Source organism: Eurosta solidaginis, chromosome X (assembly GCF_040869045.1).
Source record: "Eurosta solidaginis isolate ZX-2024a chromosome X, ASM4086904v1, whole genome shotgun sequence".
Lineage (NCBI taxonomy): Eukaryota > Metazoa > Arthropoda > Insecta > Diptera > Tephritidae > Eurosta > Eurosta solidaginis.
Window position 1 is genome coordinate 102,199,106 of NC_090324.1, and position 72,089 is coordinate 102,271,194.

Genomic DNA, 72,089 nt, shown 5'->3' on the forward strand with positions numbered 1-72,089 from the left:
CTGCTGCTCGCGCCCCACGGCGCCAACAACTCAAACAGCTGCTACCACTCATAACTACAATCTTCGTAGTAGAGTCGGAAGAAATGCTGAGCAACAGCCCCTGCCCCCGTCTTCTCCCCCCCCCCCCCTCTTTTCCGGCAGCAATCGTGCAGGTGAGGGAAACAGACTCTTAGTCCCTACCTCCGTTTGCACCGTTTGCCAGCACCGTTTGGGTGGTGCCACTTCCCTAGATGTTCTGGTCTACGCGACGGCAACCCCCCGACGGGTTTCATCGCGCCATGTTGCCAGGTCGCAAACCCAAATCATCCGGGTACCCCAATGCTTGCCCAAGGACGCCCAGTCCTAGGGCCACTACAGCAATTGCGTCCTGGCCTTCCCCAACCCAGGCGTAGTCACCCGTCACTTACCCCCAGAGTGGCGACGTCTCCCCTTATGCACTTCAGAATTCTGCAGCTAAACTGTAATGGACTAACTGGGAAGATTACGGAGATAGTCGATTTCATGAAGCGGCACAACATCCGCATTGCTGCGATTCAAGAGACTAAACTCACAGCAAGATCTGCATTGCAGACCTGCTCTGGGTACAACGTCCACAGGAAAGACCGCGAGAGCGGAAATGGAGGCGGTCTCGCGTTTATCATACACCACTCTGTGCAATATTGTATATTTGATCCTGGCATCGACCGCAGGGACAATGTCTTAGAACGTCAAGGCCTATCTGTCCGGTCAGGCGATGCAAACCTAGAAATCATCAACATCTACATCCCTCCTGCCACCTGTTGCTCCAGTGAATACCGCCCTAATATCAGGGCCTTACTCACTGGCAACAATCGCATTATCTTAGGCGATTTCAATGCCCATCATGATCTATGGCATTCAAACTTGCGGGCGGACAGTAGGGGTGAGATGTTGGCGGATCAAATAGAAGAAACGACGTTCTGCACAATAAACGGAGATGCCCCCACACGTATGGTAGGAAGCTGTCACAGCTCGCCACATATCTCAATCGTGAGCGCAGAACTCGTAAACGCGTCAACTGGCAGCCGATGGTAACATTGGCATCCGACCACCTGCCCATACTTATTTCGCTTGAGCGCAACGCCGACTTCATCGTCACTGAAAAACGCACTTTCGTAAACTTCAAAAAAGGAAAATGGGAAGAATATAAATCCTTTACAGACAGCCGCCTAGCTGCCCTCCCTATCCCGACTGATGCCCGCCAAGGGGAGCGTGCCTTCCGTAAGGTCATTAAATCCGCCTCGGCACATTTCATTCCCGCCGGCAGAATTCCCGAAATCCGGCCCCACTTCCCGGCGGAGGTCGCAAACTTAGCGAGATAACGTGACCTTATAAGACAGCTTGACCCAGGCGACCCCCAAATAAGGGATATAAACCAACGCATTAGATTGCTTGTAGATGAACACAAGCGGGCGAAATGCGAGGAGCACCTAAGAGGTTGTAACCTCTCTACCGGTGTGGGTAAACTTTGGTCCACCGTAAAGTCCCTATCGAATCCGACTAAGCACAAAGACACAGTTTCCATCGCCTTTGGCGACAAAGTGCTGTCGGACGCGAAAAAATGCGCGAGCGCTTTCTGCCGACAATATATAATGCATCCTACGGTCGACAAAGATAGACGGAGAGCCAATAGACGCGCACATAAACACAAATTCAGCGCGTCACCAATCACCATCACCGCTAAAGAGGATGAGGACGCCATTGGTCGTGCTAAACCATCCAAAGCAGTGGGCCCAGACGGCATAGCCATGCCGATGCTTAAAAACCTAGGGAAAGAGGGGTTCAAATATTTAGCGCATGTCTTCAATCTGTCTCTTTCCACCTTTGTCATACCTGAGAAATGGAAAATGGCCAAGGTGGTCCCGCTACTAAAGCCTGGGAAACCAGCTAACATAGGTGAGTCGTATCGTCCGAAATCTCTCCTATCGCCAGTGGCAAAGACGCTTGAAGCAATTTTGCTCCCTTATTTCCAAGCAAATTTGGAGCTAGCCCCTCATCAGCATGGCTTCAGAAAACTCCATAGCACTACCACCGCGCTAAATGCCATTAGCACCCAGATAAATTGCGGTTTAAATCAATACCCCCACCATAGAACAGTACTCGTAGCGCTAGACCTATCAAAGGCTTTTGATACGGTCAACCATGGCTCGTTACTGCAGGATTTGGAAGGGTCTACCCTTCCCCCATGTCTTAAAAGGTGGACCGCAAATTATCTGGGTGGTCGGCAGGCATTGGTGCAATTTAGAAACGAAACATCAAAACCAAGGAGAATTAAACACGGGGTGCCACAGGGTGGTGTCCTATCCCCACTTTTGTTTAATTTCTATATATCTAAGCTACCTTCACCACCGGAAGGAGTCACAATCGTTTCCTACGCCGATGACTGCACAATAATGGCCACAGGCCCAGGCCCAAAGATCGATGCGCTATGCAATAAAATAAACGGCTACCTCCCTGATCTCTCCAATATTTTTCGCCTCGCGAAACCTGGCATTATCACCGACTAAATCTTCCGCGACCTTATTTACAACATGGACGCCCCAAATGTCGACCATTTTGAACATCCACGTCGATGGCACTACGCTACCGACTGTCCGACACCCCAAAATCTTGGGTGTGACGTTTGATCAGGATCTACATTTTGGTGAGCACGCAGCCGCAATTGTTCCGAGAATTCAGAGCCGTAACAAAATCCTCAAATCCCTCGCTGGCAGTACTTGGGGAAAAGATAAAGAAACGCTCATGACTACATACAAACCAATTAGCCAGCCGATTACGTGCTACGCGTCACCCATATGGTCGCCAAGCCTAAAAATCACCGACTGGAAGAAACTACAGGCCTGCCAAAATACTGCTCTCAGAATCGCCACGGGCTGTCTTCTTATGTCCCCAGAACACCATCTGCATAATGAGGCGAGAATACTCCCCATCAGGGAGAGAAATGAGATGCTGACCAAACAGTTCCTGTTGAATACCCAGAAACCTGGGCATCCCAACAGACATCTGATTGATGAACCACCACCGCCTAGGGGCTTAAGGAGTCATCTCCGTAAGCATTTTGAGGAAATACGGCACCTGAGAACCCAGCCGTATGAAGTGAAAAAACACAAGCAGGTCCTTGGTGAACTCCATAAACAGGCGTCGGACCTTTATGCCGGGAATTGCCCGGTGAATCCAGTACTTAACGAAAATTATCCAAAACTTGCGGAAGAGGAACGCATACTCCCCAGGGAAACGCGTGTCACTCTTGCTCAACTTCGTTCTGTATACTGTAACAGGTTAAACTCTTACCTATCCAGAATCAACCCCGACATACAAAATGTATGCCCCGCTTGCAATGTGTCCCCACATGACACCAACCATCTCTTCAATTGTAATGTGGAACCAACGCCCTAACACCCCTTTCCTTATGGTCCACCCCTGCTGAAACGGCAAGTTTCCTTGGACTCCCGTTAGAGGATATTGATAAAAATTTGTGATCGGTCGCGGCTATTAGGTGGGGCGAGCATTGCTACAACAACAACAACAACAGTAAATTTTGAGATTTCTTGATGAAATTTGGTATATAGGTTCCTGGGCACTCATCTCAGATCGCTATTTAAAATGAACGAAATCGGACTATAACCACGCTCACTTTTTCGATATCGAAATTTTCGAAAAACCCAAAAAGTGCGATAATTCATTACCAAGGACGGATAAAGCGATGAAGCTTGGTAGGTGGGTTGACTTTATGACGCAGAAAAGAATTTTTTTTAAATTTTGGACAATAGGCATGGCACCGCCCACTTTTAAAAGAAGGTAATTTAAAATTTTTGCAAGCTGTAATTTGGCAGCCAAATTACAGCTTACAGCACTATATGTGTGCCAAATAAAACTTAGCAAAATCGGATGTAAACTTTGCAATTTTTCTCTAATAGCAACAACAAAACAATTGAATAAAGCAATATGAGCAAGTCTCGCTAATTAAATACAGATGATAACATTGATATAATAGCTAACAGCGGAAGCACTGCTAATAAAACAAGTAAGGACGGTCTTGTCTTCGGCTGTGTCGAAGACTTCATACCAGGGATGCACCTTAACATTAAGCTAGGATAGGATAGGTTAGGTGGTAGCTGCCCTGATAAGGATAGCTCACTTGGACAACACGAAGGTCCGTTGTGATACCACATACACCAATAATAACGGTGACTTAGATCTAGCTACTTAGAGAATCGTTGGGTAGCAACGATAAAGCTCCGAATGATACCGATCTCAACTTTGGATATATCCTCGGGAGATCCAAGTGAGTCGCGACCGAAGTACTTTCGCCTAGTTCTGGCAAAAGCTGGACAATCAAGCATAAAGTGATTTGGTGATTCCACCTCATCATCCTCCATACAGCTGCAGCAGGATGGAGTTTCCAGTATATTGAGACGTACCGCATGGATACCCATGGGACAGTGCCCCGTCAAAACCCCAATGACCATTGATAGGTGAGCCTTAGTGAACCCTATTATTTCAGCAGACCTCCTGCCATCCACTTTTGGCCAGAAAGATCTTGCTACCCTGCAAGACGTGGTATCCGCCCAACATTTGCTGAGCTGATTCGAGGCCCAGCTATAGAGGAGCAATCCACAGGTGGCCAGCGGGATCCCGAAATCCCTACAGCCATCTTCATCCGGTTCAGTTGTACCGATGCGGGCTAAGAGATCCGCTTGGCAGTTACCCGGGATATCACTATGGCCCGGGACCCAGATAATCTTAATTGTAAAATAATTCGATGCAATCGCAAGCGAGGTCAGGCACTCCCAGACCACCCTCGATCGCACTGTAGTTGAGCTCAAGGCCTTGATAGCCGCTTGGCTATCAGAGTAGATGTTAAATTCCCTAACCGTGGTAGCACTGGATAACATTCCATCCACCGCATCCTTAATCGCAGCAATTTCCGCTTGGAATACACTGCAGTGATCAGCCAACTTAAACTTGCGGCTTAAATTTAGCTCTTGACAAAAGACCCCCCCACCAACCTTTCCATCCAGCTTTGACCCATCCGTGAACAAGTTAACCGGTCCCATGCCCCAGATAATTCCACTTCCCCAACCCTCTCTCTCTGGAATAACTGGGGTGAAGGTTGTATAGGGAGCAGTTATCGGCATACAGTAGTCCGTTCTGTCCGGGATGAAGTCGAAACTGGTAAGAAGGATAGAGTGTCCGCGGTCAGAAAGTCTATATCCCATATCACGAAGCCTGACCAACGACCTTGCCGCAGCCGCCTTTCCCGCAATATCTACTGGGTATATGTTCAGCATGACGTTCACAGCCAAGGTAGGTGTTGTTCTGAGAGCGCAACTGATACCGATCAGCGCCGTCCGTTGCACTGACACTAACATTTTGGACGTGCTCGCCGTGTCCAGTGCTTTCTACCAGACCAGCACCCCATATAGCAGAATCGGTTTGACCACCATCTCATAAAGCCAGTGTACTATTCTTGGCGAGAGTCCCCATCTCTTTCCGATAGCTCCTCTGCAGAAGTATAAGGCAATGGCGGCCTTCCTGGCCCGATCTTCCACATTGGGTCTCCAGGACAGTTTCTTGTCCAAAACAATCTCCAAATATTTAACCCTATCAGAAAGTACCAACGGTACCCCTCCAATCGAGGGCGTTCTGAAATCGGGCATCTTATATCTCCTTGTGAAAAGGACCAATTCCGTTTTTCCCGGGTTGACCGCCAACCCACATGACTCAGCCCACCTAGCCACAGTAACTAGGTAGCCCTGCAGAACATCGCGCAGGGTGCCCAGAAATTTGCCTCTGACTAGGATAGCGAGGTCATCTGCATAGGCAACCACCCGACAACCATTGGCTTCCAGCTCCACAAGAAGCTCGTTGACTACCACAACCCAGAGGAGAGGAGATAGGACACTCCCCTGTGGCGTGCCCCTGCACACCTTCCTCTTAATTATGGCCCCACCCCACTCCGCTGCGACAACTCTGCCGCATAGAAGTTTGCTAATAAATTCAACCAGAGCCGCCTCGACTCCTAAACCCACCAGAGCTCTTTCGATTGCCCCGGTAAGACATTGTTAAAAGCTCCCTCGATGTCTAAAAAGGCACCCAGAGCATACTCTTTGTGTTCTAGGGACCCTTCTATTTGCTTTACAATCGTTAACGTTAAGCTAATCGTTTATCAAAAAATGTCCACTGTTTCCGTTGAAACACTTCGAAATATTATCGATAAAGAAATTATCAAGATAAATTGTATCTCGTTTTTAACCGAAACGAAAAGCTTTCGTTAACGTTAAAAACGTTAACAAAAACGTGATACTTAATGTTTGAATTGTGCTGGCAATGCCATAGCCATGGTGGAACCGTAAGGTGGTAAGAGTGCGCGAGTTAAGTATGTACTTTCGATTTTAAATAAAACAATATACTTTATTTTTAGCTATATGTACTTTAATGAATTCTAAACTGAAGTTCATATGCTTCAGTGTAATAGAAGACTAACTTATTTCTATGCTTAATCGTCTATTTATATGCTCTGGTTTCTTTTGTTTAGTGGCTGCTGATAATGTTCAAAAAAGGATCTTGCTGATAATGTTTAAGTAGAAATCTTATCTATGCTTACAATGGTTGAATAGGAATCTTTTGTTCGCTGATAATATTTTATTTGGTTTTGGTTATGTTTTGTTTATGTTTGTATTTGGTTTATGTTTAAATAGAAATCTTATCTTTGCTTACAATGTTTTGGTTTCTGATAATGGTTAATAGATAGATAGACAATGTTTAAAGAGGACCATACTTTTTATGTAAACTACTGATTCTATATCATACATGGGACGATGTTATCGGTACAGTAGTGTATTTTCTGTTGCTCTAACTCTCCTCCCTCTTAAAATTAAATGTCCTCATTTACAATTTGGACTTTAGTAATTTTTGTTTTCTTTCTTCATGGTCTTTTTGACATTGTATTAGTGCTCTTTCATAAAGTATATTTCTTCTCCTTACTCTAAATTCTAATAATAGTTTGGTTATTGTGATTAATAGGGTTATAATTAATATAGTTATAAATGTAGTCTTGATTGGATTTTGTTCAATTGGTACAAATATGGATAATATTTCGTCTAGATTATTGAACTTGTATTCTGATTGAGATTCTAAGTATTCTAATATATCTAGATTTTCTTTATGCTTTTTATGGAGTATTTTTACCATAGTTTCCCTAATGTTTACATATACTTCGTTATTTAATGTTATATTGGTTTTGAAATAAATTGAAAAATCTCCATCTAAAATCTCGTTGTTTAATATATTCAATCCGCTAATAATAATGTTTCCGTTACCATAATTAATAAAGGGTGGATTCTTTTCTTTTATCATTTTACATTGAGCATTATTTTTCTCTAATATTTGTATTGTACATCCGTCTTTTTATTCTGCTTACATATAGTTTGATCTATAAAATCTTTACATTTATTGATTCTTACGTATTGATTTCCTTTACATAAAGCAATATTTTTATCCATAACTAATTTTCCTTTTTTTGAAGCTAATGAGTGGATGTAGAATTGTTCACATTTTTCTTTGATTTTTGGGTATTTGTAAACTGTTACAAAGTTTTGTTTGAATTTAACAATTTTAATTTCTGCATATTCTAAAATATTTATGGTTAAAACATTTGTTTTTTCTTTCGCAATGATTTCTGTAATTTCTTCTAAGTCCAATGAAGTTGTTATTCTTTGCTAAATTAAATGTAGTTAGGAGAGTATTAATCCATCATCCATCATCCATCTATCATTGTAGACTTCTGTGAGTATTAATTTTTCAGAGAAATCCTTGGGGTTTAATTTGTTTAACATTTTTTCGAAATTACTATTTATTATTTTTTGTTTATTGTGTCCCTCAATTAGTTGATTGATTCTTGTCTGTATCTCTACTTCATCATCGTGGTCTGGTGTGCCTGTTATCCATTTTAATATTGTATTGTATTGTATATTGTATTGTATTTTATTAAACATTTTCCAGATGCATACTTATTAACCTAAGATTACAATATTACATTAAATAATTTCAAATTACTATGCAGGATAGGAAAAGTATATGGCATTTTTTATATTAAAGTTTAACATAGTTCTAAATGCCAGTCCTAGCTTTTGTATATTGTTTTGTGTGGGGTGTACAAAAATAAAAATTTCATAAAGAGTTTAAGTTATACATTAAATTAAATCATCAAAGATATGAAAGAGAATCAATACTAAATATTTGCAGCTTCCTAAGGTATGTACGGTTTATAGGGTCATCCTCAGCATCGTTTCTAATTCAAAGTGATTATAACCAAAAAGATACAGCTTAACTTCTTTTTTAAATAAGTTGACATTTCTTATTACCTGTACAGTGGGAGGAAGGGAGTTGAAAAATTTGCACGACGTGTATGTGTAAAAACTTCTAAAGTGCGACGTCCTAGTATGCGGAATTTGTACCATCGGAAGTAGATTTCTTCGTAAGTTGTAGACTTCCGAAGGAAAGCTTTCCAGGTAGCCACACCGTATAAAGAATGTTTTTAAAACTTTGTAAAGATAGAGATGTCGACACGGAAATATATCTAGTTTCCTAAAATATAGCATAGAGTGAGACCTATAGTTTGCACTACAGATTCGCCTTATAACCCCCTTTTGAATTGTTACCACAGCTGACAGCTTATTAGCCGAAGCGCCGCCCCAGCATGTGATACCATATTGCAGTTTAGATTGAAATATTCCGTAGTAAACTGTTTTTAAAGTGGATATTGGACATAACTTTTTCAGACGATAAAAGTGACGAGTGGTATATAGAAAGTATTTTTTTAGAGCATTAATGTGCTCAGACCAACTCAAGCGGTTGTCTATTATAATTCCTAGGTACTTGAAATTCTCAACAACTTCAACCCTGAAGCAGCTCTCACTACAGTTTCTATTACAATCAAAAGATCTCATCGCGTCACTTTGAGTGCACGCTATATGGTGCATGTTAAAGCGAGAGCACACTGCGGAGTGAAATATGACATCATAACTTGGTTGTTCTTTGAGAACATGACTGAAATACATAAGTCTAGTTTTACTACTTACAATCAGTTTGTGTGAAGCGAACCAGGTTCGTAACAAATGTATATCATGGTTAATGTCACATATTAATTCAAAGTAATTCGGTGTACTGTACGCAATTGCAAGATCGTCTGCAAAGGCAGTGGCCTTGCCTCTCAATGGAAGCTTAAATATTGAATTAATATAGACCAAGAACAATATTGGACCAAGAACTGAGCCTTGGGGAACACCCAGATTAACAAGCTGTAAGCTACTGTAGCTACATTCTACTTTAACTTTTTGTGTTCTGCCCGATATATACGATTTAAGCCACTTATGCATAACACCGCGGAATCCTGCACTATATAGTTTATCCAATAGTACACCCCTATCGACCATATCAAAAGCTTTTGTTATGTCCACAAAGAGACCAGCACAACTTCTTTTTTCATCCAGAGCTTTGTAGACGTTGGTGCAAAAATCTAGCAAAGCGTCTTCTGTTGAAAGGTCAGAACGAAAGCCAAACTGCATGGAGCTAAAAAAGCTCGCTTTATTTAGAAAATTAACAATTCTGGTTTTAACAGCCTTTTCAAAAACTTTAGATATGGCCGAGAGTAGTGAAATAGGTCTGTAATTATTAACATCTTTTTTATCCCCTTTTTTCAAGATCGGAATTACAATCGCACATTTCAAACCATCGGGAAAAATACCCTGAGTAATGCTGGTGTTGAATAAGTATATCAGTATATCAACCACATTAAAATATATCTTTTTTAAAATTAAATTGGAAATACCATCCTCACCGCAACTAGAGTTTTTTAAGGTTTTTATAATGCTTATAATTTCGAAACCTGTGATAGGGTCAAAAAAGAAGCTATTTCGAGCATATTGGCCCGATGGTAAATGGGTCGCAAACCGACAATTGCAGTTAGTTAATACTGTGTTCCCAACCGTTGTAAAGTGCGTGTTAAGTTTATTAGCTACTTCCACAGCATCCGTAATCGACTGACATCCAGCTTGTAATGCTATTCGCTCATTATCTTTTTCACCGTTTCGATTAAGAAGATTATTGACAACTTCCCATTCTTTCCTAATATTACCAAGTGCTGAATTAAACTTGTTTCGAAAGAAGTTTTCCCGCGTCAGTCGTATGGCCTTATTGGTGCTATTACTTATTTTGTTGTATCTAGTGCGGAGCCTTCTATTACTAGGATACTTAGCACATTTTTTTCTTAGTTGGTTTTTGAGCTTTAATTTCTGTAGGAGATCCCGAGTAATCCAAGGCTTAAGTCTCACATTTTTTTTACGATTATTTACAGTATACGAAGAGTTGAGAATGTGCGCGTTTAAGGTATCTAAAAATATGTAAAAAGCTACTGATATGTCATTTTCAGCGAGGACATTCGACCAACTTTCGAAACATAGCTTATGGTTCAGCATAGGGAAATTAACTTTGGTATATGATTTCTGAACGCGATTTGCTTTTGGCTTGTCGAAAACAATTCCAAATATTTGCAAACCCGTCATCGTGTGATCAGTTATTTGCAAGTCAATGTTAAAACTATTACAATATCTATATGGTACGGCATTAAAGCGGCAAAAAATATGATCAATACACGTACCCGAACTTAAGCGCGTCGGCTCATTAATATAGGAAGTATAACCATTTCCAGCCATCAAGGCCAAATAATCGTCAGTTGTATTACAGTGATGCAAAAGGTCTAAATTAAAATCACCCAGTATGAAAAAGTTTGTAGTTTCTTCACACTCACGAAACTGGAGTATTCTTGAATAAATACAGAAATAGGAACAGATTGTAGTCTGTATACCCCTAGGAAAACAAATTGTTCGCCTTTTATATTAAGAGAAAGTTGTAGCATATCAGCACTATAAAGATTTTTACTTACTGAGGTACACTCATAAGTATCGCGCACAAAGGCTCCAACACCTCCCACACTGTATCTATCATTCGCATTGGCATAAAAATTGAAATGAGGTATGCTGTAGTCACTTACTTCATAAGAATATATCCAAATTTCCGTTAAAAATATAATATCTGGTAGGCAACCTAATGCATCGATATGACTTAAAAATAAATCAAAATTCTGCCTAAGGCTACGTATATTCTGATGCACAACTTTTATATCGTTAGAACCTACTGAGGGCGCTTTATGAAAAAAATTTTTGCTAGCGATGATTGGGTTATCATCAATCAGAACGTCAACAAACATCGAAGAAAAATAAATGAAGAAAAAAAGAACAAAGAGTATAGCTACAGAGTAGCTAATCAACAATAAATTTTATGTCTGTCCCTAATGCGTTTAATCCTCTTTTAAATCTATTAACTGGATTAATCTGTTTTATTAATATTTCAATTTTTCGGTGTAATATTTTTACTTCAGGATTTGAATCTAAATTATATTTTGAGTTTAATATATTTTGGTAAGGTGCTAATATTCTAGTTAAATTGGTAATATGATATAAATAATCATAGCTATCAAATATAAAAGCTGGATTCGTTTCTATTAATATATAATATTTTCCTTTCAGGTCTGTAATAATTGTGTCTGAACTAATTCTGTTTATGCACAGCAAGATTATTATTATTGTGAGATTCATTTCTAGTTCGTACGGATGTTATCTTTGTGTATTATTCTTTTATCAGTTGTTGTGACTGTTTTACCGTTATCCTGTTCAATTATTTTTTTCATAAATCTATCGTGTTTTTTATTTCTTCGGCTTCTCTTAACGTAAATAATATCACCTTTCTCGTAAATAATTTGTTTGTTCGGTGCCTTCTGTTGGGTGATATCTCTTTCTTGCTTATAACGAATTCTGTTTCTGATGACTGTATAGTCGTATCCTCCCCTGTTGAAAAAAACGTCCTCGGGTTTATGTCCTGTGACCGAGTGAATGGTTTTATTGTACTGTCGTACTGCTTCGAATATTACCTCTTCGTGTGTACCTTTGGTTTCCTTTACTAGTAAGTTAGTTAGCTCCACTATTGTGCTGTGCGTCCGCTCTACTTGACCGTTCGTTGTCGAATGTTGTGGTGGCACTGCTGTGTGCTGTATATGTAGTCGATCGTATAAGGATTTTGCTACTACATTAACATATGTCGGGTCTTTATCAGTTGTTAGGTTCGTTGCGTATGGGAATATTTGGGATAGTATTTCATTCAAATATATGTATGAGTTTTTCTTATCTGGTATTTTTCTTATATAGCAGAATTTTGAGTATCTATCTACTGTAGTTATATATATTTGGTTGTCCATAAAAAATGTATCCATGTGCAGATGTGTACCTACTTCATTTGGTATTGGTGTTTTTCCGTAAAGTAATTTATTAGGACGTCTGTCGTATTTACATTTTTTACATATCTCACATATTTGTGCTGCCTTCTTTGCCATATCTCGCATGTTAGGCCAGTAATAGCTCTCAGACAGTTCTTTTATATTATTTCTATAATTTCTATGTGCTCTTCTGTGTATTTGTTCAACTATCTCATTCTGTTCATTTTCGTCAGTGATGTCTCTGACTAATGCATTTGTTATTACAAAAGTAGTGGTTGGGAAAGTTTGTACTAGTGTAGTTTTTATTTTGTATAGAATTTCTTCGGTAGTGATTATGGCGTTAATATTGTTTGGGTGTAGTACGCCTTTAATATCACTTATCAATTGTTCTATAATTGTGAAGTATATGGTATGTCAAAATTTTCCGAATATATTTTTACTTTCTATTCTTACTAATCCATTTTTAGTTTGGATAATAATTTGATTATTAAAATGGATTAAGCTAGTGCCTACCCTTCTTATGGTTTCAGTGGGTGAGCTGAGTTGAGAGTGCTGCGATTCTGAGTCGGTTAATTGATTAATTTGTTGCCGACTTAGTGCATCCGCAACGATGTTTTGAGAACCTGGTTTGTATACCATTTTGGCACCGTATTCTTCTATTTGGTTTTTCCACCTTTTTAGTTTATTATTAGGGTTCTTCTCTGAAATAGAGTAGGTTAAGGACTGATGATCCGTATAGATTGTAAGGTCTGATCGTCCATATAAATAGTGTCTGAGTTTTTGTAGTTCCCAAATTATGGCTAATAACTCTTTTTGGTTTGTGCTATATTTTTGTTCCGTCTCGCTTAGTGTTCTGGATATAAAACAAATGGGATTTCTACCTTGGGATAACACAGCTCCTATGGCAAAATTACTTGCGTCCGTGGTTAAATCAAAGGGTTTATTGAAATCGGGTTGAAAGAGTTCGACTTGTGCTTGTAATTCCTTTTTTAATATATTCATCGCTTTTATGGCTTCCTCATCTAATTTTATTTGCATTCTTTCACTTTGCTTTTTCTTTACGATACCGTTTTCTCCTCTTAAAAACAATGTTAGGGTTTTGGTAATCTTGGCGTAGTCTGATGAATTTTCTATAATATCCTGCTAGCCCTAAAAATGATCTTAATTCTTTCAGATTCATAGGCACAGGGTAGTTTTTTATGGTCTCAATTTTTTGTGGGTCTACAGTTATTCTGTTATGTTTAATAATATGTCCTAAATATTCAGTGCTGTCTTTGAAAAAATGAGATTTTTCATATGATATCTTCATATTTGCTTGACGCAGTGCATTTATAACAATTCTTATGTGTTCCATATGTTCATCATGTGAGGATGAATATATTAACACATCGTCTATATATACATGTACGAATTTTCCTATGTAATTTCTTAATATGTCATCTACGCATCTTTGAAATATTGAAGGTGCATTCTTTAGTCCAAACGGCAGCCTTAAGAATTAATATTTTGCTCCGTTTATGCTAAAGGCTGTCTTTTCGGTGTCTGACTCCTTGATTTTTATCTGATGGAAACCTGCTTCCAAATCTAGGGTTGTAAAAACAGTTGCTTTACCTAAATTCTGTATTGTCATGTTGACATCAGGTATGGGATATCTATCGGTAATGGTTTCGCTATTCAATTTCTGGAAGTCTATGACCATTCTTCTCTTAGGGTTTACTAACTCGTCAGTTCCTTTCTTTGGTACAGTCCAAACGGGTGAGTTATAGGGACTCTTACTGGGTTTAATTATATTATTCTCTAGCATTTTATTTATTTCTTTATTTATGAAATTATTGTCTGAAAAGGGGTAAGGGTACTGTTTCGTCCATATTGGCTCTTCAGTTTTAGTGCGAATCGTGGCTTCAATTGTTGTTGTAAATGGTAAAATAGGATTTGTTTCCTCATTAATTCTCATAATTTCTTCAACCTCTTTTTTATATTTGCTCTCATCTATTGTGAAATTTACTTGACTGACATCCATTTCTTTTTTCTTCTGCTCTGTTCTCCTGACATACATCATTTTATATTCGAACAGATCTATCTTAGCCTTCATTTCTCTCAAGGATTGTTCTCCTAATATCATATCAAATTCTTTTAATTCTTCCATTTCAAAAAATATTAATTCTTGTCCTAGCATTCTTATCTTCTTAGCAGAGTTTATTGTGTTTGAACCATTCAGAGTTCTACTAACAAATTGTTTAACTGGAAAGGTCTTTCCATTTGGAATATTTTTCCTAATATAATTTAATGTCGAGCCTGTGTCTATTAAAACTAAAAGTTTTTTATTATCATGTAAAATAATCTGAAGACACGGCAGATTATTTACTCGTCTAAAAAAGTAGCTCTATTTTCAAATTTACTTTCATCTATATTTACCTTTAATGACTGATCACTATTATTATACGTTATTTGATTGATCCTTTGTAGTTTCTGCGGTACTATATTATATCTTGATGACGTTGGTTGGTGGTTTCTTTTAAATGTTTCTCCTCTATTGGGATTAAAAGGTGCATATCCTGCTCTTTATCGTTCATAGTTGTTTCTGAAAGGATTCTGTTGATACGATTGCTGTTGTTGATGCTGATTATTCGTGGATTGCCGGAATCTTCCTATTGATGTATCCACGTCCATTGGTGTCGGGTTTGATCTTCCCATATGGGGAATAGGTTGAACTCCTGGTTGATACCTCCTTTCATTTTGTGGCTGTTTAGGGTAGTTATACGCTTCTCGTCGTATCGGATTATTCTGCCTTTTATAAAGAATCTCCGTGGCAATTGCGTATGCACTTTCTAAATCTCTTGGTTTTGCTGCATATAATGTGTGTTGAGTAAATTCATAATTTATGCCATTGCGGAAGCAATCTATGGCCATTTCTTTTGTGACCTGCTGTAGAGAGTGAGTATTCCCTGGGTAATCAATTTCACATTTAGTCATTGCTAAATTTAAGATTTGACAGATCTTGCTGTGGAATTCGGATAGCGTCTGTTTTCCTTGTATTTGTCTTTTCATTTCCTCTATGAGGGCGTTATAGCTTCTAGTATCGGCGTAGCTGTAATCTAGGCGATTGAGTATTGCTTGTAAGTGGAACACTGTGCCATGATTCTGTAGAAGAGTTGCTGGTTCTCCTTCGATCTTCGTGTGACGTATTATAAATAATGCATCGTAATATGGTTTGGTATTAATAAAGGCTTCTATGGGACTCATTGCTGATATAATGCTTGCCCTCCATGTCCTGTATTTGGATGTGTCTCCGTTGAACACTGGTAGCCGTTCGAATAGTCTCAGATTTATTTCATTTGCATTGTTTATCCTGGGACTTATCGGTTGGAATTCTTCGATATTAGGTACTTGCGCTTGCCGCAGCTGGGCTAATTGTGCTTCTATAGTGGCATGAGCTTGTTCCAAGGTTACTAACCTTGCTTCCATAATGATTCCCTTGCTTTGGTCAAACACTTGTAATCGTTTTTTGCGGAAGAGGTCCAGTTTTATTTTCTGGTTCTCCTTGTCCTCTTTTTCAGGACGTGTGGAATTTGGTTTTTTAGGAGTTCCTTTTATTATTCACTTATTCACTTATTCACTTATTGAGCCCCCAGTTAAGTATGTACTTTCGATTTTAAATAAAACAATATACTTTATTTGTATCTATATGTACTTTAATGAATTCTAAACTGAAGTTCATATGCTTCAGTGTAATAGAAGACTAACTTATTTCTATGCTTAATCATCTATTTATATGCTCTGGTTTCTTTTGTTTAGTGGCTGCTGATAATGTTCAAAAAAGGATCTTGCTGATAATGTTTAAGTAGAAATCTTATCTATGCTTACAATGGTTGAATAGGAATCTTTTGTTCGCTGGTAATATTTTATTTGGTTTTGGTTATGTTTTGTTTATGTTTGTATTTGGTTTATGTTTAAATAGAAATCTTATCTTTGCTTACAATGTTTTGGTTTCTGATAATGGTTAATAGATAGATAGACAATGTTTAAAGAGGACCATACTTTTTATGTAAACTACTGATTCTATATCATACATGGGATGATGTTATCGGTACAGTAGTGTATTTTCTGTTGCACTAACTCGCGGACATACACACACAAACTGCATGTAATTTCTACTTATATTTAAGATTCATGAGCTTAACACCGGCTTATAATAATTGAATTTCAATCATTATGTTTTCTAAGAGAAACTGAAAAGAAAGAAACATTTACTGGCATATTGCGATGGACCCATTTCGAAAACCGCCAACGTAATAATCATGTAATTTGTTTGTGTAATTCGTTGGTGGTAATGTCAAATATACTCTGAGAAATGTTCGTACTGTTAAAATCCATGAGAAAAGTTGAAATCAGCTTGGCTAATGCTTTCACCTTTAATGACTCCGCCATCAATCAGCTTTGCCAGCATAGTTTGAAATTAATAATCAACATAAACGATCTGATTTCGTTTTGATATGGCAGAAAACGAAACAAAATCAGTTCGTTAATTTGACGTCATTTCGTTTCGTTTATTAACGTTAATTATCGTAACGAAATGATATCGGTTCGTTGGTTAAGCATGCCTGCTTCATACCTTTCATGAATGGGGCTGAACAATAATCTTATCCCATTCGTAATATCCAAATAATCGGCTGTATAAGATAAGAAATATATGGTGAACAGATGTACATACCTAAGCGATTTTTAAGATAAATATAAAATAAACAAGTGAGGAAGGCTAAGATGGGGGTAACCGAACAGCTGAGTATGTAATAGCTTAGAGCTTTGGAGATAAAATAATGGGAAATCGCCATGTAGGAAAATGAACCTAGGGTAACCCTGGAATGTGTTTGTATGACATGGGTATCAAACGGAAGGTATTAAAGAGTATTTTAAAAGGGAATGGGCCATAGTTCTATAGGTGGACGCCTTTTCGAGATATCGTCATAAAGGTGGACCAGGGGTGACTCTAGAATGTGTTTGTACGATATGGGTATCAACTGAAAGGTGTTAATGAGTATTTTAAAAGGAGTGGGCCTTATTTCTATAGGTGGGCGCCTTTTCGAGATATCGTCATAAAGGTGGACCAGGGGTGATTCTAGAATGTGTTTGTACGATATGGGTATTAAATGAAAGGTGGTAATGAGTATTTTAAAAACATTTTTTAAAATTGGGCGTGTTCGTCATCCGATTTTGCTAAGTTTTATTTGGCACACATACAGTAATAGGAGTAATGTTCCAGCCAAATTTCATCACGATATCTTCAACGACTGCCAAATTACAGCTTGCAAAACTTTTAAATTACCTTCTTTTAAAAGTGGGCGGTGCCATGCCAATTGTCCAAAATTTTAAAAAGTTTCATCGCTTTGTCCGTCTTTGGTAATGAATTATTGCACTTTTTCGGTTTTTCGAAGTTTTTGATATCGAAAAAGTGAGCGTGGTTATAGTCCGATTTGGTTCATTTTAAACACCGATCTGAGATGAGTGCCCAGGAACCTACATACCAAATTTCATCAAGAAAGCTCAAAATCTACTCAAGTTATCGTGTTCACGGACAGATGGACGGACATGGCTAAATGGATTTCTTTTTTCGCCCAGACCATTTTGATATATAAGTCTATATCTATCTCAATTAGTTTATGCCGTTACGGAGTACCGTTATGCGAACAAAATTAATATACTCTGTGAGCTCTACTCAGCTGAGTATAAAAAAGGCGCACAAAGGAAATTGCCTCTCTTTTGTGTAAGCCAGCATTCAAAGCATGCTTTGTGGAAGTAGCAGCCCAGACTTGGTGGGTTCAATCCCTGCAGCCAAAAGCCAAAGTAGTCAGCAAACATTCTAGTTCATTGACTAGAATTTTGTGGGGTTATTCATACTAGTTAATGTATGAGTAGTTAATTGACTAGAATTTTGTGGCGTTCATCATACTAGTCAGTTTCAGAATGATTTATTGACTATGATTTTGCGGTGTTATTCATTGTAGTTAGTATTTGAGGAAATGCGCGAGTGCTTTTTGTAGCCAATTTGCAATGCATACTTCAGTTGGCAATGCTGGATATCGTTCAAATCAACAGGCACATAAACACAAGCATGACGAGTCGACCTTCACCGTTACCGCAACAGAGGTTAAAGAAGGTATCGAAAAGGCCAAGCGTTCCATATCAATAGTCCCAGACGGAAAACCTTTGCCGATGCCAAAACACCTGGGCCAGGAGGGCATCAGCAGCCTAGCACATTTTTTCTACTTGTCGTTAAAAGCCTTTGCAATTCCAGAATAATGGAGAATGGCAAGGATAAACCACTACAAAAGACCGGAAACCCAGCCAGTACCTACCGATATTATGCCTTTGGTCAGTAACGAAAACGTTTAAAGCCGTTATTATTCCCTCAATTAAATGAAATTCTTCGGTTATCCAGCCATCAGCATGACTTCCGTAAAGTGCATATCACTACCACCGTTCTGAACTCCATAAAAACTCATCATGGGACGCTGCTAATGCAGCTTGGCCTGTTTTGACATAGTCAACCACGACTGGTTCGTCCTTCTCCGTTAGATAGATAGATAATTTATTGAAGATTGCACTGCGACCATTGGTTTATTGTGCCCTGACCTCCTTCACAGCACAACATCCAAGCCGAACTCCTTGATGAACCCTAGAAGTTCTCTTGGCTTGGAGGATGTGAGAATGTTCTTGCCATGGTGAGCCCATAAACTTAGCTCTGCATCTTGAGATTGCGTCACATTCCAGGAAGATATGGTCCGCTGTCTCCGCTGATAGATCACAAAATCGGCATGTGTTATTCCGTAAATTTATAGGTATATTTTTTTTAAATTTATTCCAAAGTATAATGTATTGAAGTGAGAAATTTTAAAGTGATATATGTATATATACATACACTGAGGGAAAAAAAATAGTAAAATCAAATAAAAACGTATATATTTTAATTAAAAACTTCAATGAAAGTGCTGTATAGAGCAAAATATTTAAATCAAGTATGCACATAATTAATATGACATTAAATACGAAAGTATTCGAAGTGAATATACATTTTTGAAGTTCGATTGAATACTTCCACACTCAGTTTTACTACGTAATTCTTGAATGTGATTTGAATACGAAAATATTGGGTTTAATCAGATGATATTCAAATCCTTACCAAATACAAAATATTAAATTTTTCAACTTTCATATTTGATTGTGTTTTGAATATTAAATAACATATTTAAATAAACAAAATACTTACATTTGCTTCTTTAAAATAAAAAACTGCGTTTTTAGGGTTTTTATAGGTTTTTATATTGAAAATAGATATGTATTACTTCAAGATAAGCTTATCGTTTTTATAGATGTTTACATCGAAAATGAATACGTAAATTTTAAAGATAAGTTTAAATGCTATTGTAGCTTATAAAAGTTCTGCCTCCAATTATAGAGTGCAAATGCATTGGACGTGTATTAAAGTCTCTAATGTCTATTCATGTTATTTTATTTAAGGCGGATCCATCTTGGTAAGAGCAATACTGTTCATCAAATTTTTTTATTTGTATAGATTTTGATAAAATGTATATGTTATCATTCCAATGTAATATTAATACAATTTTGAATAACTTAAAATTGTCGTTTGAAATACCTAAATAGATATCCTTTTTATATTTTAAGTTGCCATACAATATATATTCGGACACACATACATTTTCAAAATTTATTTGAGGGTTTTCGGTTATTACATATTTGAAAATATTTTTTTTCTTTTAAATTGTCAATATAAAAATGTTGATCTATACTTAATAAATTTGGCAAACCGACTGAATATTTTTGTAAAATTGAAGTAAATTTATAGCTTGCTTTTAATTGAATTGTTTTGATGCAATTAAGACGAGACGTCACGTTTTGAAAGTAAATTTTACTTTCTTTATGCTTAGCCTCAAATCTCATAGACCAGTTGTATCTTAATGGCCCAAGCATCTTAATCGCTCTTGGATAATGAAGCATAAAATAATGTACAATAAACCGTGTGGTGATTGTTTACTAGTTGCTCTAAACGTTTAACATCATTCTCACCCAATTCTGGCTTGCAAAGTAAATCTAATATACTTACAAGATAAATTAATATTGGCCAATATTTATTGTTTATTGGGTTAAGATCACCTAACATTAAAGGCAGAAAACTAATAAAGCAATACACTTCAGTGGCAGCCATTTTTAAATTGCAGTTAATTAAATGATTTTTTGTAATATTAATGGAAATATTTCCGACTTCAAGCTCTCCATATGGAAAAGGATTTTTCCTGTTATTGATAACGTCAAGAGAAAGTACTTTTTCTTCTATTAAAGAGGACGAAATCTTTGTAACATCATATTTGCAAACTCCTTCTAGCAATTCATGCATTATGTCAAAGCAGGAGTTATCTAAACATGATATTGGTCTAGTCTATTGAAAATACACTCCTCCGAAACACCTGAAATAATTCCCTCAAGCACATCGCTTTTGTAGTTTTCTTCTGTCCTGATATCCCGTTCTATTAATTCATGCTTAGTTTGCACTTTTGATCGTCTGCAGACCCTGCAAAATTTGTTAGCGCTAAATGATTTAGAAAATCCCAATACTCCATTGATAGCAAGATTATCCCCAAGTACTGCTGTCAAAACAAATTTTGCAATTTTGGTATGTATTAAAATACCTTTCTCCAATATAACTAGTTCATTTATCAAGCTATTAAATGATATTTCATTACCTAATTTCTTTACATTTTCCGTAGCTATGAAAGCAGCATGAAATATAAAGTCAAGCTTCGAACTCAAGTATTGAGGCAATGTTGGAAAATTATAATAGCAGCCACAGATGTAAAAATTGTGTGTTCCAAGCGCATTATTTACTTGGAAATCGTTGAAGTATAAATTGTATGGTATTACGATTTCATTTGGAAGAGAAAGTACTACTTCTTTGAAAGCTGTGCCACTTACAACGTTACAAATTTTTTCGTTGTTAATTAATTCTGTGCCATTAGAAACTACAATGTCAAGTAGGCCATCTATTTCAAAAAAAACCTTAAATTGTAATGACAATGGCATAACTTCAATAGTTCGCTTTTTTTCTGATAATTATGGAATACCTTTAACAATTTTTTCCTCTATTGTGTTTTCAATTACAATAGTTTTGGGGCTTTCGTTAATTTTTTTTGTGTCAAATATTTTATCATACGATATTCTGAAGAAATGTCTACAAAAGGATTGCTACAAAAATTTGAAAGAACTTCTAGCTCTGAAAATGAATTCCGGTTTGTAAAACTTTCTCTTTTATACTCTGTGAGCTCTACTCAGCTGAGTATAAAAAAGGCGCACAAAGGAAATAGCCTCTCTTTTGTGTAAGCCAGCATTCAAAGCATGCTTTGTGGAAGTAGCAGCCCAGACTTGGTGGGTACAATCCCTGCAGCCAAAAGCCAAAGTAGTCAGCAAACATTCTGGTTCATTGACTAGAATTTTGTGGGGTTATTCATACTAGTTAATGTATGAGTAGTTAATTGACTAGAATTTTGTGGCGTTCATCATACTAGTCAGTTTCAGAATGATTTATTGACTATGATTTTGCGGTGTTATTCATTGTAGTTAGTATTTGAGGAAATGCGCGAGTGCTTTTTGTAGCCAATTTGCAATGCATACTTCAGTTGGCAATGCTAGATATCGTCCAAATCAACGGGCACATAAACACAAGCATGACGAGTCGACCTTCACCGTTACCGCAACAGAGGTTAAAGAAGGTATCGAAAAGGCCAAGCGTTCCATATCAATAGTCCCAGACGGAAAACCTTTGCCGATGCCAAAACACCTGGGCCAGGAGGGCATCAGCAGCCTAGCACATTTTTTCTACTTGTCGTTAAAAGCCTTTGCAATTCCAGAATAATGGAGAATGGCAAGGATAAACCACTACAAAAGACCGGAAACCCAGCCAGTACCTACCGATATTATGCCTTTGGTCAGTAACGAAAACGTTTAAAGCCGTTATTATTCCCTCAATTAAATGAAATTCTTCGGTTATCCAGCCATCAGCATGACTTCCGTAAAGTGCATATCACTACCACCGTTCTGAACTCCATTAAAACTCATCATGGGACGCTGCTAATGCAGCTTGGCCTGTTTTGACATAGTCAACCACGACTGGTTCGTCCTTCTCCGTTAGATAGATAGATAATTTATTGAAGATTGCACTGCGACCATTGGTTTATTGTGCCCTGACCTCCTTCACAGCACAACATCCAAGCCGAATTCCTTGATGAACCCTAGAAGTTCTCTTGGCTTGGGGGATTTAATGTGAGAATGTTCTGGCCATGGTGAGCCCATAAACTTAGCTCTGCTTCTTGAGATTGCGTCACATTCCAGGAAGATATGGTCCGCTGTCTCCGCTGATAGATCACAAAATCGGCATGTGTTATTCCGTAACTTTATAGGTATATTTTTTTTAAATTTATTCCAAAGCATAATGTATTGAAGTGAGACATTTTAAAGTGATATATGTATATATACATACACTGAGGGAAAAAAATAGTAAAATCAAATAAAAACGTATATATTTTAATTAAAAACGTCAATGAAAGTGCTGTATAGAGCAAAATATTTAAATCAAGTATGCACATAATTAATATGACATTAAATACGAAAGTATTCGAAGTGAATATACATTTTTAAAGTTCGATTGAATACTTCCACACTCAGTTTTACTACATGATTCTTGAATGTGATTTGAATACGAAAATATTGGGTTTAATCAGATGATATTCAAATCCTTACCAAATACAAAATATTAAATTTTTCAACTTTCATATTTGATTGTGTTTTGAATATTAAATAACATATTTAAATAAAAAAAATACTTACATTTGCTCCTTTAAAATAAAAAACTGCGTTTTTAGGGTTTTTATAGGATTTTATATTGAAAATAGATATGTATTACTTCAAGATAAGCTTATGGTTTTTATAGATGTTTACATCGAAAATGAATACGTAAATTTTAAAGATAAGTTTTAATGCTATTGTAGCTTATAAAAGTTCTGCCTCCAATTATAGAGTGCAAATGCATTGGACGTGTATTAAAGTCTCTAATGTCTATTCATGTTATTTTATTTAAGGCGGATCCAACTTCGTAAGAGCAATAGTGTTCATCAAATTTTTTTATTTGTATAGATTTTGATAATATGTATATGTTATCATTCCAATGTAATATTAATACAATTTTGAATAACTTAAAATAGTCGTTTGAAATACCTAAATAGATATCCTTTTTATATTTTAAGTTGCCATACAATATATATTCGGACACACATACACGACTGAATATTTTTGTAAAATGAAGTAAATTTATAGCTTGCTTTTAATTCAATTGTTTTGATACAATTAAGACGAGATGTCACGTTTTGAATGTAAATTTTACTTTCTTTATGCTTAGCTTCAAACCTCATAGACCGGTTGTATCTTAATGGCCCAAGCATCTTAATCACTCTTGGATAATGAAGCATAAAATAATGTACAATAAACCGCGCGGTGATTGTTTACTAGTTGCTCTAAACGTTTAACATCATTCTCACCCAATTCTGGCTTGTAAAGTAAATCTAATATACTTACAAGATAAATTAATATTGACCAATATTTATTGTTTATTGGGTTAAGATCACCTAACATTAAAGGCAGAAAACTAATAAAGCAATACACTTCAGTGGCAGTCATTTTTAAATTGCAGTTAATTAAATGATTTTTTGTAATATTAATGGAAATATTTCCGACTTTTTTCCTGTTATTGATAACGTCAAGAGAAAGTACTTTTTCTTCTATTAAAGAGGACGAAATCTTTGTAACATCATATTTGCAAACACCTTATAGCAACTCATGCATTATGTCAAAGCAGGAGTTATCTAAACATGATATTGGTCTAGTCTATTGAAAATACAATCCTCCGAAACACCTGAAATAATTCCCTCAAGCACATCGCTTTTGTAGTTTTCTTCTGTCCTGATATCCTGTTCTATTAATTCATGCTTAGTTTGCTCTTTTGATCGTCTGCAGACCCTGCAAAATTTGTTAGCGCTAAATGATTTAGAAAATCCCAATACTCCATTGATAGCATGATTATCCCCAAGTACTGCTGTCAAAACAAATTTTGCAATTTTGGTATGTATTAAAATACCTTTCTCCAATATAACTAGTTCATTTATCAAGCTATTAAATGATATTTAATTACCTAATTTCTTTACATTTTCCCTAGCTATGAAAGCAGCATGAAATATAAAGTCAAGCTTCGAACTCAAGTATTGAGGCAATGTTGGAAAATTATAATAGCAGCCACAGATGTAAAAATTGTGTGTTCCAAGCGCATTATTTACTTGCAAATCGTTGAAGTATAAATTGTATGGTATTACGAATTCATTTGGAAGAGAAAGTACTACTTCTTTGAAAGCTGTGCCACTTACAACGTTACAAATTTTTTCGTTGTTAATTAGTTCTGTGCCATTAGAAACTACAATGTCAAGTACGCCATCTAATTCAAAAAAAAAACCTTAAATTGAAATGACAATGGCATAACTTCAATAGTTCGCTTTTTTTCTGATAATTATGGAATACCTTTAAAAATTTTTTCCTCTATTGTGTTTTCAATTACAATAGTTTTGGGGCTTTCGTAAATTTCTTTTATGTCAAATATTTTATCATACGATATTCTGAAGAAATGTCTACAAAAGGATTGCTACAAAAATTTGAAAGAACTTATAGCTCTGAAAATGAATTCCGGTTTGTAAAACTTTCTCTTTTCAAAGATTCGTTTAAGTATTCTGAAACAACTTGAAAGTATTTCGCGCACTCATTTTGTATAAATAGCACATGCTTTCTAGACATTGAACTTTTTGAATATAATTTTACAGTAAATTATTAGATAGCTTTGATAATATTGTATTGTGGTTTTGATCTGAAACTATATTTTGTTCATGACATTTAACGCTAGAATTATCAATGAAACATGGCCCGCTGGCTAATTTTTGCTTTGGCACTTCAAGCGCTGAAGTTTTTGCTATAGTTTTGCAAATATTTGTTTGTTCATTCTTATGATTAAGTAAATGGGTTTTGAAATTACCGAGCGATGAAAAAAGCTGCTTACAGTTACCAAACGTACAAATTTTTGTATAACTTTGTTTAAGGAAGTGATATGATTTTAAATGTGCTATGTAGCAGCTTGTCATTTGGAATGTTTTATTACATAAAAAACATATCATCTTTTAATATTTAAATGTTACTAATTTTTAAGGAAATTTACAAGTGATACCAAAGCAGGAGTTTTAATATCTAAAGTTGTTTCGATTTCAAAAAAATATCTCTGTATAAAAGTCCAAGCGTTTGCAGCAATTGCCGGATACTTAAGATTTAAAACTTGAAATTTTTTAAAAGTACAATTTAGGCACTCAATAAAGGAGTCAAACTTATAAATAATTTTATCAATATAAGCATAATACGATTTAGGTGATAAATATGTTCCCTCAACAATTATAAAAGGTTGTACTGTTAATGAATTCAAATAACATTTGTCAACGTACTTTTGAATTACTTCATGAATATTGCTTAAACCTTCCGCCTTGATAATAAAAAAATTGTGTGGGTCTAATATTGTAGCCTTAGCTCTCAATGCTCCCGAAGTGTTTTTAAATCTTGCTGTTGGAGGTAGTACCGAATGAATTAGAGTTGTTAATATACAATCTTCAGCATCTAAACAAAAAAGAGAAAATATTTTTATAAATTGTAATTTTGCACACATTGCTTTTCGCCAAAAGTCACTTGACTCACCTCTTTGCTTCACACAACTTAAGTCTTGTAAAAGAGATTTGCAGGCGGCATTGGCAATATTCAAATAGTAGTACTCTCGAATTTTCTATTTGAAGTCACTCCATTTGCTTTTAAGTAAATGCTCTTTGTTTGGATACAACCGTTTGAAGTCGGCATTTATCTTTTTTCAAATACAAAAATGTTTATACAAGTTCAAAAAATATCAAAATGAGTGAGGCATAGTCATAGTCGAAATAAAATGTGATTTTAAATTAGTTGAAGAATTTTCGGCAGATAGCACACATCAAATTGTGTCAAAAAGTTTAACTAACTTAAATTTACATTTTATTTCGACTATGACTATCCCCCAGTAGTGTATCTAAACTTATAATTGGGGCTTACCAGTTCGGGACCTCTGGCGTCTCTTTGCTTTGGCCACTCTTTTATGAAATCCAAATTACTGAGACGTGATAAATCCCGTTGGCGAATATTATGAGATCTATCCCACCTGTCCAGAACCATCTGCCAATCAGACGATTCCCTTCGTAGCTCCTCTTTTATTTTAGCCTCAATTGATTCGTTGAATTCAATTAAAAAATCAGTAGTCGATGTATCCAAAATATTGCTCTTTTGTTTAGCAGTGCAGTCTACTTTCCTCTTTTTCGATGTAATATTTGTGTATTTGGAATACAATTTACCTGCAGGTGGTTTTTTCCTTTGCGCGGAATGTAATAATATTCCTAATTTGCAAAAGTCATAAGTAAACATTTCGACGTTATATTGATATTTTTTGATTACCTACCAAGTACGATTTTTCTTCGGGAAACAATAACTGAATGTCGTTTAAAAATTGCTCGAAGATGAGTGGCTTTAATTTTATGTTGTTTTCAATGACGTACTCTACAACAGCATTTATAATCCGATCACGATGCCCATTATTTAAATGCCCGTTGAACTCTTAATGTTCTAAAATGGATCTGCCAGCAGAACAGTCGTTTAGTATCCCTTTCACAGACTAAAAGCAAAAAAAATGTATTTATTAAATATTTCACTATTTACATGCTTTTCGATACCACTCATTTACTTGAATCTGGCTCAAATAAACTTACCCCCTTATTCATAAAAAATATTAAAGGTTTATAAAGAATTTTAAAATGACATGTCCATTCAAATTTCCAATTAAAAGAGCGTAATAAACCTATTTTATTTTTTATGAATAACGGGTAAATATCTAAGTATTTTGTTTTTTTAGTTATGCCAGCAATGAATTAAATGAACGATATGGACATAATTGTAGCCACTAACCACATAATGGGTTACACATTGTTTACCATTGTTCCGTAGCTCATCGGCGGCACATACCTACATGTATACAAAAATGAATAACAAACATTTTGCACTTGATTTTTATGCGTTTTATTACACTAACAATGTACAAAGTTTTCATGAATTGTGCCGACTGCAGCCAAGCAAAAATCTTGCAGCGACGTCAAGCGTATGTGCACACAAATACGTATGTACATACATATTCTTTCTTCTCTATATATTATTTTCGTTAATAAAACACATAAGCACTTTAAACAACAAATCTTTGTATGAAATTTACTATTACTTACGTTTTTCTTTCGCCAGGCAAACAGCTTTTCACGGAATTCAGCTCTTTTGCCAACTTTTTTTACAGCGTCGGCTATATCAGCTTCGTTTAAAAAAGTTAAATGTTGACATTCAATGCCAGCCACTAGAACAAACAATATTGCATGCTTTATAATATATATTTTAGAAGATTTTAATATATTTACCAGTGAGCTCTTCCAGCAATTCATCTAATTGAAAAATACGCAAAATTTCTTTCAATTTGTCACACATTTTTTCTCTTCCTTGAAGCAGCTACAAATGCATACCATTATAAATGAGTTGCCACCTCACTCTTAGCATAGAAAAAAATTAAATATTTTTTACTTGCATATGTGCAATGACAATGTTTCGAGCCAAATGTGTATCACTATTGCGGTATATGTAACAAAACGGCAACACTGCATAGAAAAACCTTAATGTATTTTATGTACATACATATTGCGCTCTTGTCAACTACAAAAAAATCGAATAAACAAGCAGTGCTGCCGCTGAATTCCTTCTACCTCACAGTTGCTTATTCCATTTTTTTCTGGGCACAAGCTACGGATGCATAAAAGAGCATGCACATTATACATACATATGTATTTAAGTAAGCGTGTATGTAACTTCTCTCTTACCCTGCAAAAATCGTTAGACCATGTGGTCCACTGGAGTACTTACCATTCTACTCCACTGTAATGCAGCGATGGCCCAACTCATGTTTCTACACGAACATGTTGTAAGCCGATCATTCCTCGTTTTTAACGATTGTAATCACTACACAATGTTTATTCGACTGTGGGTACTCCATGGATTACTCTGATGTAATGCGGAGCTGGAGTATATGGTCCGGTCCTAGGACATCGCAATGTTAATTGGACCATATTTATTGTATGAATTGTGGTTTATTTTGGAGCACTCGCTTGGTCCATAGCGAGTACTCCATACATGCATGCATGTAGTAGCTGCTCCATACTTGTGGGAATGCTGTCATAAAATGAGTGAAATTCTGGTTTTATAAACTGCTTCAAGTCCATAAGATCTTTATTTTTTTCTTTAGAAATGCATGGTAAGTTCTTTATATTTTGTATTTCTCCAAATCCTTTTATAGAACACCCTCTTTTGCCCACCTTTAAGATTTTAAATGGTTCTTCATTATCTAATGAAGTTTTGTATTGGACTTTGTTGGACATCTTGGTATAACGAAGCCATCGAATATCGTGCCATACAAATTTTTCGCCATCCTCATTGAAACGTTTCCAAGAAATTTTTGATTTGGATAAGTCCGAAAAGTTATAAAAATCATTTGGCTGCATTTCAATAGTTTGCAATTTGGGTCCAATAGTATTTACGAATTGGTACCAATCTCTTGGGGTCTCAATTTCGACATTTGTTTTTTTTTTTTCGCTCAATAAGGGCGTGATCACTATCGCACTCCATATGTGTATGGCCGGGTTCGAGGAATTTGTGGTCAATGTGATCCAATGTAGACGCATTGGAAATAAATGAAATAAACATGGCAGAAACAAACGAATTTTTATTTTGCCCTGCGCACGAATCGCTATAAAATGTAACTGTTTTCGTTTCTGCTGGCAACATTTTTAACAATTTAAAAAGACACGAGGAAATTTCATTTCCACCACGTCTAGCCATAGCTTCGTGCCACATGAAGCATTTTGCTGCATTAGTTACAAGATCGTGAACCGTTAAATTAAACGTCCATAGTTGTCTTTTGTAGAAACTGATAGAATTTCGAAGAAAAGGTGTTGGCAAACATTGCTGTAAATCGAATGCAAAACTTTTAATAGTGTTCGATTCTTTTTGCTCAATCAATGAAGCTTTTTCATCTTCGGTTAGAGCGATTTTTATTTTTGCAACGTAAGTGCCGCAGGTGCTACAAGTGTCTACCTTAGGTTCTTTAAATTTAAGACCAAGAGTTTTGAAAATTTCAGAGTATTTAGAAAGGCTTACTGGATTGCTTACTTTTTCCTTGTAAAGGCGGTGCATAGACGATAAATTGAGACTAGCAGGTAAATATTTTTGAGAAGTATCGCGCCGGTTGTAATGGCTTTCGTATGCAGGGAAACTTAAAATGTGTTCTTTAATTTCATTTTCCATTGAAGCATCAATTTTAGATGTAGGAGTATGCTTGCCTCGATGATCACTGAATTGCATAGTCGGACAACACATTTTTTTTCTAACGACCGATTTAATAAAGCTATCACTTTCATCGAAACATTGTCTAAAATGCTTTTTGCATACTTTGATTGTATTACTATTAATCTGGAATGAATATTGCATTGAATTTTCTCGATTTCGTCTGCGTTCTACTGTATTGCATAGGGTGTCACATTTTTTATCCCCACAGCTACTAATGATCCAATGTAAAAATTCTTTGGTCATAACTTCCCAGGGACCAGTAATGTTTAAATAGAGATTCTATTTATTCAGTTGTAAATTTTTTTTGCATTTGTTTCTACATAAATCAAACGATGGATTGCAGACCCTGGCTTTAACTATTCTACCTGAACACGTTGTGTATGATTTTCGCCTATTTCTAAGGTCACGACGAAGCTTTTTCTTTGACTTTGATTTTGGTTTCGCAAGGCCGTTTAAATTATCACGCTGGTGAGAAGTTTCTTCGTCGTTTGATGAGCAATCCATACTTGTAGCAGATCGTGATAAATTAAAGTCCGGATCCCTTATGGAGTTGTCTGAGTCAAATTCTCCACTATGAGGAAGGACGTCTTCATGTGCCTCATGACTAAGTTTTTTTGGATTATGCAAACCTAGTTAAAATAAAAGTTACCCTCGTTAATTTTAGTAATAAATACTTTTAAACTCTGGCATAATCTGCATAAAATGCTTACTTTCAATAACAGCTAAATTAAACTCGATTCCGTGGATTGATGACATTGTTTCATTTTGTACGCATGGAACAAAATTGGAATAATAATTTTGGAATCGCCCATCGCAAGGCCTTTCAGGAATAAAGTTTTCTGGTTCGTTAGCATCTCGGTATTTTTGAATGTTGGTGCTGGCATTTTCGACATGAGATGTTCCACTTGTACCAAGAGTGACTATAGTAAAATTGAAAACAATTGTTTAGTGTTTTGTTTGGGTTATAGGTAAATACAACATTGCAATCTAAAGACGAAAATGTTTAAAATTCCGAGGGTGCTTACACGTTTTTATTTAAAATATTAAAAACGACACTAGAAATAAGGTTGGTTGTGCGATAATAAAAATGTTTGGCCTTGGGGTTATGTCACTCTTTCATATTTCAAATTACATGCAAATAATTTTGATTTGCAAAATAACAAGGACAACCTTATTTCATTTAATTAATTTTATTTACTTACCTTTGTTGTTTCGACGCTCTGGCAATGACCTAGCCAATTCAACCATTTTTGCTGCTCTGTCGGACATTTTTTTATCACTTTCCACAACAAATATTACTTTTAAATAATTGCTATATAAGCTGCACAACTCTCTGACACAACTTAACTCAACTTAATGATTCGTTTAAAAAAATATATTATTGAATACCAAAAACCTATGTCTACTTAGGTACAGGTTTTTTTGAAATAAAATTTGAAATAAGAACGTAATTCAATATAATATTTTCAAAAAGTCATGGCTTCCTATTGAAAAATAATTTATCTTAATTTATGCTAGCCAATGGCGGTTATTGTAATTCGGAACAACATCCTAACTCAAGATACAAAAAAAATATATTTGGCGCTATGTTTTGTAATAACGACTTAAATTTATACATGCCGTAATGGAAAAAAAAAGTTACAATCTTAAGTTGAAATAGGCTGTTATGCCCCACAAAGGAAATAAATTATGAAAATGCTTAACTTGAGCTAGGATACTTTGACGGAGAGTTTATGAGTTAGGCTTTTATGCCAAAACAACCAAGCGAAAAAATAACTTAAGCTGTTAGGTTTTTTTTAATAACCTTTTTCTAAAAAAAGATACAGACATAAAAAGTGGATGACCCATAGAATTGATTACGCTGAACATGCTGGCACTAATAACTAAATTTTGTCCTAACTCGAGTTAGGCGATTATGGTTTGTAACCACAGATATAATGACTAGTTTGTCAATTGGTATGATGCTGATGCAGAGACTGGCAGTTGATATTTCGTAGGACATCGCGGTGTTAAAAATACCAGTTGCTAATATGGAAAAATAGTTGTGATTTTTGGAAAACTAGTATTCTTATAGTATACAACTAGTTGGTTTGACTGCAGGGATATTATAAGCACTAAAGGGATCACAACAGCGGAGTGACAGAATAATCAAATGCTTCAGGTGTGGGAATCAGCTCACATTGCGCGTCATTGCGGCATCGGTTATAGTGTTTCCAACAACAGGGATGGTCCTAAACGCAATGCCGAAGGAGATGAGCTAGAGCGAGCCAGATGCAAGGAGCGGAAAGATAACGAGAAGCCTTACTGTCGGAAGATATGTGGATAGAAAGGAGCGGTTACTGATACGAGCGCATCTCAATCGATAATACGATCTGGTTTTCTTTGAAGGAAGATAAGGCCAAGTCCAGGGTGAATGAAGTGATATTTGAGATCGTAATTAAAAAGTTCACTGTTCCACACAAATTCATTGCGACAGAACTTGTTGGTGAAGTCATAAAGGGAAAGGACTTCTTAGTTGACCATGGCATCAAGATCGACACGCAAGGAGGGACTATAAGAACAAGGATGTGCCACTCAACTTCGGGGTATGATCAGAGGTTGAGAATTATAAGACTGCTTGTTGTGAATCATAAAATCGCCGCTGATGATGTTAGACAGATCAAGCTCTTCGCAGTGTACCATTGGCCAAAGGGCAGAGTGTAAGACAGCACCCAAAGTCATATGTAGTAAGATGAAAAACAGGTAAGAAAAGGCTAAAAATTCTGAAGGTTCCCTGGAGGGTGATTTTGTACTGTTATACAACTATCATCGGGAAAAAGGTATTCCATCAAAGTTTCAGTGTAACTGGGAAGGCCCGTCAAAATTGTATAATGGATAAGCGATATCGTTTACCGCATACGAAAATATGGGAAACCAGCCACTTAGAAAGGCTAGCAGCATTTGGATTGGAAAGTATGTACGATCGAGACGATCAGGCTTAGTGGGAGGGTAGTGCGTTACCAGTATCGACACTTCATTATTCCTTCAAATCGAAAAAGATTTTGATTGAGCCATGCCCGTCCCCCCGTTAACAATATAACTCGAGCAAAAATTAAGAGAGTTTTGGAAAATGGGCGTGACACGGCCCATGTTTAGAAGAAGAAAATTAAAAAAATGTTCTCAAAGTCTAATGGTATTAAGAATTTACAACCCTTGCCTGTAGTAACTAAATTATACTGATATTTCAGAACAGTTGTGACAGGGTGTAGCAAACTAATAATAACATAAGTCTATTAATCCTAACGAAAGTTGGTATAAGGATTGTTTTTAAACAGAAAGCATAGTACAAGTTTAATAAAAGTTTGGAAATCAATCGTGGCAAAACCTAAATAAAGGAAAGAAAATTTAAAGCTTTGTAACCATCAAAAAATTGGCAATATATTTAAGTCACAAAAACTTCTTTACAAACGCAGATATGGTAGAGCAAAGTACCGTGAGTTGTGCGATGTTTCACCGCACATCCATGACATTTGACATGTCACTTCACTTTTTCACACACATACGCAACAAATTTAATTGTGATTTATTACTCACACATATTCGCGCTATAGTGAATTACATACATTCGATTGTTGTAATGCTAAGCATAGTATAAAAAGTTAACAAACTCAATACTTAATTATTTAAGGCATGGATAAGTTAATTTTTATTTTGGTTTGCTATTATAATAGAGCTTAAAGTAATGCTTAGTTTATTTTAAACTATATTTTGTTATATGTATAGATTACGTGACTTAGGCTGGGTGCGAGTTCGCCTAAATTTTAGATACCTATACTAATATTCCATTGGAACTTTACAGTACTGCTACAATTTAGACAAAAATCTGTCAAAACTGTGCGAGTTTATTTGAGAACTAAATGTGATTTAAGAATTCATGAATTGAATATTCAATTATTATATTTATTTAAGAGAAACTGAAAAGAAAGAAACATTTACTGGCATATTGCGGTGGTACCATTTCGAAAACAGCCACGTAATCATCATCAGGCAATTTCGTAATGTTATGTTGTTGTTGTAGCGATAAGGACACCCCAAAAGGCCTTGGGGATTTGTTATGACCACATGCGACCTTCCAGGCCATACCGTCCACCCACCCCCTAGATCCATGAGGAGTTGTTGTTGTTGTTGTTGTAGCAGTGCTTCGCCCCATCCAATATGTCTGACCAATCAAAAATTGTCATCAATGTCCTCTAACGGGAGTCCGAGGAAACTTGCTGCTTCAACAGGGGTGGACCATAATGTGAGAGGTGTTAGATGCGTTGGTTCCACATTACAAATGAAGAGATACTTGGTTGCAAGCAGGGCATACATATATCGGGGTTGATTCTGGATAGGTAAGAGTTTAACCTGTTACAGTATCCAGATCGAAGTTGGGCTAGAGTGACTCGCGTTTCCCTAGGGAGTGTGCTTTCCTCTTCTGCAAGTTTAGTGTATTGCTCTTTGAGTACTGGATTCACCGGGAAATTCCTGACACAGAGGTCCGACGCCTGTTTATGGAGTTCAACAAAGACCTACTTATGTTTTTTGGCCTCATACGGTTGTGTTCTCAGGTGCCGTATTTCGTCATAGTGCTTACGGAGGTGACTCCCTAAGCCCCTTGGCAGTGTTGGCTCATCAATCAGATGTCTGTTGGGATGCCCAGGTTTCTGGGTATTCAACAGAGACTGTTTGGTTTGCATTTCATTTCTTTCCCTTATCGGGAGTATTCTCGCCTCATTATGTAGATGGTGTTCTGGGGGCATATAGAGACAGCCCCTGGCGGTTCTGGTGGCAGTATTTTGGCAGGCCTGTAGCTTCTTCCAGTGGGTAACCTTTAGGCTTGGCGACCATATCGATTACGCGTAGCATGCAATCGGCTAACCAATTGCTTTGTAAGTGGTAATGAGCGTTTCTTTATCCCCAAGTACTGCCAGCAAGAGATTTGAGGATTTTATTATGGCTCCGGATTTTCGGTACAATTGCGGCTGCATCCACACCAAAATGTAGATCCTGATCGAACGTCACACCCAAAATTTTGGGTTGTAAGACAGTCGGTAGCGTAGTGCCATTGACGTGGACGTTCAAATTGGTCGACATTTGGGACGTCCATGTTGTAAATAAGGTCGCCGATGATTTAGTCGGTGATAATGTCAAGTTTCGCGAGGTGAAAAAACTGGAGAAATCAGGGAAGTAGCCGTTTATTTTGTTACATAGCTCATCGATCTGTGGGGCTAGGCCTGTGGCCATTATTGTGCAGTCATCGGCGTAGGAAACGATGGTGACTCCTTCTGGTGGCGAAAGTAGCTTTGGTATGTAGAAGTTAAACAAAAGTGGGGATAGGACACCACCCTGTGGCACCCCTTGTTTAACTCGCCTTTAGATGTTTCGTTTCGAAATTGCACCGATGACTGCCCACCACCCAGATAATTTTCGGTCCACCTTTTAAGACATGGGGGAAGGGTAGACCCTTCCAGGTCTTGCAGTAACATGCCATGGTAGACCGTATCAAAAGCTTTTGATAATTCTAGGGCAACGAGTACTGTTCTGTGGTGGGAGTTTTGATTTAAACCGCAATTTATCTGGGTGCTAATGGAATTTAGCGCAATGGTAGTGCTGTGTAGTTTTCTAAAACCATGCTGATGAGAGGCTAGTGGCAAATTTGCCTTGAAGTGGGGTAATAAAATGGCTTCAAGCGTCTTGGCTACTGGCGATAGAAGAGATATCGGGCGATATGACTCTCCTATGTTAGCTGGTTTCCCAGACTTTAGTAGCGGGACCACCTTGGCCATTGTCCATTTTTGGGGAATGACAAGGGTGGAAAAGACAGGTTGAATACATGAGCTAAATATTTAAAACCCTCATTTCCTGAGCTCTTAAGCATCGGTATGGCTATGCCGTCAGAGCCCAGCGCTTTAGGTGGTTTAGCTTGACCGATGGCATCCTCAACCTCTTTGGCGGTGATGGTAATTGGGGACGCGCTGAATATATGTTTGTGCGCGTGTCTGTTGGCCCTCCTTCTAGCTTTGTCAACCGTAGAATGCATTATATATTGTCGGCAAAAGACGACCTGACGACCCGACAGCACTTTATCGCCAAAGGCGATGGAAATTTTGTCGTTGTGCTTGGACGGATTCGATAGGGACTTTAGGGTCGACTAAAGCTTACCTACACCGGCAGAGAGCTTCTTAGATTCTCCTCCCATTTCGCCCGCTTTTGTTAATCCACAAGCAATCTGATGTGTTGGTTTATGTCCCTTTATTGGGGGTCGCCGGGATCGAACTGTCTTATAAGGTCACGTTCTCTCGTTAAATTTGCGGCCTCCGCCGGAAAGTGAGGCCGAATTTCGGGAATTCTTCCGGCGGGAATAAAGCGACCCGCGGCGGATTCAATGACGTTGCGGAAAGCACGTTCCTCTTGGCGAGCATGAGTCGGGATAGGGAGGGCAGAAAGTGGCTGTCTGTAAAGGATTTATAATCTTCCCAATTTCCTTTTTTAAAGTATATGAAAGTGCGTTTTTCAGAGACGATTAAGTCGGCGGTACGTTCGAGCGAGATGAGTATTGGCAGGTGGTTGGATGCCAATGTTACCATCGGCTGCCAGGAGTTCGGGGTTGCCACAGCCTGAAACAGGATTCGTCACGGATAGGTGGGGTTGAAAGGGTTGCGCTGCACAACCCCTTGAATATATTTGGTATTTTAGTCGCCCCTTGCGACAGGCATAACTACCGCAGGTATATTCTAACCCCCTAACCCGCTGGGGGTTTCTTAATGTTATCAAAGGTTTCACAAGGTTTTTCAACTGTTGTTGCCTTAACCACTAGGCTATACTGCCTGTATTTGTTTTCTTGCTTATTTTAGTTTGTCTCATTTTTACACAAACAACACAATTCATATATTCTGTCTCTATATTAATTTGTGTATTATGTAGATTTCTTTTTGTAAAGTTCCTTTTTTTATCATTGCGAATAAGAAGATTTTTGGTAAACTCGGACTCAGTTTTACATATTTCTGTTTGTTTGTTTAACAGTACGTTCAATTAGTAATTAATATTAAAGAATTCATGAGCTTAAAACCGATTGAATATTCAATTATGATGTTTGTTTAAGAGAAACTGAAATCAAAGAAACATTTACTGCATATTACACAAACATTGCATATTGTTTGTTTACGCAAATTATACACGATTATGATGTACTCGCGTATGCATCCTTCACCTGGGCGGGGTCAAGGGTAACAAAGCTTCCCTAAATGTCAGTACGAGAAAATACAGCGTTCTTAGCTAATAAGGGCCTTTTCCCGAACATAGTGAAGTACATGGAGGGGGACGGATGCCAACAAATTGAACACTATGACGTGACTAATGTGCCCCAAATTGTTTATTTGAAGGCTACATTTGATGAGCAAAAATCAAATTCTTAATCCACTTTCGTTAAAGTGAAGCTAATTGGAACCTTCACTACACCATTAAACCGTCCATCAGGCACTTACTGTAGCACAATATCGCCCCTTTGCTGTATGTGTTAGCTGTAAATGTGAATGTTCAGGCGCATTATGTTAGCGTATACAAATTAATAAAAAACTTAAAAATGAAAAAATTAAATTTTTTTTGTTTTTTTTTCAATTTGACATTTAGGTTGAAAAGTATGCTCAATAAATTTCTAAATTTTCTATTTTGCACTGTGGCGAGAGCAGAATTTTGGTTGATTCTAATTGAAATGCCGGCTCATATTTCGTGAAAAAATCACTCACCTTTATCTTTCAGCAAGATGGTTGATGTGGCGATGGCGTGATGAACCAAACAACAAAATTGGTCCAATACCGATTTTTTCGACCCATAGAGATTTTGGTTCATTTGTGTATTGTAGGAACAAAGTATGTTGGTGTTGTCCAGAAAATAATGGAGCACCCTACCTTCTGGTGGCAATTAACGTTGTATGTCGATCCATTCACAGGAGCAAATGTTGCGGTTGCTGAAATGTTAGCACCTTCTTTTATTTCCAAAGAATATACGAAACTCAACTTTGGTTGTGTCTTATTTGTTATTATTGTACAAATGACTTAACTCCAAGAGTTCGAGTTACAAAATTTAATGGTAAGTAAATATTATTTTGCCGGTATGTATACAAAGAAAAGGTGCATAGAGATGACAAAAAATGTATGAAGGGCCCTGCCCTTTTATATGGACTTATCGATAACATGTGCATGTGAATATAGAGATTGCAAAATGTATATGTGAATATGAAGATGACCAAAGGATGATGTGCTCCCGTACTGGTTACCTATAGCTGGAGTCATTGGTGCCGTATGTCGTATCGCTGTATCCGTATCCCTAACGTAATCAGCTGTTTATCGTTAAGACGGTAAACCAAAATCCAATTGGTTGGCTACGATACGGTTACGACCTTAGCGGCACCAATAATCGATTGCATTGATTCTCATAAGGTTGGTCGAATCAGCTGTTAAAAGGTTACCGATACGGTTGCCGATAAAGCACCAATGTCTCCAGCTTATATCAACTGATTTAGGTTATGTGGCATCCATACTGATCGTTGTGACATCCAACATTTTCCCGGCCATGGCAACATTGTTGGCATTAGTCTTGCGTTAAACTGGTTGTATATGAATCTACATGGCGTTACTCGGAGAAGAGAATAAATGTCTGCACCAAATTCGTATGACAGTAATTAAACAGGTTGTATGTATATGAATAGGAGAATAAGTGAATAGGAGAATAAGTGACTGACTAAATTCGTGGCAATAGTTAAACAGGTTAATGAGCAACGATGGGTACCAAGGCAAGCTTTGCGATCGGTCGTTTGATCATGCCAGTGGCTGTCTTGACTGTTACCACGCGAATGAGCTCATCGCTTCCGTGATGCAACGTGACCACGCGACCCATGGGCCAATGACCAACCAGAAGAGTGTCATTTTTGTATTTTGGGTGATTTTAACCTCAATAAAATTGTATGGTCAAATTTACTTGATAATGGTATCTTAACACCAACAAGAGTGAATAGCTCGCACGAAATAAATTTTATAGAGAGTCTTTTCAGCATAAACTTAACCCTAATTAATTCATTTTACAATGAGCTTAATAATATTTTAGATGTTATCTTTGTAGATGAAAACTTGATCACTGCAAAGTTTGATTTTCGTGCCACCGATTTTAATGCTTTAAATGAAAAAAATTTGGATTTAAATTGGAATTCAATTTTCGCCTCTAAAAGCGTAGCGGAATGTTACGATGCCTTTCTTCTTAATATACTCGAAATTTTCTCTGATAATCTACCCTTACTTCCCGCGAGAATGCATAAACTTCCGTGGTATACGAAAAATCTAAAAAAGCTTAAGAATCTTAAAAATAAACATCTTAAACTCTATAAAGCTTCGAAGGATGTCTCTCATAAAGAAAAATATATTTATTATAGTAAAAGCTTTAATGTACTTGACAAATTTTTATACAAGCAATATATTTCTCGGTATGAAGTAGAGATGAAGGAAAACCCTAAGGCGTTCTGGAGATATATACGATCAAAAAAAGATTGCTCTAATATCCCAAATTGTATGTCCTACGGCGGTATAGCTTCTGAGAGCTTATTGGATACTGTTAATCTTTTCGCAGATTTATTTAAATCAAACTTCGTAACTAGAAACCCTGCTAATAATTTTTCCGCCGATGTCGAACAAATCGTTGACTTCGGATCCATGTTAGTCTCAGAGGAAGACGTTATGAAAGCCATCCTAGCTTTGGAAACGTCGATAAAAAGCGATACTGACGGGCTTTCGTCGTTTATTCTAAAGAAATGTAGCACGTCGTTTTGCGCCCCATTAAGTTACATTTTGAATTTTTCCCTAGCAAGAGGTGAGTTTGTTGATAGGTGGAAAATAGCCTCGATTTCTCCTATCTTTAAATCTGGCAACAAAAACATAGTAACTAACTACAGACCCATCTCTAAACTGCCCACTTGCTCTAAGCCCTTTGAAAAAGTGGTAAAAGAGAAGCTATCCTTTGTAATAAAAGGTTCTATAGATGAGTGTCAACACGGGTTTGTCAGTGGTGCTCCACAGTTACGAACATAGCCTCATTTTCTCAGTTTTGCATTTCGTCGTTCAAAAATGGACATCAAGTTGATGTTGTATATACTGACATCGCGAAGGCATTTGATACTGTCACCCACAGCATACTATTAGGCAAGCTTGAACTATTGGGTTTCCATTCTACCTTTTTACGTTGGATTGGGTCCTATCTCACTAATAGAACCTCGTTCGTCAAAATTGAGAATACCAAGTCTTATTTATTCATTGCCACATCTGGGATACCTTAGGGTAGTATTCTCGGGCCAATTTAATTTCTTTTTTTTATAAATGAACCTGTTTTAGGAGTTCAAAATACCTGCTCTACGCAGATGATCTAAAAGTTTTTAGAACAATTTCGAGCATGTCAGATGTGTGTCTTTTACAAGATGATCTAAATAGATTAACTAATTGGAGCATTATAAATAATCTACGCCTTAATATAAAGAAATGTTTCTTTATGACGCTTTCGAGAAACCTCAATACGATTAATACCGTGTATTCAATTGCTGATGATAATCTCTCTAGCGTCAGGGAATTCGTTGATCTTGGAGTAATGTTTGACTCTGGTTTTACCTTCGCGAATCATATTAGCTCCATTCTTCCTAAAGCCTATTCCAATTTGGCTTTCCTGCTGCGATATGGGCGAGCTTTCAAAGATCCATACACCAGAAAAATTTTATGTAATTCTTTAGTTCTCTCAAAGCTGGAATATTCTTCCATAATTTGGAACCCAATTTATTCCTCTCATTCTTAAAGACTGGAAAGAGTCCAGAAAAGTTTCACTCCATTCGCACTCCAACCGCTTAATTTTTTAGAACCATTACCTTCTTACCGCGCCCGCTGTGCCCTCATAAACATGAAGTCGCTTGCGGCCAGACGTTATATTCAATCTCTGCTGTTTGTGTATGATCTTATATGTGGTTGGGTTGCCCGCCCGGAACTACTAGCGCAAATTGGCTTCAATGTCCCGAGCAGAACCCTTCGTGCCCAATATCCGTTCCACGTGAAAGTTATCGGAGCTAACTATCACAATTTTGATGCAATCTCTAGGGCCCTCAGTGAATATAACAGGATCTTTTTTAGCCTTGAGCTTGATTTCGCACTCCCGAGAGCGTCCTTTAGCGCTAAGCTTTACTCGTATTATGTATAAAATTAATTTATTAGCATTTAAATTGAATTAATGTAAATCTAGTCTGTAAGAAGGATCTTTTTTAGCCTTGAGCTTGATTTCGCACTTCCGAGAGCGTCCTTTAGCGCTCAGCTTTACTCGTATTATGTATAAAATAAATTTATTAGCATTTAAGTTGAATGAATGTAAATCTAGTCTGTAAGATTAATAAAATCATAGACTAAAAAAAATAAATGAAATGAAATGAAATGAAATGAAAGCGATCATCCTTGATGATAACCAAATCGTTTTTCTTAATGTTCGGTTTCCTTTCTTGCTATTTAGTAGGCATCTGCATAGTAGACAAAATATCCTCTTTGAATCGCTGCCAAAAATGAACTATTTGGTCCATAACTGATGTCGTTTAATTGGATTCGATTCACATGGTGGTTGAGGTTGAGATAGAAGAGCGTTGCCCGTGAAGAAGTGTCCAGGTGTTAATGCAGTAAAGTCGTTGGGATTATCCGTAATTGGTGGAATTGGTCTGGAATTTACACCGCCTCGATGCGGGTCACGACGGTTGAGAACTCCTCGAAGGTCAATTTTGCCTTTCCGATTACTCTAGACAAGTGAAATTTCATGGATTTCACCGCCTCTTCAGCTAAACCATTAAAATTAGGAGGACCGGGTTGGCTAGAATGCCATTGAATATGTTAATTCGTGAGAACTGGGATAATTTCTTTTGCTATTGATCGGAGATATTGGGATTAACTTCTTTTATTCTCATTATCAGCACCAATAAAATTTGTTCCGCAGTCACTGAATACGTCGTGACGAAATCCTCGCCTGCCCACAAAACGGTCGAATGCGCGTTTGGGTCGAGAGATCGCCTGCTGCCTCCAAGTGAACGAATATCGTATGGACCTGCGTAATCGATGATGGTCGAAACGAATGGTCGAGTGTTGTAATTTACACGTATAGTGGGTAAGGCGGCCATTTGTTGTAAAGATAAAGCCGGACGCGCCTTGAAACAAATTACACAGCTTCGGACGAGACGACGAGCAAGATTGCGCACATCTAAAATCCAATAAATTTTTCGAATTTGATTGACGGTGACTTGGGGCCCTCCATATGACGTGAGGCGATGATAATGGTATACGACTAACGTCGCGAGGCAGCTCTTTGATGGTAGTATTATTGGAAATTTCTCTTTAAATGACATAAAAGCATTTTGCAAGCGGCCATTGGCACGAAGAATATTAAATAAAAAAATAAATGTAAGGCGCGATAACCTCCGAAGAGATCTAAGGCCGAGCTTCTCTTCCAATTTACGTCGTGCTCCTCTTGATTTTCCCTACAAATTGGCCGGACGGGACCTACATGTTTTATGCCGACTCCGAACGGCATATGCAAGGCAGATGTGTTTTCACTGAGAGCTTTTCATGGCAGAAATACACCCGGAGCGCTTGCCAAACACTGCCGAGCGGCGACCCCGATTAGAAAAATTTTCTTCTAATTGAAAAACCTTATTTCTAAAATTTTGATGTTGCTTTGCCCGGGGTGCGAACCCAGGGCATACGGTGTGACAGGCGGAGCACGCTACCATCACACCACGGTGGCCGCCCACGAAGAATATTATTGTCGTCAATAAATGAATTAAGGCGAAATAGTTTGCTAGATTTTGGAATTGGTTGCTTAGTGTGAACTGTTTTGAGCGCGGATGAGAATTCCATGGATTGGATCCAGGGGATGAGTGACAGTTCGCTCTGTTGAATGAGTTAACTTATCGGGTTCGAAAGCATTGCAATTGATGGACGTTGCCGTTTGAGTTTGATTGAAGACCTCACAATTTTCACAAAACGGATGGCGTATGCGACAGCACGACGAAGGCGGTTGTAGTTCGGAAATCGTTTAAGGAGTGTTTCCAATAAAAACTCTTCTTTTGTAGTAAGATTTATGGTTTTGAATCGTGCACGAAGTTTGGATTCATCGTCGTCATGAAGTTGGTATGATGAGCTTGGTCATTCCGCTTGAGATAAAGAGAGAAATTGAGGTCCGTACCACCATAGTGAAGAATCGCGCAATTCGGTAATGGTTAAACCCCGACTGTTGAGATCGGCTGGATTAGCGGAGGAAGAGACATGACTCCATTGTTCAACTTCAGTTGACGCAAGAATTTTATGTACGCGATTGCATACGAAGACAGCCCAGCGATTGGGATCTCCTCAAATCCATAATAATACGACGGTGGAATCAGTCCACATAAAAACCTTGTCGATTTTAAGTCTCAATGATTGTTTGACAGCATCAAATAATGTGACCGCCAATGTCGCACCACATAATTCTGCTCTAAATAAATAAAAAAATAAATGTAAGGCGCGATAACCTCCGAAGAAATCTAAGGCCGAGCTTCTCTTCCAATTTGCACCGTGCTCCCCTTGATTTTCCCTACAAATTGGCCGGATGGGACCTACATGTTTTATGCCGGCTCCGAACGGCATCTGCAAGGCAAATGAGTTTTCACTGGGAGCTTTTCATGGCAGAAATACACCCGGAGCGCTTGCCAAACACTGCCGAGGGGCGACCCCGCTTAGAAAAATTTTCTTCTAATTGAAAAACCTTATTTCTAAAATTTTGATGTTGTTTTGCCCGGGGTGCGAACCCAGGGCATACGGTGTGATAGGCGGAGCACGCTACCATCACACCACGGTGTAGTAAAACGTTTTCTAATAGGTGCCAGTTTACTCTTTGCTGCTAATACGTTGACAGAGACGTATCCGTTGACGTCAACCGTTCGGAGATAAATCGCCGTGGCGTGTGCCTTGTTTGAACTGTCGCAGGAAATGTGAAGTTGGTTCTGTTTGCTCGCTGGGGATGTACGGATCCAGCGAGGGATTTCAATGTGCTTGATTAACTGAAGGAAAGGATATTTTGGTTAAATTCAGACTGGAGATTGATACACGTTATGGGTTCATCCCAATCCAATTTCTGTTCCCAGAGCTTGTTTAGAAAAATTGTTCCCTTGGTAACGAAGGGATTCAGCTAACCGGGTGGGTCGAACAGACGTGCCACTATCGAGGAGACATTGCGTTTGGTCAGTCGCGTCGCCGTTGGAAAATGCATCGAAAAGGTAAAAAAATCGCTGAGTCTTGACCATCCCAACCCAAGTGCTTTAATGGAATCTTCAGGATTAAATAAACGCATCGTGGTTTCATAGCGATATTCGACGGGAGTTTGCTTAAGAATTTCGGGTGAATTGCTAGCCTATTTGCGAAGTTCAAAGCCAGCACTTCGAAGCAATTTAATGAGTTCTTGAATCATTTTGATGGCGTCCTCGATTGTTTCGCTTCCGGTAGTGACGTCATGGACGTATGTTTCAAACTTAAGAGCGCTGTGGATCGCTGGCGAAGTGATCTTGGCTTCTTCGGCCAATACGTGAATGGTTTTAATAGCCTGGTACGGTGATGGTGCGAGGCCAAACGTTACAGTTTGAAGCGCATATGCAGGCCGTAGAGAGAAAATCCGGAACCGGGACTAAACAGTTTACGGGCCCCCTATAAAAAATCGACCAATACATTTGATTATTTTGGATTACATCAAACAAAATTTTTGCCACATCAACTAAATAATTTTTGGACTAAGAGCTGAAAATAAAATTAGCACAGAATATTTACTATTTATACTGATTTATTGTAACGTAGAAATAAAATTCTCTTTTAACAGCCACATATTGTTTCAAGTTATTTTAGTTATTTGGTAACATTTTAGTACATTTCTGATAAATATAATGATGATTATAAATTTTAATTATTCAATATAGGAGGTTCGGATATCCAAAATTGGCTTTTCTTGCTTTTTTCGATGCAAAATTTTTTATAATAATATCAAAATTTAACTGTCTTGCCAAAACAGATTCAACGCAAAGCATGGCATGTCCCGAAACTCGCTCTTGAGATGAACACGATCTATGAAAGTCTTTGATTCTTGCAAGGACGCTGAAAGAAGATTCTGCACTAGCTACAGTGACAGGTATAAATGTTGGGGAAAATTGTATACAAATTTTGAAAATAGATGGCATTTAGCAATTCCAATGGTGACAGATCTTTATCAAAATTTGCCTCGTAAATGTGTTTCAAATGAATTGATTCGGATTCTAAGCTTTGAGAAACGTCCGACTTGTATTTTTCGACAAATTTTGCTGCGCTCGCCCGAACCGTAGTTTCATCTCCGTCTTCAAATTGCCACAAAAAGGAAAACCTCTCGTTCATGTCTCATATCTGCAAATTGTTCTGTAATGCCAATGATTACCGAATGAACGATTACCAAGAATGTATAGTAATGGGAGTCAGTATTTTGAAACAAAGTGAGGACTGCAAGATACATTCGAACTTGTTGATTTACTTGAGAATGCCGGTAATATCTCCGTATGCTTGTGCAGTCAAATTTAGCTTAAGTAATACGTTTAGTGCTTGTGTTAATACTGGAACATGGTTTGCGAATGGTCTGATTGCCTCAATTTTAGCCGACCACCTAGTGTCTGAAAGACTGTGAAGAGAGCTCGCTACATTTTTTTAGGATGTCCCATCGTTGTGGACTGCTGCTGAAAATAGGAAAACATTTTTGAACAACTCCCAAGAAAGTAATTGCAGCCGTGCAACATTCTGCAGCATCAATATCACATAAATTGAGACTGTGGGTTGCGCAAAGGTAGTAATCAGCATTCGAGTTTTTGTCGAGAATGTGACGGTGTGCTCCTTTGTAAGCTCCTTTCATATTGGCGCCGTTATCGTACCCTTGTGCATGACAATCTTTTAATAGGATTTCATGTTTACCTAGAGTATGGCAAATTAAATCAGCGATTTCCTGACCAGTTTTTTGGTTACAATCCACGAAAACCAAATTGTAAAATTTGTTGCTTTCGAATTGAAATGGAGGTAGCGAAAAATTAACGTAGTCTATTCACCGTTACTAGCATCAGGCGTGGCATCAAGGATAATAGCAAAATACTTGGCTTTCTTGCCTTGATCTAATATAGTTTCCCTCACGGGCTTTGCACAAATTTCTATAAACTCGTTCTGAATGTCTAGGGAAAGATAGTGAACTTGTAAAAGTTTGTGCTGCTGTTGTGATATCCTAACTTTCTCCAAATGGTATCTAAGTATCGGATCATAATGGCTTATGAGTTCTAAGATGCTCAAAAAATTTCCATTGTTTCGTTCACCAAGATATATACTTTCGCCTCTGAAAGCTAAGCCTCTTTCACCCAAAAATAAAATAGTGTCTAAAATTCAATATAAAATTTCTTTCCACTTTTGAGTTTCAGTGATCAGCTGTTCACTGATAAGTGAATCAATCGTAGCCTCCTTTTGAATTAGATTTTGTAAAGATCGCCATTGAATATAACATTTAATGTGATCTTGAGCATTTTCGTGGGCTGACAGTTTATCGTATAGCTCCTTTCACACCTGGAATTTCGAATATCCGCCAGGACAACAAATTTTAGGTTTATTTAAAGTATTGGTGGTCAACAGACGACATGGTAGGTAATAAAAAGCATTGCTTTTGGCACTCCACACCAGCCAGTCAAGCTCCACTTTCTCTCCATTTGGCAAGATTCTGTTTAACAAAGGGGTAGGAAATGCCTCGTCATGACGATCACGTGGAAAAATAACAAGACAATTTTGATGACCTCGACGAATTATTTCGTTGACTTCTTCAGATCGCAAAAACTCATTATTCACGGTACCGAAGTCGAAGTCGTTTAAATAATCTGGATTTGGATACAGAGTTGGTGGTATTGTTGGAAGACTTTTTGAAGATGAACCTTCATCAGTGTCACCACGAAACATTACAATTTAGGATTCATGTAAACATACATATTTGTTGATGTTTCTATTATTTGATGTTTTTATTGTCTCCTCAGGCCCAGGGAAAAAATCTTTATCAATATTCGTTGCTTTTGAAATTCGGCTTAAAATTTGCACATGGAACAACTAAAGACTCTCCTGAATTAAAAAAAAAGTCTCAGTACGTCTAAATCGCGGGCCCCTGAGAAATATATTTTTGTTTGATGTTTTTATTGTCTCCTCAGGCCCAGGCAAAAAATCATTATCAATATTCGTTGCTTTTGAAATTCGGTTTAAAATTTGCACATGGAACAACTAAAGACTCTCCTGAATTAAACAAAAATGTGTAAGTACGTCTAAATCGCGGGCCTCATGAGAAACCCCGGGCCCGTTGGGAAATCCCCAATTCCCCCACCCCCTCTCGTCGGCCCTGCGCTTATGTTTGTGACAACTTTTTGACCCGATGCGTAAGATTACAAAAACTGAACAAACTTTATTTCATTCTTTTAAATTGACATTTCACACTAAGTTAAGTCAATCACGCAGGGTTGCATTCAAATAGAACAATTACATTTAGTACTTCGATTATTTAGCTAATTCAATTCTTTGTATTTTAGTATCGATAATTTTAGATAATTCAATGACTCATGTATTTATTGATTATAACACTACTTCACCCTGCAAGATTCTTAACTGTGTTAAATTACAAATTAATTTGTTTAACATTTTTAAATATTTAAATTTCATTTCCGGAAATCTGGAGCTGTATAGCGTCCTACTTCTTGTTCAAGACTAGAGCTTTGTCGAATTGGAAAATGTCTTGATGGTGCTGCGTTTTGGTCAGCTAGCGGAGATGGTTCCGTGAAGGTCGAGGTTGTCGTAGAGGTATTTTGGGGTTGCGACGACGGATCGCTTGTTGACGATGAAGAATTTTCTTCTACTGGAAGCAATACTGATGAATCTCAATTGTCTTGTGAGGAATCGAAATCCGAACTCTGGCGTGGTTTTAATTGGTTTGTATGGCGTTTGTAATACCCACTCGAAGTTTTTACAACAAAAACCATTTTGCCCAGTATTCGTACAATTTTCGCCTTTACCCATTTTTCCCCTATGGCATAGTTACGAGCAAAAACATGTTGATTTGCAAAGTACGACGATTTATTGTTCGGTGTTTCTGCCTTTTTCCTCGGTCTGTCATAAATTTGGCTTAAAAGGGTGCGAACCAGTCGGCCATGGAGAAGTTCAGCAGGAGATTTACCGCTGGCATTCGGCATAAATCGATAAGTGGATAAATATTTTGTTGCAGCAGCATTTACTTTTAAGCCATCATTAACATTTTTCTGTACGGCGGTTTTGAAGGGCTTAACAAACCTTTCCGCGAGACCGTTGGAGGCTGGATGAAACGGAGCACTTGTAATATGCTTTATGCCTAACTGAGCGCAAAAAGATTTGAATTCATCAGACGTGAGCTGCGGTCCATTATCACTCACTAGTGTATTGGGAATTCCTTCAATTGCAAATATTGATGATAATGCAGCTATTGTATTAGCTGAGGTCGTTGTTGTCATTTGGACGATAAAAGGAAACTGAGAGAAGGCGTCGACACAAATGAGCCACATGGAGTTGTAAAATGGCCCAGCAAAGTCGATATGAATCCTGGATGGATTGGTTCAGGCCACGATTCGTACTTCCTGGTTGGGGCAGGGTTGACGGCTTTACAAATGTCACATTGATTTGCCAGGTTCTCAATATCCTTGTCTATATTGGTCCACCATACGTGTTGTCCTGCAAGCTGTCGTGCAAGAGGTTGAGAATTCGCTGTTTCAATTTATGTGGAATGACAACACGCGTACATTCAGTTTGTAGGCAGAGTAAATTGTTGGTAATAGTGAATGCGTGTTTCCTATTGAAAATGGTTGAAGGTAACGGTTCTTTGAAGTAAGCTTTTCTGGCCACCCGTTTTTTACAAAATGGATAGCTCGACGCAAAAGTGGATCTTTATCGGCATATGCGCCAATGATCCTCTCATTTAATGTAGTTTTAAGCTCAGTTACATTGTAGCATGCTTCATGTTTGTCGAATGTTTCGTCTGGTCCCAGAGGAAGCCTTGACACAGCATCCGCATTGCCATGTTCACAAGTCTAACGATATTTTACGCTGTATTGGTACGCGTAATCGCCCATCGTTGTAAACGGTGTGAGGTCATGGATGGCAACTGACTGCTTGGGTTAAATATATTAACCAATGGTTTATGGTCCGTAATTAACGTAAATTGTCCGCCGAAAAGATATTGATGGAAACGTTTCACCCCAAAAATTATAGGAAGACCTTCTTTTTAAATCTGACTATAGCGCAACTGGTCTTTGTTTAGTGTTTTTGAGGCAAACGCAATTGGCCTTTCGCCCCCGTTGGCATATTTGTGCGAAAGCACAGCGCCAATGCCATAAGAAGAAGCGTCGGTGGCAAGAACTAATGGTAATTTCTCGTCAAAATGCGTCAGCTGTGTGGCATTAAGTATATGTTGTTTAAGAGCCATAAAAGCTGTTTGGTGCTCGTTCCCCATGAAAACTTTACATTTTTTCGGCGCAACCTATTGATTGGCGCAGATAGTTGGTATAAATGAATGGTAATAATTGACCTTACTTATACACGCTTCCACTTGTTGCAAATTTTTTGGGGGTTGAAGGTCTCTTACTGCTTTTAGACCTGAATCGTCTGGTAGTACACCTTCTGCGCTGATTTGCCGACCAAAATATTCAATTTTATCTTGGAGGAAAAAAAACACTTTTCTTTCTTACACCCAATTCCATTGGCCGCAAGAATATGCAGAACTTTTTCTAGGCGCTGCAGATGCTACTCTAATGTTGGCGCAGTAATAATGATATCATCGAGATAGTTGCTTCGATGCCGTAGAGTAACTGCTCAAGAAGTTTTTGAAATATTGCCGGGGTGCTAGAAATACCGTATGAGAGGCGGTGGTATTGAAATAAGCCCAACGTCGTGCTGACTATATAATAGCCTTCGAGTTATCATCCAACTCCAATTGAAGGTACGCATCTTTGAGTTCAATTTTTGAAAATTGTTTGCCACATCGAATAGTGTGGAGTAGATTTTCACGTGTTGGGAGCGGATACTGCCCGATATCAATTTGGGAATTGATAGCTTGTTTGAAGTCTCCACATATTCTTATTGTGGCATCCGGCTTTGGTGCTAAGTCGAAGTCCATTGTGAAAATTTTACCGGTTTCCATATACCCGAATTTGTCAGCATTTCGGCTTCTTTTTTTGAATTTAGCCATTTGAGGGAACGGTATTTGACGGCATTTATAACATTGAGGCACAGCATTTGGTTTGAAATATATTGAAGCTTTAAAATTTTTTATTGTGCCTAGTGCTGGCTCGAATACTTCACCATACTTTTCACAAAGTGCCTTCACTTCATTCATTCCCCCTTCAGCGACATTACAAACTTTTTCAAACCCGAACTTTTTAAATAAATCCAAACCGAAAAGATTGTCTCCGGCTTTAACATCTACTACAATGAATTCTGCAACGTCTTCTTGATTGCCACATTTAACCTGTGCACAGATCTCACCCATCACGGGAATTTGATTACAACCGAATCAAAGTAATATTCTATTTGATACACTAAGCTTCGGGCTATTTAATCGTGTATATGTATTTAAGTTCATAATGGAAACTGTGGACCAGAGTCCATTTGAAATTTAACCTTTTCTCCAAAAATGTCCAAGTCGATATAATTTTTGCTATTTTCGGTTTTAACAATGCCTGTCACACTGATCACTGTGTCTACACTGTTTATGCTTCGATCTCCATTATCTTTACTTTTCTTGCATTTGTTTTAATTGTTTCTTTTAATTTGCTTTGCCATACACACACTTGCAATGTGACCGCTTTTTCCACATTTGTTAAAAACTGCATTCCGAAATTTGCAGTTTTATCGAGCATGAGAACTACCGCAACCTGAGCACGATTTAAATTTTGGCTTCTCATTTTTGCTATTAGTATTGGTATTCATTTTGTCTTTGCAATTTTTTGTATTTAAAGCATTTACTGGAGCTTCGTTTTAGGTCACCTTTTCTTTAATTGTCTCAATTGTTTTTGCTGTAGCTTCGAACGACTCAGCGATGAGCATAATATCGGCAAGGAAAGGTTTAACCTTTTGCAAGGCAGCTGTACGTACAGCATCGTGCAGGGTGTGTGTGATTTAATTCTTAGATCAATTCTCTGCAGAGCACACAAAATTACATTGTCTCGCTATTCCGCGGAGGTCAGCTACATATTCTCTATATGTTTCCTTTGGTTTCATCTCACGTTTAAAAAAATCATACCTAGCGGCGACAATGTGCCCTTTTGCTTCAAAATGTTCTGTAAGCCTTTCCGTTAGCTGTTTGTGGGTGTAATTGTGCACTTCGGAAGAGATTTTTCGAAAGTTCGAAAATTTCCGTGCCTGGCAAGGAAAAACAATTTTTGCTTTTCATCGCAAGTTACATTATAAGCACTGAGATGTTGTTGCAACTGTTCTAAAGAAGACTCCCGTGTTTGGTGATCTTTAGAAGAACTGTGAAACGACGGCACTATCGTTTGGCTGCTACTATTGTTTGCACCACCAGCTTGATTTTTGAGGATGGATTCCATCCAATCATTTTGTTGCTGCAATAAACTCTTTGCAAACTGTCGTTATTCGAGTAACTGTTTCTGAATTAATTCATTTTCACCAACCATAATTGCGTTAATATGCGATTCGAATTAACTTAGCGCGGTATTTACTTCACCTTGTCGCCAGTGATAACTTTTTGACCCGATGCGTGAGCTTACAAAAACTGAACTAACTTTATTTCATTCTTTTAAGTTGACATTTCACACTAAGCTAAGTCAATCACGAACAACTACATTTAGTACTTCGATTATTTAACTAATTCTATGTTTTGTATTTTAGTATCGATAATTTTAGATAGTTCAATTACTTATGTACGCCAATGAAGGCGTGTTTGTGCGTTCTCCAGTTTAGAATAATTGAGGCTAAATTAGATTGTAAAACGGGACCGGTGGTCAAAATGTCGTTTAAAAATTTTCCGTTTGTCCACTTGGCCGAGCCGTCAAAAACCTGTCGACGTTTCGTTGTGAGGTTGGTTTCTTTAAGTACTGCATGGTGGGGCAACAAATAATGCTTTTCTTGGATCTCATGCATTAGCTTGACCTGATTAAATTTCTGATACTCATTAAATACCTTAAAATATGCTTCCTTGAATTTGTGGTCACGACTGAAGCGACGTTGTGGCGATTGAAAACCTTGAAGTGCCACTTCTTAGGAGGAACCTAATGCAATTGACGGATCTAAATAGGATTTGAATGGTAGACGCACCATAAAATTTCCATTTGGTTGACGAAGGGTAGTCTCATGGTAAAACCTTTCTGTCCATTCATCTTCCTTGGATAACGATCTGACAGTAGGTACTTCCTTTAGTTCATAAAACCTTGTAAGCAAATCTCATATTACTGTTGTGGAAATATGGTTACAGTGAGTTAATGGAAAGGTAAGAATATGATTTTGTTGAAATAATTCCACAAACAGGATCCACCCCAAAGCCGTGCATTGAGCAACGGGATCACCGATCTCACACTTACACACCGCGTTTTCAAGAATGCGGCGGTATATATCGCCGGCCAATAACAAATAAATTTGGCCCGGAGTTGCATAGTGAGGATGAGCCAGTGCTAAATTTTTAAGACGAGGCCAACACTTCACTCGGTCTGGATGCAAAGGCAACTCCGATGTGATTGATGGAAGAACTGCAATTTTCGATTTAAAATTAAAGTTAGGATTAACAGGTGATTGAATACTGAGAATAACTCCTTTATCAGCAATTTTGTATTGAGATTCCCCCATGGTAAACTATAAAGAAAGGAATGAAGGGCAATTTCAGTCGTTGAACCACGTGCGTGGTAATGACGGATTGCTGCGATCCATTGTCGATTAATGCACAAATCCGGACCGGCTGACCAGATGCATCAATGGCATGGACAATTGCTGTTGCGAGTAGAATTGTGGAATTTGTATGTACCAAATTGTTGGAAACCATTTGCGGATTGACCAAAGGCGCATGGTTGACGTGAGGTGAGTTCGATGACGGTTCTATATCTCGGATAGATGTTGTATCTGACGATAACTTTAATTGTTTGAAATGCAATAAAGTGTGATGCCTGCCACCACATGTGAAACAAGTGTGTTTGCTAGAACATTGTTTTGAGGTTGAATGACCGAGACAATTAAAGCGGAACTTATGGTTACTTGCGAACGATTTGCGCTCAAAGGGGGTCCATTGCAAAAATTGTTGGCACTTGCGAAGGACATGTGATCCCTTACACCCTTCGATCGGACAAATGGTGGATTTTTTCGCGACGTGAAGATTTCGTATTTCCCTTCTGTTACCAAGCTTATTAGACCTTGCATTAAGTGATGCTTTGGAATTGTCGTGGTGACCTGCATGAGCGGCAGCATCAGCAATGAGAAATGTCGGTTTCAGGAAGTCTAGTAATTGTTGAAGTTTTGCAACTGTCTTCCGTTACTTGCGGTATCTTTCAAAATCAAGACGTGTAGCTGGTGGGAGCTTCTGGAGTAAATGGAACGCAAAAAACTAAGAATTTGACTTGGTTTTGAACTTAAGGTTTTTCGATTGAACAACGCAGGCACGTGAAGATTCATGCAATGATTTAAGCTCAGCTGCCGATTCACGTTGACTATAAGTCGGCAAATTCATAAATTTTCTCATAAATGCTGTTAACAGAACTAGATCATTGCTACAACGATCCCTTAAATCATTGAGCGCTTCGTCATATGTATCATCCATAACCTCCAAATTAGCGATGGAGACGTTACGTCTGTGTTAAGAAATAATTTTATATACACAAATTTTTGGTGCTTTGATAACTTTGGACTTTTACGGGTAGCTTGAAATGATGCAAAAAGGTTGGCCATTTAGTTGGTTCACAGCAAAATTTGTCTATTTTCAATTCAGGAGGTCTAAACGTGCTATCGGCGTGAACTTCACGTATGATCGTATTAATCGTTTCCGTTGTTGTGGCAGCCGATGCAGCAGAATTAGGAAGAGTGGTTTGGGTTTCATGGTTTTCATTTGGATACAGTTGATCGATTACATTTTCGATATAATTGAAATATTCTTCATCTCGAGATAATCTGGAACGCACCAATATACGATGATTCGCATTGAAAGTTAAAAGAGTTTGCGAGATTCGATTGAGGCGTGTAGCAAACTGCCCCTTCGAACGTCGATTTGGTCCATATTTATCGAAATCTTGTTGCTCTTCTTCAGTAAGAGCCACTCATTTCTCCGCCGGTGATTCGGTTTCCGGCATATCGGTATAGAGAGAAGAATTGCCAACGAAATGATACAGTCACTTACCTCGAAATCCTGTTGCCTTTCGCCACAATTGGGTTTACGGATTCGGATGGCCTTGATGGTATATGCTGATAGAGATGATGATGAGCGTTGTAATGCGTTAAGCGTTGTATTGTTGAACGTTTGCTCTTTGCGATTTCAATCAGTCAGATTTGTTCGCGTTACGAAGGCTTTACTGAGCGTGTTTGGCGATGCCTTTGAGGTTATGTTAACACGATCGGGTGGTAAAGGTCTTGCGATTTTCTTTAAAGTAAGGTTAATATGCGTTTCGCGAAACTGGTCCGGCTCGAAGGAGTTGGTGGTTGATTCTAATTGAAATGCCGGCTCATATCTCGCGAAAAAATCACTCACCTTTACCCTTCAGCAAAATGGTTTATGTGGCGATGGCGTGATGAACCAAACAATAAAATTGATTCAATACCGATTTATTCGACCCACAGAGATTTTGGTTCATTTGTGTATGGTAGGAACAAAGTACGTTGGTGTTTTTCAGAAAATAATGGAGCACCCTACCTTCTGGTGGCAATTAACGTTGTATGTCGATCCATTCACAGGAGCAAATGTTGCGGCCGATGAAATGTTAGCACCTTCTTCTATTTCCAAAGAATATACGAAACTCAACCTTGGTTCTGTCTTATTTATTATTATTGTATGAATAACTTAACTCCAAGAGTTCGAGTTACAAAGTTTAATGGTAATTAATGATTATTTTGTCGATATGTATGCAATGAAAAGGCGAATAGAGATGACAAAAAATTTATGAAGAACCCTGTCCTTTTATCAGGGGCGGATTAAAGATTTACGGGACCTGGGACTAAAAAGAATATGGGCCCACTTAAGGGGAGAAAAATATGGTCTTTTTTTTTAAATAAATAAAAACTGTTATAAATATTTTTATAATTTATTCTCGCAAATATTTTGATAATAGTTTGAAGAATTTGCTATATTTTTAAAAATTGTTCACTTTACTCTAAAAACATTATGCGGTCAATACAACTTTCAGAATAAATTCATGGGGAGTATTTCTGAATACATCGGTGTAGTATAAAAATAATAGTAAATAAATCATGTTTTTAAGGTGTTACATATACAGATTTATTTCGGGTTGATTCATCTTACATTTAAAAATCAAACCATTTTCAATTACCAAAATTTATAAAAGAAAGGTGCATAGACATCTATTTCCGCTAGTTTCATCTCATTGGGCGTAATACGAGACTGAACATAATGTCGTCAGCCAGTTAATAATATTGTATCATAATATCTCAGAAATTTAGAATTTTACATTACATCAGTTTATAATAAAAGGTACATATTTTTTTCTTTTTATTGCAATTTTGGTTCATATATTCTGTATACTAAACTAAATTAATGTATAACATTCAATCTACTCCGGTAAACAAACCTAAACATCCCTTTTTTATATCCCAGAATGCAAATTGCACATTCGTTTGTTAAAAATCGCTATAGCTATAAAAAATAGCCGCGACTCAAAAATCGCCATATGTATCTATTTTCACTGATAGTTCAAAATCGCCATTATCGTCCATCACTAGTACGAATTTCGTCATTTCGTCTTTCGTTGGTTTTCCGCGAAAATATACATTAACAAGTATCGAGTGGTGCTCGCTCGCCGAACGGCGGCGCCTTCTGAAGCGCCGCAACTATGACGTTTTTCGCGAACTAAAACACGCATCGACGTTCCACTGGCTTCTGCGGTAAACCTCCAAGTGTTATCGATGGTGTTTTTGTGATAATCTAGGCAAGAGAATTCAGATTACAATGAGTATATGTCATGATATACTTACTATTGTCCGAACACTGAACTTGCTTTCTTATATTATTTTATTCTTAACGAGTGCGTGTATTCTTTTCCATATTACTATTGTATATAAATTTTGAGGTGCAAAATTAAATATTGTGTACGCAAATACGTAATATGATATTGTTTATTCGAGCTCGAGGGGCCCTCCCGATGCTGGGGCCCGGGAATATAGCCCCTGCTAGCCCTCCTTTAATCCGCCCCTGCCTTTTATATTGACTTATTGATAACATGTACATGTGAATATAGAGATTACAAAATATATATGTGAATATGAAGATGACCAAAGAATGGTGTGTTCCCGTACTGGCTACTTATATCAACTGAGTTATGTTATGTGGCGTCCATACTGATCCTTGTGACATCCAACACACTGCTTTGTCGTCAGTTTCCAGTGATTAAGGTTTTTTTTTCTATTTAAGTTGCAATTTAGGCAAACTCGCCTTACTAATCAAAAAATCTTAATTTTAATTTATTTTCTTGCTTTGTAGGTCATTTGTTTTAACTGTACAGTTTTAACTGAGTAGTCTATAGCTATAATATAAAAATAAGTCGCTGAATTTTGAAATAAGCGTGAATCTCGAGAACGACCGATTTCGCTAATTCTTTTTTAGAATATTACTTGAGTTACAATGATTGTTCTTACGGAGAGAAGAATTCTAAAAATTGCCTAAAAAAGTCTAAAAACCCCATTTTTGTAGTAAAGAAATCATAAAATTTTTGTTTACACAGCTATAGTCTCAAAACGAATGGATCGATTGGAATATTTTTTGTTTTGCAATAAAACTTTGAAATATATACATTTTTTTGCATAGAAAAATATTTGACTCTTTCTTATATCAGCAAAATTGTTTAAACAAAAGTAAAATTTTTACCAAAAAATTTAGTGCTGTCATCTCTGCGCGCAAATTGCTATTGAGTGAGGCATGATGCGACACATTCGTACATACATAGCATTCGCTGCGTTATTTAACTTCGGGAGTAGGTTTATAGGTATGTATGGATATATGTATGTATTTTCATTTTATATCAGCTTGACATATGTATGTACATTAGACTGGGTCGATTTATTAACCGATATCGCGCCATCGATTATTCGATAGGATTTGGGCTTAGGAAAAAAAGTTCCACTACGAATGCCCAAAAAAATAATTTTCGAGCCTGCGAAATTTCATTTTATACTCAGCTGAACAGAGCTCACAGAGTATATTAACTTTGTTCGCATAACGGTAATCCGTAACACCCTAAACTAATCGATATAGATATAGACTTCTATATATCAAAATGATCTGGGCGAAAAAGGAAATTCATTTAGCCATGTCCGTCCATCCGTCCGTCCGTAAACATGATAACTTGAGTAAATTTTGAGGTATCGTGATGAAATTTGGTATGTAGGTTCCTGGGCACTCATCTCAGATCGCTATTTATAATGAACGAAATCGGACAACAACCACGCCCACTTTTTCGATATCGAAAATTTCGAAAAACCGAAAAAGTGCGATAATTCATTACCAAAGACAGATAAAGCGATGAAACTTGGTAGGTGCGTTGACCTTATGACGCAAAATATAAAATTTGTAAAAGTTTGGACAATGGGCATGGCACCGCCCACTTTTAAAAGAAGGTAATTTAAAAGTTTTGCAAGCTGTAATTTGGCAGTCGTTGAAGATATCATGATGAAATTTGGCACGCACGTTACAGCTATTGCTATATGTGTGCCTAATAAAAATTAGCAAAATCGGATGACGAACACGCCCACTTTAAAAAAAAAATTTTTAAAGTCAAATTTTAACAAAAAATTTTATATCTTTACAGTATATAAGTAAATTATGTCAACATTCAACTCCAGTAATGATATGGCGCATCAAAATACCAAAATAAAAGAAAATTTCAAAATGGGCGTGGCTCCGCCCTTTTACATTAAATTCGTCTAGAATACTTTTAATGCCAGAAGTCGAACAAAAATATACCAATCATTGTGAAATTTGGTAGGGAAATAGATTCTATGACGATAACTTTTTTCTGTGAAAATGGGCGAAATCGGTTGAGGCCACGCCCAGTTTTTATACACAGTCGTCCTTCCGCTCGGCCCTTAACACGATACTAAACTTAGTTCACGTACTTATCTGAGCTCACTTTACCTTGGTATAAAAAATGACCGAAATCCGACCACTTTCCGATATCGAAACTTACGAAAAATGAAAAAAATTCTATAATTCTATACCAAATATAAAAAAGAGATGAAACATGGTAATTGGATTCGTTTGTTGACGCCAAATATAACTTTAGAAAAAACTTTGTGAAATGGGTGTGACACCTACCATATTAAGTAGAAGAAAATGAAAAAGTTTTGCAGGGCGAAATCAAAAGCCCTTGGAATCTTGGCCGGAATTTTGTTCGTGGTATTACATATATAAATAAATTAGCGGTACCCGACAGATGATGTTCTGGGTCACCCTGGTCCACATTTTCATAGATATCTCGAAAACGTCTTCAAATATACAACTAAGGGCCACTCCATTTTAAAACCCTCATGAATACCTTTAATTTGATACCCACATATAGTACAAACGCATTCTAGTCACCCCTGGTCCACCTTTATGGCGATAGCTCGAAAAGGCGTCCACCTATAGAACTAAGGCCCACTCCCTTTTAAAATACCCATTAACACCTTTCATTTGAAACCCATGTCATACAAACACATTCCAGGGTTACCCTAGGTTCATTTTGCTAAATGGTGATTTTCCCTTCCAAAGCTCTCAGCTGAGTTTGTAATGTTCGGTTACACCCGAACTTAGCCTTCTTTAGTTGTTTTTTTTTTACTTTTTTCGACTTTGATTTTTAAGGTTTTTTCATGACCTACTAAACAAATTTTCATTTGATTGTAAAATTTTCATGTATACCCTGTCTGACCCAAAAATGTCCGATAAAAACTTTTATCAACAATTGTTTTTGTTTTTATCGGCCTATTGATAAATCATTCAAGGTTCGAGCTCAAGGCCAGAACAATAATTTTTTTCTAATGATAATTATTGTTATTTTTTAATTTTTCTAAACTTGAAAAATTGTATTTTGTTTTTGGAATAGTAAGTAGAAAATTTTTCAGACAACCTGCCATAGCTGCGCAGATAAATCCATTTCGAAGCGTGCTAAGCCTTCATCATCAGTACGCTTTAGGCATGCTGCGCTAACCATTTAGCTATACAGCGGTGGTTTGTTTGACTGGCAAATTTGCTACTTCTATTCCTTTTTACCAACTATATTTATTCAGTGTTGCGCCATCTGGTGCAAATCACTGATAATGCTGGATTTTTGTTTATTGTCAATTACTTTGTTTGACATTCCCAAGTGCTCATGGTTTATTAACAGTTGTTTTTGTTTTTATCGGCCTATTGATAAATCATTCAAGGTTCGAATCGAGCTCAAGGCCAGAACAATAATTTTTTTTCTAATGATAATTATTGTTATTTTTTAATTTTTCTAAATTTGAAAAATTGTATTTTGTTTTTGGAATAGTAAGTAGAAAATTTTTCAGACAACCTGCCATAGCTGCGCAGATAGATCCATTTCGAAGGGTGCTAAGCCTTCATCATCAGTACGCTTTAGGCATGATGCGCTAACCATTTAGCTATACAGCGGTGGTTTCTGGCCTTGAGCTCGATTCGAACCTTGAATGATTTATCAATAGGCCGATAAAAACAAAAACAATTGTTAATAAAACATGAGCACTTGGGAATGTCAAACAAAGTAATTGACAATAAACAAAAGTCCAACATTATCAGTGATTTGCACCAGATGGCGCAACACTGAATAAATATAGTTGGTAAAAAGGAATAGAAGTAGCAAATTTGCCAGTCAAACAAACCACCGCTGTATAGCTAAATGGTTAGCGCAGCATGCCTAAAGCGTACTGATGATGAAGGCTTAGCACCCTTCGAAATGGATATATCTGCGCAGCTATGGCAGGTTGTCTGAAAAATTTCCTACTTACTATTCCAAAAACAAAATACAATTTTTCAAATTTAGAAAACTTAAAAAATAACAATAATTATCATTAGAAAATAATTATTGTTCTGGCCTTGAGCTCGATTCGAACCTTGAAAAACTTTTATCGCCAACGTTTTTAGCGAACATTTTTGGGTCGGACAGGGTATACATATGAACATTTTTTTAGTAGGTTATGAAACAAACCTTAAAAATCAAAGTCGAAAAAAGTCAAAAAAATGTAATTTCGCAGGCTCGGAAATTATTTTTTTGGGTATGCGTAGTGGAACTTTTTTCTGAGCCCAAATCCTATCGAAAAATCGATGGCGCGATATCGGTTAACGTTCGCCCATACAAATCGACCCATCCTAGTGTACATATTTATGCGTGTTGCCAAGTTAATGCAACATAAATGGTTAAGATGAATACATCTATTGAAAACTACTCTTTCGTCACAAATTATAAACAAAAGTTCTATTTTTTGGTATATTTGTATGTATATACTAATGTATGTGCACTAAGAGGACTTAATTCTCCAATATATTTTTTATGCTAATTCGTATGCTGATCGTTAAGACAAAATGACTGAATATTAATTTTTTATATGTTTTCATGGCAGCCCTAAATGTGTATTTTCTCGAATTTTCTTATTAAAATTTGTTCGTGATTTGTGTAAGCTGTGATCTTGGCGAATTAATTTTATCATAATAAAAGTGATATTTAAAAAAAAAAAATATGTAGCCCGAACGAAATGATTACAAGTGATCAATATTTTTCGTAGGTACCTAAAGTTTAAACTATCGCGTACATTTATCAAAATAGTTGAAAAGTTTTTCAGTGAGGCAGTGATAGTTTTCACAACCCAGAAATTATAAAACAATCTCACTTCGTTTTGCAATTAAAAAAACACCAATTTTTGCTTTATACCAATGCGTTCAATCTCAATTTAAGGCTAAGTCGCAACTCACCGCTGCACTCAATTGCAGTCTCATATAATCATTTTTCTTCAATTCAGAATAAAGCTAAGGCCACACTGAGCTGCACTACACTGCGCTGCAAAATATTCTTCGCATGTATTCTTATGGAACAATTCACACCTAGCGGCAGCAGCACTGCGCGGCGCGGCCATGAGCGGCAATGTTGATGAAATAAGCAAAAAAGTGAAGCGCGGCTGCCGCTACATGTCGCACCGCTTAGTGTGCACGCACTTTAGAAGTTGAGATTTTAGTTCAGTTAATTTTACTGCTATGACAAATGTTCATATGTACTACTAACGAATATGTTCAAAGAGGGAAGGCAAAATGTTACAGTGGGTTATACATTATTATTTTCAAAGAACTATAAATGAATGCTAATTAATATATGTAAATAGGTTTTCATTACTCAACATGCCGGTGCCCTTGATATGTTTGCCGACAGATCAACTTCATTCTGGTTTGGGAATTGGTGCTACCTTTTGAGCTGCACGTCGAATGCACCCATTCTTAGTTTAAATGTCGACCAGGCGCACGCATCCATCAGAATCTTTTATTGCTCTCGTTACTCGCCCAATTAGCCATGATTTAGGAGGGGCGTTATCTTCAGATACCAAAACTAGGTCGCCTTCAACTACATTGTCTTTCTTCTGCGTCCATTTTGCTTTCCGCTGTAATTCATGCAAGTACTCGGTTGACCAACGTCTCCAAAAGTGTTGCTGTATTGCCGTTAGTCGCATCCAGCGATTCAAATTAGAAATATTTTTATCTTCAATCACTGGTTCGGAAATACCTACAAACGGACCACCTGTTAAAAAATGGCTTGGTGTGATAGCAGTTTCATCACTGGCACATTGCGGTCACCGGTTGCGAATTAGGTGTCGCTTCGACTTCTGCAACCACATTAATGAGCTCCTCAAATGTTAAATATGCTTCACCAAGCACTCGGACAATATGGTATTTAGCGGAATTAAACGCCGCCTCCCACAGGCCACCAAAGTGTGGGGAGCGAGGCGGTATATGACAAAAATCTATATTGTTTTCAACACAGAACTTAGAAATTACACCTTGTTGTTGTTGTTCGTAAAATGTTTCCTTAAATTCTTTAAGCTCACGTCTGGCCCCAACAAAATGTGTGCCGTTGTCGCAAAACAGTTTTGCACATAGACCCCGCCGTACAACAAATCTCTTGAATGCTACAATAAATGCCTTTGCCGACAGGTCTGATACTACTTCGATATGGACGGACTTAGTTGCAAAACATATAAAAATGGTAACATAGCTTTTAGTAGTGTTTACTCCTCTTTGTTTATAAGTCGTCATAAATGGACCTCAAAAGTCGACACCTGCGATCGTAAATGGCCTGGCCATATTTATTCTATCAGCTAGCAAGTTGCCCATAATCTGCTAGTGAAGCCTTGGTCGACAACGAAAGCACTGTAAGCATCTAGTTGTCACAGAATGTACCACTTTACGCCCATGAATGATCCAAAACCGCTGACGCATCATCGCAATCAAAGCTTGCGTGCCTACATGCATATGTTTCTCGTGCACAAATCGTACATAATTTCGAACAAAACTACTCTCGGCAGGGAGTAAAATCGGGTGTTTTTCATCGTACGGCAACTTTGCATTCTCCAAGCGGCCGCCTACACGCAAAATATCAATTCCATAGCAACAATCGATGAATACGCTCAAGTTACTCACTTTGCTCGAAGACGTGGCGGAGTGGTGCACGTCACGTTTTAAAGCATGATACTCATTTTTGAATTATTTTTGTTGTATACAATATACAATGCGAATTAAAGACCCGTCCATCATTTTTGTTGTTAGATGTGGCAGTTGCCCAGAGAGGCCTTTCACTCGCCGCAAAATGCAAAGAAAACGCGCAACTAGTCTTTGGGTTTGCACAAAGTCACTTCTACTTTCAAGACACTCAATAAATGCATTTGTCTCAGCCGTTAGTGCCGTCGTCTTCTTACGGACCACTACAATGTCTCTCCCTGGTGCGCTGGATGACTTGGTAACAGGCCATTGGTCACATGGTTTCATGAGGAACGATGGACCTGTAAACCAAACAGAGTTTAGCAATTCACCAACATACGCACCTCTGGATATAATATCGACTGGATTCTGACGAGAAGGAACATGCCTCCAGATTGCCGATTTAGTGCCACCTGTATAAAGGCCACTCTGTTAGCAACGAAAATGGTCCATGTAGATGGATGTGCCCTCAACCAATCAAGTACAATTTTAGGATAGCTCCATAAATATATAGCATCTTGTGTAATTTTAATTTTCTACTGTGATTTCACCAACAATGTAGCTAGCAAGTGAGCTGCCATCAGCTCCAATCGGGGTAACGATTTCGTTTTGAGGGGCGCAACTCTAGATTTGGCGCTCCACAATTGAACATTTACCTCTTTGTTTTCGTCGATTGATCGCAGGTATTGTAAGATGGAAAATAAAGAATTAAATTCTGAGTAGTGCCATTTAAGCGGCACCAAGATTGAATTGAATTTTTTCAGTAAATTTCGGCTTAGTTATACTAAAATATTCTAAACACATTCATACTTACGACATAAGCAAAGTGTCGAATGAATTGCAGTGTGATAAACGTTTAGAGCGCATGCAAGATATATGTATGTAACAGTATATACAGCAACCGTAAGCTCGCTCGGATGCATCCGCAAAACCGTGCATCTCTCTTCGTATATGCTTTCTCACAGTAAAAATATAGCGCGGAACCTTTACAACTCGTATCGCTTTCAGTCTGTCTCTAAACTCAATCCACTGGCTATGCAAATGCATTGGCAGAGACTCATCCCATGCCAATTTTTTTACCCACAAGTCTTGCATAAAAATTTTCCCCTTGACTATGACCGGATTCACCAGACCTAGCGGATCAAACAACGTGGACAACTCTGCTAATACTACCCTTTTGGTTACATTCTTCGTAGACGGCTACCGTGCCAGATATAAAGAAAAAAATCTGTTTCTGGTTCCCACGCAATATGAAATGCGCCGAACTTGTTAAAGACGAAACTTCGTGGTAAATTTGCAATAACTCTGCCGTGGAATCAGCCCCGCTGATGAAATCATCCATATAAAAATCGGAAAGTATTTTCTGCGACCCCACTGGATACTGTTGCTTACCATCTTCACCCAACTGCTTTAAGCACCGTGTTGCTAGAAAAGGCGCTGCGGTTGTCCCGTACGTTATGGTCATCAGTCGGTGTGCTGCAATTTTTTGATCTCTAGAGCTTCTCCATAAAATCGCTTGATAATTGCAGTCTTCTTTGGTGACCCAAGTCTGCTTATACATTTTCGTCACGTCGGCTGTGAAAGCAAATCTGAAGCAGCGGAAACGTATAATAATAGATAGCAAATCCTCTTGCACAACTGGCCCTTTCATAATTACGTCATTAAGAGACAACCCACTAGTAGTTCTACAACTGCAATCAAAAACTACACGAAGTTTTGTGCTAGTAGACTCCGGACGTAGTACGTGTTGATAAGGTGCAAAATATTTCAGTTGGTTCATCTCTGCTATCTCTACTTTAGCCATATGTCCAAGTTGGATGTACTCTTCCATAAACGCCATATATGCGGTTTTTGTTTCTACGTCTTTACTAAGTAGTTTTTATAATGACAGAAATCGCCGCTCAGCTATATAGAACGAGTCCCCAAGCTGAGCAACGTTGTTTTTAAATGGTATTTTCACAATAAAATTTCCGCTATCGTCTCTTCGCATGTTCTCGCGAAATATGCGCTCGCACTCTTCTTCCTCGTCAGTTAGGAACTTCGACATCGCCGATATCTGCTCCATCTCCCAGAATCTTTCAACTAAGTTCATAAGTCTCTTCTCTTGTTGCTGTGTTCCTTTTACATCGCTGACCAAACTTTGTGCCTTCTCACGAACCCCATCGCATATTTGAGTACTGCCGGATACAACCCAGCTAAATACTGTTTTTTGCAATCGAGGTACACCATCTAACATCTTAATTTGGCCTACGCAGAGCAACCCTATACATTTTTCTGCACTTAAAAACATATCCACACGACCTGGGATATTGAAACGGGGGTCTGCAAGTTCAAGATTCTTTGGAATATTCCAGACAGAGACGTCGACATATTGATCAGGCTTTCTTGATGTTATTTTTGGCAAGATATAAAATTGTAATGCCACCTCATAGTTATTGACACGTAACTTTATTATAGTATGGGCTTTTTTGTTGATACTCGTTGCTACTCCATTAACTCCATTAAGATCCAACGTGCAAGAGGTCCTTGGCAGCATCAGAGTTTGCGCCAAATAATCACACATAAGGTTAATTTGCGATGCTGAATCTAAAATTGCTCGCATTGGTTGATAACGCCCGCAAACATCTTTCACTAAATTAACGACGGTTTCCAAGAAGACTTCTTTCACGACTTTGCTACTCCCACTAGTACACAAGGCTATCTTTTTGTTCACTAAACTGCTCTCTTTATTTTCAACTGCACTGCTTTCCTTGGATACCGGCTTGGTGTCATCTGGCTTGTGCATTAATACGTGGTGAGAAAGATTGCATTTTGCGCATTTCCCTACACTACATTGTTTGGACCAATGACCCTTATTCAGACACAATAGACATAGCTTGGCAGCTCGCACAGCGAAGTATCGGTCTTGAAAGTTCATTCGAGTAAATCTAGGGCAGTCCTATACGTCATGATCGCCTTTGTGAAAAATGTTGCACGCCGACTTTTCAATGGCCAATGCCGTTGACGTATTACGCTTACCATAGAATGCCTTGGACTTCAACTCCCTATTTGCGTCCTTGGTAGGCGCCTGCTTCAAATCGGAAGACACAGCCTTCGCTTTCCTTGCTTCCAAAGTTTGGCACCGCCTTGCTAATAATTCGGAACACCTTTCCCATTAGGACAACTGTGTATAATCAATCACTTCTTCCAACTTAGCTTGTGATTTACCATCTAGTTTGTCCATCACTAGAAATATAATGAGAGCGTTAGCAACGTTTTCGTATTCCACAATGACAGCATTGCACTCAATCGTGCATTAGTGGTTTCAATTATTTTGTGTAAATGCTCAGCTGACGGTCTCGTAGCCTTTTGCAAATCGAACAATGCAGCAATGTGTTCTTGAAACATGAGTGCCTTCTTATCAAACATTAACTTTAAGCGTTCCAACGCCTTTGGATAATTTGCCTCTGTTTCATCAAATTCGGCGATTGCCGATAACGGCCGTGGACCCAAACTGTCCTTGAGGATCAAAAACCTCTCACAATCATCCAAAGTGTGGTCTTGATCTACCAATTTTGTTAATAAAGCGAGAAATTTTGGAAATTCTGCGTATTTTCCATCAAACTTCGGAATTTTAATTTCGCGAAATAATTTTGAAGCAGGTGCAATAAACGAGGCAGTCTGTGGAAGGCTAACATCCCCTTGATTACGACGTTTATTCGCGATTTCGGACATAATAGCCGTGTTTTTTTCACACGCGTATACGTTTACGTTTGCGCGTGAAAAAAAAACACCTATCCTCACTTAGATAATGCTTAGGAGACCCATCTAGCGGCTGTGGTTAAACAACTAGCTACAGCAACAGGCTGTAGCGAAAAGCGGAGACACAACGCTCTGATGGCCATAGGGTATAACATATAGCTGAATCAGTTGCGATGAATTGTGGATATGGATAGAATACATAGAATTAATGTAGAGGGTGAAACAAAGACACATATTTCAGTTACATCTGAGTACAATGCGTATTGAAATTTAGTAGGACAAAATTTATGCGCAGCAATTTCAGAGGTGTATTTAAAGTTTGTCGTTTAGCAGTCCATATAAAGTTTAAGCGTAAACGGATATACGCGTGTTAAAAAACACGGCTAATGTTGGATTTAGCGCTCACATATAGTTCTTCCACATCACCAGCAAAGGCTGTATTTGACGCTCTTTCCGCTTCTGGGCAAATCTTATCAATGCTCGCTTGTACGCTAAGTATTTGCTTAAAATAAGCCTCCAAAATACCAAGCCTACAATCCAATTCTTACACATGTAGGACCTTTTTTCACTATTAAATTTTTAATGCGGGTTATGTTGCCCTTCGTGGACGCCCGTAAAGATTTCAGCTCAGCTAGTTTTGGACTTTCTTTTTTAGCACCACCAGCTTCCTCCTTTTCTGTATCCGACCCCATATTTAATTAGGTACCACAATAAACGATACTTTCGATCAATTATTTGTTCTTGATATTAATTTAAATTTCAACTTTCTATTATTGGCGACCGCGGATATCTTAGCCTCCTTTTACCAGCGATTTACCAGTTCTATATTTCCGTAAATTTCCAAAGAGGTCAATTTTTTACAAAATTTTATTTTAGGATTGTAACAAGGAGCAATGCCCTGGGTTTCGTCACCAAAAGGTCAGGCAGTGATAGTTTTCACAACCCAGAAATTATAAAACATTCTCACTTCGTATTGCAATTTAAAATAACACCAATTTTTGCTTTATACAAATGCGTTTAATCTCAATTGAAGACTAAGTCACAACTCACCACTGCACTCAATTGCAGTCTCACATAATCATTTTTCTTCAATTCAGCATAACAATTGAGCTTTTAGTTCAGTTAATTTTAATGATATGACAAATGTACATATGTACTACTAACGAATATGTTCAAAGAGGGAAAGCAAAATGTTACAGTGGGTTATACATTATTATTTTCAAAGAACTATAAATGAATACTAATTAATATATGTAAATAGGTTTTCAGTACTCAACAGTGAGTTTTGCTGAAAGGAAAGAAAAGAAAGGGAAGTAAAAAAGAGAAAAGGAAAAGAAAGGAAAGGAAAGTAAAGGAAAGGAAAGGAAAGGAAAGAAAGAAAAGAAACCGAGAAAGAGTTCGGAGGAGTAAGGAGAGGGAGGTAGAGAGAAAATAAGGGTGGGAAAAGCAGTGGGGGAGAAAGAGGCCCAGAAAGAGAAAAAGGCAGAGAATAAAAGGATAGAAAAATGGGGAAGGATGGGGAAGGAGAGTAAGAATAAAAACTTCCTAAAAGTTATGCAGATACGAGTAGATCAGAGTTAGGGTAGAACAAATTCTGCTGGGTATGTTAGCCCATAATATAAAAATGAACGCTTGGACCGATTTAGTTATTTCTTTTTTTTTAGGATATTCCTTGGAGTACGAGGATGATTCTTACGGAGAGAAAAATTCTTTCCAACAAGTGGGCCAGAGACCGATCCATTCGAATGGCTTCTATTCACGGTTCGATTTGCCTGAAATTTAGAGTATAGTTAGACCTTTGCCTAGATTAGTATTTACGAAACTTTTTTCCGGAATGTGGAGCGGGGATACGTTCAATTTGCCTGAAATTTCCTATATAGGTAGCCCTTTGCCTAGATTCGTATTCATAACACTTCGGACCAGGGACCGATATATTCGAACAAGTTCGGTTTATAGTTCGATTTGCTTGAAATTTGGTATATAAGTAGCCCTTTGCCTAGATTAGTAATTACGATTCTTTTTTTTCGGGAAGTGGACCAGGGACCGATCTATTCAAACAAATTCTGTTAATCGTTTGATTTGTCTAAAATGGACCAGGGACCGACTGGGAGTAGGAATGGAATTGGAACTAGAACTGTAACTAGGACTGGAACTGGGATTGGGTCTAGGACCAGAACTGGGTGGGGGTGAGGTAAGAGGTAAAAACTTCTTAAGAGATATGCAGATAGACCAAGGTTAGAGAAGAACTACGTCTTCGGGGTCTGCTGGTCTGTATATAAAAGTGAATTACTGAACGTAATGCTTGATTTTATTAAACTGTTATACTTAACTCACAAAAATGTATCAAACTTCAAAATGCCAAAATGTATAGCTTATTATATATCAAATCAAATCCGAAGCTGATCCAGATAGATATGAGGATCACAGCGTTGTTGTTGCATTTGCATGTTAAGGTGTGTTTGTTTATCTAACGGCGGACGGACGTGTGTTTTTAGAGTTAGTAAATAAAGCGAAAATACTTGTTCTGTGCATTAATAAGCATACAAAGGTGTTGTAAATAATAAAGCTACAGCAGGTGATGTACCAACTTTAAAAAAATAAACTGTTTTGTTGTACAAATGAACATTAAAGTATAATTTTCAATTGGTATTTTGTAAAAATATATTTTGCTCGTTCAGTTCTACATATATGCATATGTAAATGTGAACACAGAAAATTAAAAAAGAGTGGAGGTGTGCGAAAAATGCCACAAAAAAATAAAAGGGAAGTCAGGTATACGATGTGAGGGTGTAAGTGGTAAAGTATACCACAAAATTATTGCATGTGCATCTATGGATGAATATAGAATGAACTGTTTGCAAGGATGCCAATTTTTAAGATTTATGTGCGATGGTTGTATGACATATATTTCCTATGTACACAATAAAAAAAAATTGTGTTAACTTACCGCTATTAAGCTAGGCAACTGTTTACCTATTATAATAGCAGCAATTTTACACACAGAAAGTGTACGCGTAAAATTAAACACTTTATGTGTACGCAGTTTAAACGTTAAATGTGTAGTCATGCGCAAATTTACGCTTTATATATTTAATAGCTTAAGCACCGAAGTTGTAAACTTACACAATATTACCCATCGATGTGTAATTTTCAACTTTAACCCTACACTAGTCGAAATATATATACGGGCAGGGGCTTTTTGCAATTTTCACGGGGTTTTTCTCCAGTTAGATTATTTTAGCTATCTTTTTATAAAAATATATGTCAATATACAATACAAATATTAAAAGTATATGTTTATGACTTTGTGAAAATTTTCAAGTTTTTACTCAGAGTTTTTTAGAATTTTGCCGAGTATGCAGCTTTGTAGTTCATTGAGTTCTAGTATTATGATGTTATAATCTTAAGTCGCTAAAAAATTTTTAAAATTTTTGGCCATTTTTTTTAACCGACTGCCGCATTTTCTTTCATGCAAACTTTTAAACGTAATATTTTTATAGTCATAAAAAACAAGTAAGGTTAGTCTTCCTACGGGTGTAACCGAACATTACATAATCAGCTGAGAGCTTTGGAGACAAATCACCATGTAGGAAAATGAACCTAGGGTAACCCTGGAATGTGTTTGTATGACATGGGTATCAAATGGAAGGTATTAAAGAGTATTTTAAAAGGGAGTGGGCCATAGTTCTATAGGTGGACGCCATTTCGGGATGTCGCCATAAAGGTGGACCAGGGGTGACTCTAGAATGTGTTTGTACGACATGGGTATCAAATGAAAGGTGGTAATGAGTATTTTAAAAGGGAGTGATCCTTAGTTCTATAGGTGGACGCCTTTTCGAGATATCGCTATAAAGGTGGACCAGGGGTGATTCTAGAATGCATTTGTACGATATGGGTATCAAATGAAAGGTGTTAATGATTATTTTAAAAGGGTGTTACCGCCGTCTAAGGTCTAGTTAAGGAGGCAGTACTTTACTTTATTTCATTTAACTAATAACGCTATACACATTCATTTAACTAATATACATACACATGAACATACGTATTAAGTCTTTATCCTATTTTCTCACTTCAAGTTATTCTTTATCCATATGTATCAGGGCATTTTGTAAGTAATAAGAACGTGGCCAAATGGCCACGTAGTAGTCCGCCGTGGCCACGTAGTAATCATAATCTGGCCACAACTAAATTTCGAAAATGCGTGAACAACACCTAGCTGAAATAATGTCAGAAATTTTCTGAACATACATGATTTCCGCAAGATGTCAAAAAATATATAACTTGCTAATTCTAATGAAGTTTTTTGGTGCTAATCGAAAAAATTTATCAAGGAATGAATGATAGTTCATCAAATATACTGTCAATGAGAATTTATATGGAAAAAAAGATAGGTACTCACGACTTCCGTGACATATATAAATTCTACAAATTCTGCACGTGCTCGAGGATTTTTGTCAGCATATAATAAAAAATTTTTGGGCAAGTATATAATAAGTTATAAAATAAAAATGTAAGGCGCGATAACCTCCGAAGAGATCTAAGGCCGAGCTTCTCTTCCAATTTGCGTCGTGCTCCTCTTGATTTTTCCCTACAAATTGGCCGGACGGGACCTACATGTTTTATGCCGACTCCGAACGGCATCTGCAAGGCAGATGAGTTTTCACTGAGAGCTTTTCATGGCAGAAATACAATCGGAGCGCTTGCCAGACACTGCCGAAGGGCGATCCCGCTTAGAAAAATTTTCTTTTAATTGAAAAATCTTATTTCTAAAATTTTGATGTTGCTTTGCCCGGGAGTTGAACCCAGGGCATACGGTGTGATAGGCGGAGCACGCTACCATCACACCACGGTGGCCGCCATATAATATAATAAGTTGGATATGAAAAATAACTATTCCTGGGATTATGTCCCTGCAAAAATTGTTGGATTACGTGTTCCATTTTCTTCATGTTGGACACTGATGACCTGATACGAAACATTCATTCTCTCTCAATTCGTTTCCAGGAATGGGGCTTGAAATCAGCTGTCTTTTCATTCAATTGTAAACAAAATTTCATTCGTTTCCAAGAATGGGTCTTGAAATCAGATGGAGAGTTGCCTAAAATACGCAAAAAAAAACTCCAAGAAATCCGTTCGGTTTCATTATTTTCAAATAAATCAGCAAGTAAGCTGATAAAAACCTATTAAAATTAATAAAAAGTGCAACGTTTTGTAGAAATATTTTGTGGTAGATAAGTGAAAAATATGAAATAATATATTTCGATTGCGTTGCTTTCCTTTGTTGCTCTGGCACCGCCATGAGATAACAATGAACGGCTAGCCCCTTTTTTCACTTTGATGCGACCAGAACGTTTATGTACATGCATATGTATAT